Genomic DNA, 72,089 nt, shown 5'->3' on the forward strand with positions numbered 1-72,089 from the left:
TTGATAAGCTGCGCATCTAGGTTCCTTCCATTAATCTCAACTAAACATGGCCCACAAACTTCCTTCAACTGTTCCACCATGCCTGTAGGCATGCTAACAATTAACTTGCATTCTAAAGTCTTGTATGGCACATTAAGCTTCCTAGTAAATCTTTTAGACACAAATGAGTGTGAAGCTCCGGAGTCAAATAAGACATATGTTGGTATACCTGATATAGATAAGACAACTAGCATCGCATTGCATATAAGTATAACATACAATTCAAAATTTATCACAAAATCTCTTAATTAAAGTGTACCTGCTACTACTTCCATGCTGGCCTCAACCTCCTCAACTGATAAAGCGTACATCCTTCCCTGAGGCTGGTTCCCCTGGGTCAATGCAGGTCTATAAACAGGGGGTTGATTTGGTGGTGCAACTGATTTGTACTGACAATCCTTAGCGAAATGCCCATACTAGTGATAGTTAGAACATTAGTTCTGGGATTCCTGAACCAGAGCAGAGGCTCTCTGTACTGATCCTGGTACAGTTAGAGGACAAGGTGGTCTCGAGGCCGTAGGCACCATACTAGTGTTCGGGTAGAAAGATGTAGTGCCCGGCCCACTAGTTGGTCGGGAAAGATAACCCGATGGCCTATAGGGCTGCCTGTAAGAGGGACCATAACTATATGACCCACGAAAGTTCTTACTCAAGCCACCCAAATTGACAAATGGGTTTGCCCCTCTTCCAAAGTCCTGGTGTAAGGGACAGCTCTCCCTTCTGTTTGTCCTCCATTACTTTGGCTTTTTGCACAATCTGAGCATAATCAATTAAATCCAATGCCTCTAGCACTGTACCAATGGATATCTTCAATCCCTTCAGAAACTTTTTGGCTTTTTCCTCGACTATCTTTATATGGCGAGGAACAAAATAGAACAAGCTCTCAAACTGTTGTTGATAATCTAGAACATTCTTGCTTCATTGGGTTAATGCCATAAATTCTACACGGTCCCTAAAGCTTCGAGGATAGTAATTTGACAAGAACAATTCATTGAATTGCTCCCATATAGGTTCTGGGTGAGTTTCCATCAAAATAGGCTTAGAAGCTTTCCACCATGAATCAACTTCATTTTTAAGTTGCAATCCCGCACAGATGAGCTTCTATGCCTCTGTGCAATCAGTAATTTCAAATATCTTTTCCAACTCTTGGATCCATCGATCCGGCTCCAATGGATCACTACCCACCTTGGTGAAGATAGGTAGAATGTATTTCTTAAAAGACTTAACCACCTTTGCTATACTGGTAGCTGGTGGGGGATAAGGTGGATAGGTCGAATAGTATGGGTAAGGTGGAGGCATCATGAATGGAGAAGTGCCGAATGGTGGAACCGGTGGGGTTCCTCCTGGTTGTGCTCCAGCACCTGACCCCACAGGTGGGTCCTATGGGACAACCACTCTAGGTTGTTGACTCGACTGAGTAGGGTTTAGATACTATTGTATAGTAGTCATAAAAGTTTGTTGCTATTGGAGCAACTACTGCTGAAATGCCTCTTGCGACTATTGAATGAGTGTCGCAACATCACCTGGAGTGATGATAGGTGGGGGACCCAGAATCTCGTTCACAGGTGGGTTACCTTGAACTTCTTCCAGTCCAAGGTTCACTTGTGGTGGTGGGTGTGAGGATTGCCCCATGGATCGAGGTCCACGGGGATTTGGTGGTCGACTAACAGGACAGGGACCAAGAGGGGCACCTTGAGCATTGCTATTGGGTCTGGTGCATACCATAGTGTTCTATACCTAGATTATACCAAAATGTAAATATTCATTAAGTGCCACAACATTCATATATACGCTCATAACCAATTGCACTTTATATCACAGGTTACATTATTGCACCACACCGCATGGCCTTATGCATCCGCATTTAATTACCAAGACATAGATCGATCACACAACGATGCCTAACTACGTGATAAAACACTCCCATTGGCACCTAATTGGGGCCCACTAGGTATAGAATATGAGAAATTCCAAACATAGGGTGATCTGGGCCTTGAAACCCAAACCGGCAAGCAAGGAGTGGCGGGCCAGGTCAGACTGGTGCTCGCCGGTGGGGACCGACCGACCCTAAAAAGGGTTTTAAACCCCATTTCACTTGTAACTCTTCATTTCTTCTCCCCCTTTCAACTCAGAGTGATTCAAGGTACCTATCCGATGCTTCAACTAGCGATTCCGCTCAACGATTCTTGGATTTTAGAAGATCAATTGTCCTCCCATTCACAAGTAAGTTCTCTTTCCCCATTTTCTCTTTGAGAATTGTGTTTTCGGTGTTCTTTTGCTATAAAAACCTTAGAATCTTGATATTTACTTCATTCCTTCGTAGAATGTTTGTTCTTCGACAATGTGATAACTCATTTGTGATTTCTATTGCTTGTTGGCCTTTCTTGACTGATTTATAGAGAGAGGACCTAAATTTTTCCCTAACTTCTCTATTTTGGGGTTTTCCTCTCCATTTCTCTTCTTTCTTATAAATTGATGGCTCAAATGAGACTCTTCACTCTCAATTCACGCACACATTCGTAGAAAAGTCATTTCCATTCATGTGTGCATAGGTTTCACCTCTTTTGATATGAGATTACTCTCTTTTGGGTTGAAATTCCTTGAAAATTTGGGGTTTTCCTCATTTCTTCTCTTGTCCTTGGAACTCCATATGGAAAATGAATTTATTTACCCATTTTTGACAATGCATTGATGTGGTTCTCTATCATTTGTATCTATGATTCATTTTCCATGCCTTCATAAGAGAGTTTTACCCCCTTTTGGTCTGAATTTCTCATCAATTTTGGGGCTTTTATAGTTCGACCTCAACTACCCCAATTTATATAATTTTGTAAGGTTTTCATATTCCTTCACTTGTTATCTCCAATTTCCATCATTGCTTTATATATATATATATATATATTACTGATTTTACCCATTCTAAGAGGTCTCTCGCATCTATTTCTCATGGGTTGGTTTCATAATACTAAGATATCACATCCTCACTCAATTGCACATTTTTATGCCTTCATTGATCCATTTCATCTTTAAAACCAATCATTATACAATGTGTCTCCTATCCATGATTTTATCATGTTCCTCGTCATTGCATGGAACATAACCCTCGCCATATTTTTTTTTTTTTTTAAAACTTGGTCAGTAGAAACTTTATTTGAGGGTTTTCATTGGATTTCCTTCTTTTAGTGCTACAAGCACCCCCCTCCCCTTTTTGTAATGTTCCATATCGTGTTCACCTTGATATATACACCATGATTTTCATAATAGATCATTGCTACACTGTCATATCCATACTTATGTATGTTTCCTTTTAAAAATTTTCACGATATCATTTCGAAAGGGTAAGGAAGCCACTTCATCCTCGGGAAGGCGCAAAGCCACGACCTCAAAGAGGAAGAGTGCGGGGTTGAGTTCCTCTACCCAACCCATACATCATAGGAGAGAAGCTCCCACAGAGCCCAAAGACTATGATGAGGGTATTTTCCACAGTATGGAGGCGGCTGTTGCTTGGCCAATCTTCTCTAGACAACCTGTCCTGATGGAGAAGTCAGTAGTTGTAGAGGATTTTCGCAGGTTTCAGCTGATTGAGAAATTTAGAGCATTGGGTTGGCAAGCAATGATCGATTTTGACCTACCGTGCTATGAGGATTTAGTCTGCAAGTTCTACTACAACTTGGAGGTGTCATATGAGAATGGAGAGTACTCCCTTACTAGCATGGTAAAGAGAGTAAACATTCTATTGACTATGGATTTGTTGGTGGGGATCCTGAGTATTTCTGCAAAGGGTACCCACTTCTACAATGCTTTAAGGATAAAGGTTGTGGGCCTAGATTTGAGTCCAAAGATGCAAGAGAATATTTATGAGGCCATCAGTGGCCGTAAAGTGTGACTCTTGTCAGAGAAAGCCTACAATCCAATTGCCCGTGTATTTGCACGCTTGGCTCAATTCAACCTACTCCCCAGAGCAGGTCACAAAGACCAAATTAACTTCATGGCAACCTACCTGGCATACTATATCTACATGGACTTGGAGGAGGGTGCCTTATGTCTATGCCTCCAATATATCATGTTGAAGACTATGGAATACCATACGGCACATCTCAAAGACGCAGGATTCCCATATGGTAGGTCACTCACCAAAGTCTTTGAGTACTTTCAGGTGGACTTGAGGGGTGATGAAGGAAAGTCTCCTGCGGATAGGTTCACTAGGGAGAACTTATAAAGGATGGGCCTGCAAAGTCATATGGGTGAACCTCAGGGGGTAGGAGGCCAAGGAGTAGAGGGTATGGAAGGTGGGAGTGACAATGAGGAGGATGAGGACTACATCCCTCATTATGATGAAGAGGACATGGCTGATAAGGAGTATGTTCCTCAATTTGATGAGGAGAACATTCATGATGAGGAGATCCTCGAGGAGGAGCCTCTTGAGACTAGCGTCGCGGACCCACTTCAGAGCTCCACCATCTTTAGGTGGGGCATTTGATTTCCAGAGTATGATGGATCGCATGAGACCTAAAAGATAAGCAAGATTAGATTCTGAGACGTTTGGATAAGAGTGCCATAAGAGAGAGGGCACTTCAGGACAAGCAGACAGAGATCCTAGAGAGGGTGGACGAGAGTGCAGCACGGGAGTTGGCGATGTAGCATAGGTTTGGGAAGCTGGAGGCTAACTTCTAAGCCCTAACTGAGGACTTGGATAAGGTCTTCAATGGAATTGCAGCTGATTTTCACCGGGTGAAAAAGGAGGTTACATTGACTAACGATAAGTTTGACTATTATGATCGATGACTCCGCATCAACTCATAGCCTAAAGGCGGGGAGACGTTCACTGTTGACAATGATGATTAATGGAGTAGCGGACATGTCCATTCTAACCGTCCCTTTCTTTTCTAACTTATCCTCTGTTTTTCTTTATTTATCTATGTGGTGATTATGTGTTTATGGTGGGTTGGTACATTTTAATACTTTCCTATGGTTTGGTCTTGGTGATGTGTTTAGGATGATGTTTGTTATCTTTTAGATAGTTTGGTTTGTTTTGATTATCCTTTTATGGTTTGGTGGTGACAGTGTTGGTCGCCCTTTTTGTTTATTATGTTTATATTTATGGTCTATTAGGTGGTAAACTTTGAATTTTTTGTTATTCTAATTATAGTGTCATTATGCTGTCGAAATTTTGTTAGAATTAGCAATCAATGGTTTATGGAATCGGTCAATTAGCCATTTTTATTCTGATTAGGTTCTATTCTCATGCATGCAATGGAATGCAAGAATTTAAAATTTTTCATCATATTATAGGTTTTAATTCTTTAAAGCTTTTATATTTACCCAAACCCTAGTCCTATTATAAAATTCTATAAGGATCTATCTTGCATGTTGTGAGTGGGTAGAGCATCGTGCTCTGATACCACTGTTGTCACACCTCGTTCTCACAAAACTAGATCGATGACCAAGTTAACTCCTGTTAACCCAAAACCTGCCAGAATCATCTGATGTAGTAACCACCACACAGCATACACACAACTAAAGAAGGCAAAATCCGTATCTTAGGGGAAGTCTTGTAAGTATATACTTGTAAATACCCTAATACTCTTGATACCCAAATTGTGTTACTTAGTACATTTACATATGAGCCCGTAGGCGTGATATATACACAAGAAATGCAATTTAAATATCCAAAGCACAAAAGAGGTAATATAACAAAGAATAAAAAAGAATCTCGGGTCGAGTATCACTGTTGTTGTCCTGTAACACAACTCTCACGCGGGCACTCAACACTGTGCCCAAAATCTTCAGGGATCCACTAGTCCTCGGTTAGAAATTCTATAGTGAGTCCTGGCTCTAGCTCCTTATCTGAAAAACCTACAAAATCATCTAAAAATGGTGTGCACGTGGGATGAGCTCACTAGCCCAGTAAGTGAAAAGAAAGACCAAGCAAGTATTCACAATACATTGAATCTATATGCATGAAATGTCCATTTTTATTATCCTAAATCACCTAAGCAACATTGCTAAGTCATAGGTTATGTGCTACTCACAAGCACAATGCGCATATGGCCCGGGTACGAGTAGCGAATCCCATCCCATGATACTTCCATAGGGTTGTCGAAGAAGGCCAGTCGTAGGTACCCCAAAAAGTAAATTACTGTTCCTCTGCGGTATTAAAGTAAATAACATTAAAGTAAATTGAGCCTTGCTCTGCATTAAAGTAAATGACATTAAAGTAAATGTAGTACGATTGGCCCTCTAATTATATCACCAAAGTTGCCGACTGTCCTAGTGATCAGTCGGGTGTACTTCTAACTGTCACCGTTGGTACACAACCTCGGGCTTTCTCCCAGTGATATACCCAACACCTAAACCCCTGTTAGGAAGGGTCATAGCATAAGGAAATGTCATTTCAAGCCACATGCTTCTATATAATATAGTACGACTGCATAATGCCACCACATCCCATTCCACGGGCCACCAATGAATTCGTTTTCAAGCCGACTACGGCATCTAATCTAGCAATACATCATGTTCAGTAATTGAAATTATTCATCTCATAATTCATAGGAAGAAATAAGGATTTAATAATTAAAGTTATAGCATAACAAATCATAAACGAATTTCATAATGCACAAGACAATGCATACAAATGGCATTCGTGAATGGCTACTCTACACACAGTAATAAAGTGATGGCATGGCTAGTCTACAAAAATAATAGAATGACACAAAAACACTCCAAAAATAAAGTCAACGTCCTCTCCCCACTTACCTAGATATGTACAATGTTCACCCTCGGTACGAGGGAGATTCGGCGTGCGATGATGCAAGGTTCTAGCAAAACCTATCATAAAAAGGTGGAGTTTAGTATATCTCTACTTTAGGATCATAACCAATGAAGTATGATGATTTCAACGCATTTAAAATCACTATAGGAGGTTGTCCAACAAATATGGGCCCTATCGGAGCCCGATAGGCCTCATTGGTAAGTCAACCAGTAGGCCAGATCCCTGTCGGTCACACTTGTCGGTTGGGTTAGGGGCCCTGCCAAGACTAACGAGCTGGGAGCGGTGGGCCAAATTACCCACTGGTCCTTGTCCACCACTCAACCCAGGGGCTCTGTCAGGATCTACGGGCGGGGAGGGACGGGCCAGGTTGCCCACCGATCTTTACCCACCGATCGGGCCAAAAACCCAACCAGGACAAGCAGGCTCCAGATTTGTGGGTCCAATCACTTTCCAGGGCACCCACCAGTCAAAACCAAAATTTTGATGTTCACTTTCATTCTTCATCCCACCTTGGGAAAACCACAAGGGGTCGATTCGACCTCATTTTCTACACATCTAAGGTCCCATATTTTAATTCTACCTAGATCTAAGGTCGATTTAAAGTTTTAAGCATAGATCTTACCTCTTTTCTCAAGAACACCTTCAAAACTCCAAATCTCTTCTTTAACTCAAGAAGTCATCAAATGCTCTTCAAATCTTATGATTTCTTCATCTAAAACCTTCAAAATCAACATATAGGTCTTTTATTAAACCTTAAATTCATCTTCTCAAGTGGGATTAAGAAGATCAAAAGGATTTCTACCCGAATCAAAGGGTTTCACTTAGGGTTTCTTAAGGGTTTAAGAAATATAGCCTTCACTCACCTCAAATCGTAGATCTCATTACGAGGATCACTTTTTTGACGCCGAAATGGAAAGATCTAACCTTGGCGTCGCACTATAAGCATTTCTTCCTCTTTTTCTTCCTTTTCCTTCCTTCTTCTTCCCTTTTCTTTCCTTCTTTTCTCTCTCTTCTTTACTCTTCTCACCCACCTTGTAAAACATTAAATGAGGGAAAAGAAGGGTAATAATTGCTATTTATACCTGGGTCAAAATATCTAATAACCAGACTGGGAGGTCACACTAGTGGGTCCGACCCACCTATGACCACCCACCAGTCGGCCAAAACTTAGCTAAATAATGGGGATTTCGACGGGACTCAGCTCCCGACACATATTTCACTCCCAGTATATGATTTAAAAATACATACTCATTATAAAATACAGCTACGTACCTTTATTGTCCGTACATGGCCTTATGATACGTGCAAGTGCACACTGGTTCAGACTATTTGACCAACCCAAGTTTAGAGTCACCCTTGCTATCATGTTCCATAGAGTACCCATCTTCACTCATTCAGGTTCAAATCCTGCACAACTAAACTGAACCAACCGGGTAAATAAACTGGATTTAGAAAGTAGGGTATCACAATCTACCTCCATGGTCTCGAGCAAAATCAGGGACCTACTACCAAATGGAATGCCTATCAGGGCATAAAAGCATAACAGATTGATGGTGATCTCGCCCACGGGAAGATGGAAAGAATCTGTGATGAGCCACCAACGCTCGATGAGCCCTCTCATCAACTTAGGATCAAATATCTTGGTCTCCAGAAGAGCCAAGCGGCACATGTAAGTATCATCCATTAGGTGTTTGACCCTTGGTAGGAGTATCTTGTACCATTCCCAGACCATGTTGGGGTGTCCATCTAGCCAAGGTTGGCGGCCACCCCTAGGGGGCACCTAAAAGAAATAATAATAAAAAAAATAAATAATAATAATATTAATTTTAAAAATAATAAACAAGGGAAGGACAAAGATGACTTACCCATGTGCCCCATGCAAAATTACTGATATGCCCCCAGGTCCCTTGGAGTGTCTGTCCCATGTACCAAATGCAGGAGCCTCTCCCCCCTTAGCTGAAGGGTCATGTCCAAGTATGCCTTCGAGCATACGACCTTCGTGGGTCCTCTTCCATGGTCTCTCCTTGAGATCCTGAAATTATAGAAAAGCCCAAAGAACTTTAGAAATGGCAGAAAGGCCCAAAGAACTTTGAAAATTATATGAAAGACCCAAAAAGATTTCAAATTTACCAAAATACTCCCCCTCAAGAACTTCGAAGACTTGTTGAAGAACTTCAAAGAATTTTGAAGAAATTCGAAGAACTTCTAGGAACTCTTAAGGAGTTAGGCTAACTCACTCAAACTTGTTCAAAGCTTAGAAAAATCGAAAAATCATAAATGAGGAGTGAGCCAAGTGAGGAGAGGGGGTACCATTTTCTACCTTAAAAACAAAATTCGGTGGAAATTCCCACCAAATTTCAAATAAAAGTAAAAATTAAAAATTAAAAAATTCAAGATTCAAATCAAATTCAAAATTCAAAATTCAAATCAAGATTCAAATCAAATTCAAATCAAGAATCAGTATCTCAAGATCAAATTTCAAGAATCAAGAACCCAAAATTTAAATCTAAGATCAAAATTTCAAGAATCAAGAACCCAAAATCCAAAGTCAAGGATCAAAGGTTAAGAATCAAAAGAAAAATCATCGATCAAGGAAGAAAGTATCATTGAACCGGCCCCAGATGGCCTAATCTCATTTGCATCAGTCCCACGGTCCAAGCGGCCCAAGACCCAATTTTTCCTAGACCGGTCTAAAAGACCTAACCTAGGGGAGACAAGATCAAGATACCCAGTCCCACGGTCCAAGTGGCCCAAGACCCAATTTTGCCTAGACTGGTCCAAAAGACCTAACCTAGAGAGACAAGATCAAGATACCTGGTCCCACAGTCCAAGTGGCCCAAGACCCAATTTTTCCAAGACTGGTCTAAGAGACCTAACCTAGGGAGACAATATCAAGATACCCGGTTCCATGACCCGAGTAGCCTAAGACCAAATTTTTCCTAGACTGGTCCAAGAGACCTAACCTAGAGAGACAAGAATCAGATACTAACATCCTTTGTAGGAATGGTGCGAATCCCTACAAGCGATGGCTTAGGAACGGCATGAAAAAGGATTGCCAGACCAAATCAAATACTAACATCCTTTACAAGAATGGTGCGAATCCCTGTGAACGATGGTTCAAATCAGGCACTCACATCTTTTGCAGGAATGGTGTGAATTCCTACAAACAAAAAGATTAGATACTAACATCTTTTGCAAGAATGGTGTGAATCTCTACAAACGATGTCTCATATACTAACATTTTTTGTAGGAATGGTGCGAATCCCTGCAAACGATGACTCAAGAACCAATAAAACAGGAAAGACTCTAAACTTTGAGTAGCTAGAGGATATATTACCTGTTTCATTTACACCTCTGTTGCCCTTGAGCAAGATAACTGCAGTTCATGCTCTGGGTGACAAAATGTGGTCATTTTTTTCTTTGCCCTTCGACTGTGGCACAGGCCTAGGCCAAAGAGGGGAATTTTGTAGACACCCAATTTTATCACCCTTCCCAGGCTATGATGACTCATGGATTGTAGACACAGCCTTTCACTTCCAATCAACAGAGACGACAACTGACTGAAGTAACCTAGCCTCGAAACACTCCCTACACACCCAAAAGCCCTAGGAACAATGTGCGGGAAAAGAGAAGGGTCCAATCATGACATCACATATACAAAGGAATCCAGTCCAAAGTGAAGATACAGATGAATAGTGCTCAAAAACGTGATTGATATATGGTACGTTAAAATCGGACCATCGGATCTCTCACAATCATCCCAGGAAGATAGATTCTTTCTGAAACCATCAGATAATAATCTAAGGAATATTCCCCCACGGAGCCACCAGGTACCTAGTGTTCCCACCTCGTGTGTGAGATGTGGCCCAAATTTCCTACCACCCCTGCTAGTGTACCCTACACCACTACACCCCATTAGCTGAAAAATCACATTTTTCACCCCATTGGCTAAAAAATCCCCTCTTTCACCCCAAGTCCCAGAAATCTATAAATACCCCCTCCCTCACTTCCAACACACTCCAAGACACTTGAGCCCACTTGGTGAGCACCCTTGGTGGAGACACTCCTCTCTTATCTCCCCTCTCTCCTCCCCCTTCGATCTTCTTCAAGCCTTTTAAGCCTTCTAAGCCCCTTCCAAGCCTTCCCAAGCCTCCTAAGCCCTCCTTTAGCCCATCCCTAGCAGAATCCTTGTTGGAGTGCCACCTAAGCCTAGGCCCTCCTATAGCCCCTCCCTAGCAAAAGCCCTGCCGAAGTGCCACCTTGCCTAAGCCCTCCTATAGCCCCTCTCTAGTGGAAGATCTGTTGGAGTGCCACCTTACCTAAGCCCTCCTATAAACCCCTCCCTAGCAGAAGCTCTGTCAGAGTGCCACCTTACCTAAGCCTTCCTATAAGCCCCTCCCTAGTGAAAGCTCTGTCGAAGTGCCACCTTGCCTAATAACCTCCTATAAGCCCCTCCCTAGCAGAAGCTCTACCGAAGTGCCACTTATACATCAGCCTACCAGTAAGCTTTTCTAGCTGAAGCTCTGTCAGAACCCCAATCCAGAATCAGTCCTCCCTAGCCGAAGCTCTACCAAAGTTCTTCCAAACTACTAGTTCGAGAATCTCTCTTCCCTAGCCGGACCTATGTCCAAATATCTAAATACCACCATAGTTAGCATCTCTTGAGAAAGGAAGTTGGAGGTCATCTTCCCCTAAGCTAGGAGAATCTATAAGAAAGTTCGTATCCGCTCCAACCGGGGGTCCACCCCTCTTGACCTAAAACAAGGATCAAGCTCAGGTATAATCTCTCACCCAAATTAGCATAATGTAGACCTTTTATTGACCTTTTTTAAGTGTATATAAGTAATTAAATTCAGTTAATGTATATATGTGTGATAATGTGGCCATGCATGCGGTATAGAAATAATTGTAAAAAATATTCGTTCTTAAGCATCTAGTAGGAAGACCGGTTAAACCAGGTAGATTGGGTGCATAACACCTTCTCAATTCTACAACCTGACATAGACCCTAATCTAGACCAGACCAACTTTGGGCCCTTTTCTTAGGAATTGGATACACCCCCAGGATCCTATGCCCATAATCCTAGGTGGCGACTCCAAAACTCTTTTATATGATCCCAATCCCCTGTATTGGATCATCATCAAATACCCGTCTCAAAGACAACCCCTACACTCCGAGAGGCGGTACGACGGTGTGGGGCCCATGGAAGCAAACACAACACACTCTCCCTAAACAAAGAGAGGAGAGAGGGCTGAACACCAAAATTATTTTTTCCCCCACAAAAGGGATAAACGGAAAAAATTCCATCCGCTACCCTCATAGCTGTTGAGGTTTTGAACCCTAGCACAGGTGCAATTTTCAAGGTCAATGGTCAACGGTTGAAGCCCTTCATTGAGTTGCCATCTTCTGCTCTGCAAGGGGTCATGGATCTCCATGAGCCTCTATATTTATAATCATATCTTTTGGGAGTTTGAATTTTGTGTGTTCATTCCCTACAAACAGTCACAAGATACCACTCGTCCACTAGGGTAACCTAGGGGTTTAAAGGCTTGTTGCACATGTAAAATGCAATCGTGATTCCTACGAAAGTGAGTTAGGTTTTTTTTTTTTCTTTCTTTTCTTTATGTTTGCTTGAGGACTAGCAATTTTTAAGTTGGGGAGAGACATTCCCACTTTTTGTTCTTGTTCCCATTATTTGTCTGGCTGAAGACGGTAAAATTAGCTCTCATGGGAGGCAACCCACCATTTTACTTTTGTTTTTGTTCATCTCTTTTTGTAATTTTTTTAGGTAAGAGGAGATATCATGCGTAGTTGGGAACTGATAGATGGTAGTCACGCTTCATCCACAAGGTTGTATTGCTCTTTCCCTCTTGGTTATATTTGTTTTTCCCTTATTCTTTATTTTTTATATTATGTGCATGCCATTGGGTAGAAAAAGAGAAGGAAAAAACATGATAAACACAATTTTCCATTTTTGACCATTCAAATTTCATTTTCTTGAGTTATAGCTTGGATTCTGGAATTTGTCAATTCTTTGAACACTTAGTTAAACATAGAACACTATAGTCTTCTATTGTTTGTTGAGTTTCCACTTGAAAAGTTTGAGTTTGTCCATCTCTTGAGCTAAAGATGTTTCAATGTATCTATGAACGCCTAAATAAAAAAATAAAAAAATAAAAAAATTAGTATCCATGCATTAAAAAAAAAATGAAAATGAAAAAAAGATCACCTTCGTAGTAACCAGGTCTCTTTGCCACAAGCATTGAGCTTCGCATCAAACAGTTGGATGATTGAAAAAAGAAAAAATTGAGATATTACTCATTAGTTCAGTTTTGGCTTATATCTTATTTAGTTCAAGTTAGTAAGCCCTAGGGGTGTTCTACATCTAGTTCCTTAAAGTCATCTGGCTTGAGAGTAATTGGCTCAAAGCTTGCTACAAGGACTATTTAGAAAGCTTAAGAGGCCAGGACATTGCAAGAACTTGAGTAGTATGTGTGGAAAAGGAAGCAATATTGAAAAGAATTGCATGAAAGAAAAGAAAAAAAATGGGTTGAATTGTAAAGCACTTGAACATTAAAGTGTAACTTGAGATGGGTGAATTTAAGTGTATAAGTGAGAATTTGCTTGACATGGATTTTGTTCTTTATTTAAGTTTGTGTTGAAAGCATTAGCAAGTCTTTAGAGTTTTTGTTATGATTTATAGAATTTAAATTTTAGTCTGTTCTTAAGTGATGGAATTGAGCTAAATGTTTCTTTATCTTTATTTCACTAGGGATGAGTAAAAGTTCAAGTTGGGGAGTGTGATTAGATTTTATTTTATACACCAATGACCATTTTAATAGGGCATTTTGATTCTAAATCAATGACAAAAGTGACTACATAATGTGATTTTCTCATATTTACTAGTTATAGGATCATGCACAAAAAAAAATGCTAAATGGGAGGACCCAATGTAATCTAGACACCGATTTACCTATGGATCGATTCATATGTGATCAAGGGCAAGATGGAAAAAAGTTTCACTAAAGCAATCAAGGGTAAATGAGGAATTTCACTTTAATTTAGAAGTTTTACTAAGAGATTGAGCAACAAAGAAGAATCGGACATGGGAGGACTTGTGCAAGTGTAGGGCCATAATGGTAATTTTGAAAGATGATGAGTTCGTCGAAATATATTAGATATTGGGCTCGTTACATTCGTAATTTAAAATGATGCATTTCTAATTCTCGATTTGAGTCAATCCGGGGTTAGGATGGGGAGATATAGCCCAAAAATCATTTTAGGCTAAGTTGGAATTTAAGTTGAATTTTAGAATTTTTAAAAATTAACTATATTATCTCTCTCCTCTATCCTATATGTAACTCTCTATTTCCAAATCCTATTGTCTCTTGGTTTGATTCTTCCTTTCTCTCTTTCTTTTACAAGTATCTTTCTCTTTTATACTTGGTTTTTAACTCTCCACTTTCTTATCTTACAGGCATCTCTCTCATTCCTAAACTACTTCTAATATACTTTTCTTAGCCTATATACAGGGATCTAATTCACAACTTGAGAAGTACAAAATTTTAGAGGGCTTTTTCTTATTAACTTTTTCTTTTCTCTTGAGTTGTAAACAAAGATTGAAGTTGAAGTTCAAAGTTTGAAGTTTGAAGTTCTTAAGCTTGAATTTTGCAGTACATATTCAGTAAAGTACTTCTTTTTATTTTCTTTTTAATTTCAGATTTAATTTCATACAATGTCTTGTCCATCTTCTAGTTCTTCATCTTTCCTCATCCCCATGGTCAACTAAATCCTACAACTTAGGGATGGGGTGAAACCACGAGATGAAGAGCAACTTATAAGCAATTGATGCCCATTTTCTTAATTCCATGTAACCAAAACCCTATTGCAGAGTCAAAATTATGTATGCCATTGATTACCTTTCGTATGCATAATTGCCAACTTCCAATACGGTCTTGCTTATAATCTAATGCTATGTATATGTTGAATAACTCAATGGACATATTAGATTTAAAAATCTATATTTCCTATTCTATTCAAGCATGCGATATAAGGCTAGATTGTTTGTAGATTGTTCTTAAATCTCATGGTAGATTCTAATTCCTAAGTGTTTCCCCACATCATAATTTCACACCTCTCTAGTGCTTGCATAATTTTAGGTTCATTAATTCATTCTAATTTTGATCTTAGGTTCACTTTATTATTGTTTGTTTAATTTAATTCCATGGTTAATTCTTGTTTTTTTCACCTTTGTTAGTTTAGTTTATTTTAATTTGTGACAACCTCATTAGTCAGTACATTCTGCTTAGGTTAGAACTGAATTTTCCATAGAACTCACCTCCCTGTGATCGACCTGTAGCTACACACAACCCGTGTGCTTGGGGTATTATTTTATTTCTCAATCAAATGCTGACTGGTGTTATTAAAAAAAAAAAAAAAAAGCCCATGATAGCCACTTGAGCCACTCCTTGGGTTGCGCACCCGTGAAGCATCTTAAATACATCTCAAGAGTACCTTTGACCACTTCAGTTTGACCGTCAGCTTGAGGGTGATAAGATGAAAAATTGAAATCCGTGCCCTGCAATTGGAATAATTCCTTTCAAAAGCTGCTGACAAATGTCGGATCCCGATTAGATACAATAGACCTTGGCATTCCATGCTACTTGAAGATGAAATCAAAGAAAATCTGAGCGATCTTAACAGCGGTATAAAGATGAGCTATAGCAACAAAATGGGCATATTTAGTCAACCGATCTACCACAACATATATAGTAGCATTGCCTTGAGATTAGGGTAACCCTTCCACAAAATCCATCGAAATATCCTGCCACACTTGCATAGGAATAGGGAGAGGCTGCAATAACCCATCTGGTGACAAATTCTGTGTCTTGCGGTGTCAATTACCCCATCCCCTCTCGTGCTCACGAACCTGGCGCTTCATACTTTTCCAAACGAAAGTAGACCTGATCCTTTGGAGAGTTTTAGATATCTTTCATGGCCATGATTGTGAAATTGTTCCACTGTTGGTCCACATACAGGTGAAACTTCATCCAAGCATATTTTATTTTTAAAAAATAAGATTCCCTCCTCAAAACGGAAAGGGCCAACAGCTTCGCCAGCTTGATACGATTCATTTAAACGGATAAGCTTGTACTAACCTCTTCCTTGATGGAAAGGAAAAATGCATGTAGTTCAATCTCCTCTTTTTTTTTTTTTTTTTTCTCGACAATGCATCTGCAACACAATTGGTGACACCTTACATGAACTCTACAATAAAGTCATATCCTATGAGTTTAGAGAGCCATTTTTGTTGAGCATCAGTCGAGATCTTTTGGTCCCATAAATACTTCAAACTCCATTGATCAGTCCTTACCACAAATCGATGGCCCAAAAGATACAACCTCCATCTTTGTACAACCAGTACTAGCGCCAACATTTCTTTCACATAGGTTGAGAGAACAAGATTTTTCCCTAGTAAGGCTTGGCTGAAGAAATCGATTGGACGATTTCCTCGCATTAATACTGCATCAATTCCTGATCCGGACGCGTCGCAATCTATAACAAATGGCTTGGAAAAATCTGGAAGTGCCAACACAGGAGCTTGAGTCATCACTTTCTTGAGTTGTTCAAAAGCTTGTTCTGCCTTATCCGTCCACACAAAAGAATCATTTTTTAGCATGCTAGTCAGTGGTGCAGATATCTTCCCATAGTTGTTGATAAACTTTCTATAATACCCAGTCAAACCACAAAAATCCCCTCATTGCCTTCAATGTCTTTGGCTTTGGCCATTCCAACATTGCTGAACTTTTATTTTGATTAACTGTTACCCCATCATACTTAATGACATGGCCAAGATATTGTATTTGGGTTTGACCGAAATCACATTTTTTTCCTTTTAAGATATAGCTTATGACATCTCAAAATAGAAAGTTTTCTGGAGATGCCTCAAGTGATCCTCCCACGATCTACAATATATTAAGATGTCATCAAAAAATATAAGGATGGATTTTTATAGGTGAACTTTAAAAACCTCATTCATCAGCGATTGAAATGTTAATGGGACATTGATTAGTCCAAACGGCATCATCACAAATTCATAGTGCCTATAATTGGTCCTAAATGCCGTTTTAGAGATATCATTGGAATGGACTCGTACTTGATGATAGCCAGATTGCAAATCTAATTTAGAAAAAGATTTAGCACCACGTAATTCATCATATAATTCATCAATCACAAGAATAGGGAACTTATCTTTGATTGTGATTTGATTGAGTGCCCGATAATCTATGCACATCTTCCATGATCCATCTTTCTTTTTGACAAGCAAGACCGGAGGCGAATAAGGACTTGTGCTAGGACATATAACACCCGATTGCAACATTTCTGAAACCAGCTTTTCAATCTCAGCCTTTTCGAAATATTAATAACGATATGGTCACACAAATACTGGTCCGCTCCCTAGAATAAGATTTATTTGATGGTCTTGATTTAGGTGGCAGCACCCTCTTAGGCTCATGAAATAACTCTTGAAATTCAGGAAGAATTTATAGTAATTGGGAATTGACCGTACCCATTTGAGTTGGTGCATTGAATTTTGGGTCCACCATGGAGAGGGAGTAGAATATAACTCCTTGACCTCTTAGATGCATGATAAAGCTCCTCTTCACTTACCACTTTTATCTTGAGATGAAGTTAGGCCTTGCAAAACCACCTCCTTGTCGTTGACATGGAACTTCATTTGGAGTTTATTAAAGTCCCAAGTGATAGGACCAAGTGTCCTCAACCATTGAGCCCCAAGAACTATATCAATCCCTTCCAATGGTAAGAGATAAAAATTTGCTGAAATTGAAACACCTTGCAACAACATATTGACTCCCATTCACCTACCCATACTGGATAATTTCTCATCACTTGGAATCATGACTTCAAATCTTCCCCCTTGCACGCTCTGAACTCCAGCCTTCTTTGCAACTCGTTTATTGAGAAAATTATGTGTGATGCCCGAGTCCACAAGAACGGTGATAACGTGATGCCCCAAATTTCCTTTGACTAGCATTGTTTGTGTAGTGTGGGCTCCATAAATTGCATGTAATGATGTTTCCGGGGTCTACTAAAAAACTTCTTCTGTGCCGTTATCCACAAGATCTCCATCAACCTCGTTCCCATCTTCATCATCCGACCAGAAACCTTCAGTGAGAAAGAGCTTTTTGCAATGATGACATGGCCTGAACTTTTCATCACAGTTGAAGCACAAGCCTTTCTCTCTCCGCTCGTTGTGCTCTTATGGAGTCATTCTTTTTATGGTCGGTAGAGCTGAACGTGGAGTAGAGGATGATTGTGTTGGTGATGCAGATTTCTTAACTTCATTTTGCAAAGATCGTCGTTGAGCAAGACGCCTCGCTTCGTAGAGGCAAGCAAGACCCACTGCAGCTGAAAGTGATGTGGGCTGCAAAGATTGCACATCCACTCTAATGGAATCTTTTAAGCCAGTAACAAAACAACTCACATGTTGTTTGGCTGTAATCTTCTCTGATCGACTCAGTAGCTTTTCAAACTAAGTTTGATAATCTCTCACGGACCCATATTGTCCCAGCTTTGTAAGATCTCCAAAGAAGTCGTTGTAATTGGTAGGTCCATATCGTGAGTGTAGTCCTGCCTGCGGAGCTTCCCAGGTAATAGTCCGCTCTTCCTCTTTTAGTAGTTGGAACCGTAACTGTGCATCTCTTTCAAGATGATAGGCAGCCAAAGGTACCCTCTCATCTTCTGGTGTGCGTTTGAAGGTCAAAAAATTGTTCGACTTGGAAAACCTAACTAGTGGGTTCTTCCCTGCCACTGAAACGAGGGAAATCGAGCTTAGCCAACTTGGAAAATGCCGACATGGGGACCCAACCTAAACATATCAGTTGTGACCGTTGCTACGCGGAACCTTTTTCCTGTTGTTGGATCTTTCACCCACGTCCTTGTTACGACTTTCAAATTATCAAGGCGAGTGTGCATCGTCATGAACATTTCCTGCATTTCCTTGAGTATTTTCTCCCATCTCATGGCTAGAGAATCCACTAGAGTGTCCAACCTGTTAAGCCTCTGCTCCTCTTCTATGTCTGTCTCTGATACCAAGCTGATACAATCCTCCAAGAAATCCTTGGTTTGAATCCTCTTTGACCATTTGTTTTTCTTAGATTTCCTTATTTTGTTGCAATGATTTGGGAAAGGAAAATCGATGTAAGGCAAGAGAGAAGATACTAAAACATAAAATAGGTAATAATAGTTATTTTCGAGGAATAACCAACCTCCAATAAAAACAAGTGTCTTTGATTAAGATAAAACTTGCTTCTGTTACTTTACTCCCATTAACACTTGAATACCCACAATTACAATGGTAACAAGCTATAATGTAGAAACTAAGGGCCCGTTTGATAACGTTTCAAGAAACGGCAGAAACATAAATTTCCGTTTCTAGAAATAGAAACGGAATTGAAGGTGTTTGATAAGTCATGTTTTTAGAATGAAAGAATGGCCACAAGTCGTTTCCAGAAACGGCGAAACAAGTTCAACTTGAACTTGTTTCGCCTAGGTCGTTTCTTGAACCATATATAAGTAAAAATTTCTATTTCTATTTCTGAAAATAAGTGAAACGAAACAGTTTTATCAAACGTTTTTTACTCCGTTTCTGTTGTTTCTGGAAATAGAAACGGCAGAAACGCATTTCTTGAAACGTTATCAAACGGGCCATAAGATAACCACTCCTAAAGAATAGATAAATAACAACTCCGTTGAATAGGTAAACCCAATTCAACAGTAACATATCTAAAACTCTTCCTTTTTTTTTTTTTTCTTAAAAAATATGTTTATTAAATAAGGAAAAAAAAAAAAAAAAAGATACAAGCTGGGTCTTGAGAGACACCAGATACAAGAATACATAGGATGTAGGAGATTGAGATCTGAAGGTCCTCTCTTCACCTTCGGCATGGCCATCAGCAAGGAAGAAGATCCTCAACTCTACAAAATAAAATTAAGAAAATCTATATCTTGGTCTATCTTCTGCATCCCTTCTAAAACTCCTCCTGGACCCAATGAATCCAACTCATTATTTAGACTCCCACTTACTAATATTTAATTTAACTTAACAAACGCAACTTGGACACATGGGAATCACCTCACGTTCCATATCACCTCTCCATGATTTATCTTGCGCCTATCCATAGAGGAGAGTCTCCTGTATCCAAACGTCCTATCATATACGTAAGATCTTGCAGTTTCGCATCACTGATGCAGATGCCATCCTAACTGCGAACAATGCTACATCTAAGAGACCTAAGCAGCCTTCTCAGGAGAAGTTGTAGTCAATAGCTCCCCTATGCAATAATATTCCCCCTTACTAAAAAAAAAAAATCAATGGTTGTGGGGTGAAGCTTCGAAAGAGAAAAGGTCATATATATCCATAGCAATGCTTTTGGTGTGTGCACGAGAGCGAGAGAGAGAGAGAGAGAGAGAGAGAGAGCCATGAGTTTTTAATGTGTGTTCATGGGCCTCATCACGTCATAGTCTAAGGAGAAAAATATGAGTGAGAGAGAGAGAGGGAGACTGTGTTCATGACCCTCGTCACGTCCCAATGCAAAGAGCAAAATATGTGAGAGAGAGAGAGAGAGAGAGAGAGAGAGAAATGTCTCTGTCAATGCCTCATCACCTTTTGATGCAAGGAGCGAAATATAACTTCTCTATTGGTCTCCATGGATCACATAAAACCAATGTATTTCTAAGTCCAAGTCAATATATGGTTCTTACAATCATATAATATAGACTGTCTTATTTAAATTTCTTATTATGACATCTTTTATATTTTTTAAAATAGTTTTGTTATATAAAATAAATACCAAACAAATATTGAAAAATTTCAACCTGTAAACACCGGAACAAACGGAGCTAAATAAATGGCTAAAAAAATATTATTTTTACAGGTATTATTAATGTCTAATATGGATCCTGTTATGACAAAAAATACTCATCCATGATAGTGTGCCACGTGGATTCAGTGGAATGAAGCAAGTCCAAATCCAACATGCCTTGGAACAAAGCAGGTCAATCGAGAAGAGTGTGGCCGAGTTACATCCGATCAGTGGTTGCATCTGGATTCTGGACTAGGTATAGCGCGACGAACACATTTACAATTGATGGATTAGTTGCCAAGCAGCTTGATGGCACCTACACATGAAGGTTGGCATTCAAAAACAGCAAAGCCATATAAGAGCTACAGTTGGGGCTCTAGGAAAGATATCATCCAGGCTACATCTAAGCGGTTGAACGATAGCCACACCCATAAGCCTAGCACGGAGAAGATCGTCTAGCTAATGGGCGCCTGGCCAAGCTACCCAAATCAATGTCGCTAGGTCCTCGATGTTTGTGGGATTCCTCAACAGAATACATTCGCTATGAGCAAACTCATTCCTAATTCAATACGTAATCTCCAAGTGAGGATTGGACCTATCGTAGTCAGGAAAGGACGTCTATAAGGACTCCAAATCTTCCATAGAAAGGAAGGAGATCTCCCAGTGTACGCGGGATATGAGGAGCTCTTATATCTCCCAAATACATTCTCCAAGCATAACTCCTACTATATTCAGACTCCTACCAACACTAGGAGACTTGCATAATTGGGACTCTATTGCCAAAAATCCACAACTAGAAATGCCTAGGTAAGCGCCCTTCACAGGGATCGAATTTCTTCCATTTTTAGTGGAATTATTAATTACAGAGAGATCTAACTTAGGCATTGGAGAGTCCCCCGCCGGATCAGTCAGGGCTCACTCTCTTGAGTTTGTTCCTCTATGCAGGACTATCAAAAGCCTAGGATGATCTTGACGCAACCGATCCATATAAAAGTAACCAAAAATACTAGCTTACCCAATGGATTTTTTTTTTTTTGGTGATTAAAATTCACAAAATACAAGATGTAACATTATCTTCTTTGGTCATTTAAAAATGCTCCCCCTAGTACCTGCAGATCAAATGGGCCAAATTCCATAGACATAAAATACCTAGGCCCTTGCTCTCATGATAAGTTTCAGTCTTATCAAATTTTTCCATATGACAAAAACTTATCTTTGAAAATCAAAGGCTCTTGGAGAGTAGCAGTGGTGTACCATATATGTACATAGACATACATGGGAGGCATACTGATACACTAGAGAATATTTAACTGAATTCAACTCTGAAACTTGACATGTGAGTAATCAAACTATTGTCTCTCCATCCAATAGTTAGAATATAACTTTATTTCAGAACCATGTTCCCTAACAACAAATTTCAAGGTATAAAAAAATTTAGGGGAATAAGAGATGTGGGATAACTTGAGTTTGGATCCACTGCATGTACGTTCACCAGGATGTACATGTGAGGATCCAACACATGTCCCACTTCATACCATTAAAAGGGTGAAGAGAGATATATATGGAAGTAAAAGGGACAGGTGTTGAATCCTTACATGTATATCCAGGTAAACGTACTTAAGACATAACTAAATTTAGATAACCTCTCCTAAAATTGCAAAGCGGGTACTAATCTTAAACACAAAGGAACCACCTAAGCCATGATTTTGTAGTTTGAATGGAACTTAAACTTCTTGTTTTAGGCGCGGCCATTTTATTGCAAGGCTACACTTGATGATTCTCATTCATTTTGGGTAGCATTTGCATGACAAACCAGTCAATTCGACCGCACAAACCCAAATCGAACTGAATTAGTTCCCTATTGAGTGGCTTCGGTATGGGGTATTATGATTTGTTGATAACTGGATTGATCGAAATTTGGTCTAAAATGGATGAAAACCAGATAAAAACCTATGTTTTTTCATAATTGTTATACATATACATGGTAAACCAAAACCAACAAGAGCAAATCCAATATCAAACTGAAACAAGCTCGGTAAAAGAAAAACCAAAATAAACCAAAATCAAATCAGAATTGAAACTAAAACCACCCGAAACCAAATTGAACCAAACCAAGCCAATATCAAATCAGTAAAAGCCCAATAAGAGAAAACAAAAAGGAAAAGAAAAAAGAAACCAACAACGAACTGAAATTGAAACCATTCAAAACCAAACCGGACCAAGCCAATATCAAACCAATAAATGCCTAATAAAAAGAAAAAAAAAAAATGAAACCAAAATGGAATGAAACTGAAACTGACTGAAATCAAACCAAGCTCGATATGAGGATAAAAAATTGAAACTAAAACTGGATTGAAACTGAAACCAACCGAATCGGAACCTTCTGTTATCGAGCCCGCAAAACCCAGCCCGAAGACCAGTTTAAATAGAAACTGACCCAACCCGATGGTTTGACACCCTATATTTGCAATGGGCAAGCCGGGCCAGGCTCAAACTCTATCCAATCCATTTGCTTCTAGAGCTTTCCCGTTTCTATTCCATCAATTTTAGGGGTTTTACAGGAAACGATATACTAATGATAGTAAAGGATGTTACTGATCAAATTGGCATTCTACTTGATTATTTATTTAAATTTTTTCTTTTTAATCTAAGTTATTTAGGATAAGTTGTTCTCACAAGCTTGTCAAAAGTGTCCAAGTTTCTCTTACGTAGCAAATCGAATGGGTTGTGGATAAGTAGACCTAAAGAATCCTTGTCTTGTGAGTCAACCAAACATAGTACTCCTAGTGGCCAAGCAAATCTTTATAAATTTAGAGACTACAAGAGGCTGGGTGCATGAATATATGGAAATGGTTAAAAAAAATTGATCTGTGTAATACATGAGAGAGTATTTGATTGATAGGAAAAAGAACATTGCATGTTTGCGTATGTGTCTATGCCTAGAAACAAGTCGGTAAGAAAAGACTATGTTGCCCCTCTCTTCGTAGATGCTTTCGCGCACCTTCTCATTGGTTTGTGTGCTGATGTGCAACAAGTTAGTGTTCTTTCTCCCTTGATTAATATAGGTCTTAAAATTAAGCATGTGACTAATTAAATTCTAGACCTATTTATCTAACGGAAAAATTGTCACATCATTCCGCTACATGATTAAAAAATGTAAGCCACCGCAATAAGCTTTTTTGGCCAACTCATCGAAAACAATTTATATCCTTTATTAAAAGATAGAACTTTTTTTTGCTCATTGATGTAGAAAACATACAGATTAAAAAACTCGAAATAAGATATAAAATCAGTCTCCATCAATTTCAATTCAATTTATCTTAAAAGGGATCAGGGATCAATTGACTCAGCCTGACTCAGTTGTACTTGGTAGATGAGAAAACTCAAGGATAATCAAAAATGAGTCTTTGTTATTCCAACTCAAATCGACCGATTCCATCAATTCTAATTGTGACCCGCAAGAAACCTGTTTTACTTGGAAAACAATTTGTGAAATCAAATATTATAATACAGAGGCAGATGATACCCACGGAACTTACGTGACAAAAGGGAGAGTTTTTCTTGTGACGTTTATGTGACATGGCTGTTCCATTGTCCCAATATCCACTTATAGACCCCCACTCAATAATAATAATAATAATAATAATAAAAAGAAGATGACTAATACTTTTTTTTTTATTGGTAATAATTGACTAATACCCACTATATGTTTTGACAAGTTTAGAAATTTATATGCATAGCGGACTCAATTTATTGAATTTTTTTTTTTTTTTTTTTGGTGAAACTCAATTTATTGATTCAATACCCAATGTTAGAGACTCTGAAATAGTGATTTTCAATCCCAAGTCCATAGAATTGCTTGTGAATCCTTCGCTTATTTAATAATGATCCACTGCACATATGCCTTTGAAATTATTATTTGGCTATAATTAGTTTTTGGACGATAGTTACAAAGTAGTCCCTGATTGTGTGGCTATTGTGCTAATGTGTAGGACAATGCAAGGATAGGTGAGTGTACACATCAGGGGTAATATGGTCTTTTTATGTCTAACAATATTTGGACGTAGAGGATACGGCTAGGGACGATTTTTTTCCCTTTTTTATTATTTGCTATTTACTTTTGATACCATTAGGAAGACCTCTACTTATTTAACCCGTTCATATGAAACTGAAGTTTAAGGTGGAAACTAGAAATTAGACCATTCCAATTATATTAAAAGTTTCAATGAATTTTAGGAATCCTTGGAAAAGGTTAAGGAGAAGTTATATAGAGTCAACAAAACTATATAAAAAAGAATAGTTTATGACTTGTAATGAATACAATCTCTCACGTATTTGATATCATGCTTATTTCCACGACTTACAAAGCCAAGTGTCCCCCAAAATATGATAATATAAGAGGACCTCTTTAAATTTTCTCCCTTTTATAATTTTTTTTTTTTTTTTTTGTATTAGGTTTTATAGTTAATTACAAAATTGATGAGAATTAGGAAAGAAAATCAAACTTGGGGGAATAAGAAATATATACCAAGGTATGGAGTCAATTTTAGGGAAAAAGAGAATCCATTAATTTATCTGAGTGTGCCCCTTTTAAAGAAAAAAGAACACTATCTAGTTGTGTGGATCATGTGCTTAAACATAGAAGGTGTAAAATTATTGCTCTATCCCCTTGTGAAATTATAAAACTCGATTATTAATGATGCCCTTATGCATACTCTCATTAGTCCTTACGTTGATGGATGAGTTATACGGCCACGTAGCAATTTCTTGTCCCTTCTCCTAAATAGGAATCCACTTATATTTTTCATTTATGCATTACTGTTTTAAATAATCATTATTTTTTAAATTGAATATTTATCTATCAAGTAGATAGAATCTCCCACTTGTGTCAAAAGTATATTGTTAAAAATGAATTTAGCTAGGTAGTGTCGTGGTGGGGTATCTATTAAAAAGTCAATTGAAGTATTGATAGATGATATTTCTTTTCTTGTGATGACTAATAATGTGAAAATATATCAAAAATTAAGAGTTGGTGAGAGTTTTTGTATGTGGTCATGTATGTCAAAGGGAAAGTAAGTGGAATACCATTTCTCTCCTCTACCAAATGAATGGCCGAAGTGCCGGCTATAATATATAAACGATCTTGCAAAAATTAGATTGTTGTTTGATCACATGGCCTCTGCATTAATGTGGGAACCAATGAGAGCACACGTGAGGGCATTAATACTCATGGGATTTATTTATTTCAAATAGGTGGGATGGTTATTCTGCACACCCTTATGTTTTGGATGTAGGGACCACATGACTAGGCAGCTTTCCTTTTACCAAAGTTCTAATTAAAGAAACAAAATTCTAGTCAAGAAACTACGACGTGGAGCATCTTCACCCCCCCCCCCACCCCAAAAAAAAAACTTTTGGTGAATATAACCCACCCCTATTATGTATACTTTAACCCTTTTATTAATGTAAAAAGTGATATTGATATTAATATATATATATATATATATATCTATTGTTGTTGTTTTTTTTTTTTTTGTTTGAAAGAAGTAAATGGCTGCTTTGATTATAAAATAACCGTATTCCAAGCGCCCAATTATGGCTCTATTTGTTTAGAACTTCAGATGAAAAATATTTTGGAAGAATCATTGAAAGGGGGAAGAAGAAGTGATTAAGACTAAGACAGAAAACTTATTTACAGAAATGAAATAAAACAAATTTAGTATAAAAATATTTCAATTTCAAATTCCGATTGCCACCTATTGAAAAGTATCCCTATCACATGGTTGAATTTGATTGCCACCGATTGAAAAGTATCCCTATCACATGGTTGAATTTGTTTCCTTTATTAAGTATGACAAATGACAAAGAAATGCAACAATTTTTTGGGGGGCGGGCGCGGAGGCGGAGGCGGAGGCGGGGGCGGGGGCGGGGGCGGGGGAGGGGGAGGGGTGGGGTTAGATAATACAACATTATTCTTGTGGCAAATTGGTATTTCAGGATTTACAGTAAAATTTGGTAGATGAAAATAACTTACGGTGTGGTTAATCCGAGTTAAGATGATTTACGAAAGAAGAATTTACTATCACTCCCCTACGCTTGGCCTATATTTACTAAAACTCCCATACTTTTTACTTTTTTTATACTCCCTTGTTTTTTGATTTTTACATCTCTTTCTCCTCTGCTCTTTTTAAGTACCTAGGTTACCCATCTTTTTCACCTGTAACTTATTACACTTTTTTCAAATTTACTAGTTCAAAACATGGTTTGAATCAAACCACTTACAAGTTTTGTCTCATCCAATCATCAAGAATATTGACATAGCTAATGTATGTCCTTAAAGATATTATTTATTTATTATTATTATTTTTATTTTTATTTTGTCTTATCCAATCATCAAGGATGTTGTTTATTTATTATTTTTTTTGTCTCATCTATCATCACAAATTTAGAAATCTATTATTTTTTTTTTTATCGATATTAGAGTGGTACTGGTCTCAGTTGATACTAACTCGAATCATTATTTCAAAGTTACAAAGTTACATTCCCTGTTAGGGTTGCGACACATGGTTTTATGAATTAAAAAAAATAAAAGACATATGGTACTCAATTAGAACATATGATACCGATATAGAAATAGAATTAATAAAAGTGTTTGATCAGCAATGTGAATACCCAATTGGAACATATGATACTGATATAGATACATATCAGATATAAAATTTTTTTTTTTTTGAATTTGCAATATCCTTGATGATTGGATAAAATAAAACTTGTTAGTGGTTTGGTTCAAACTAGATTTTGAATCAATCAATTTGAAAAAAGTGTAATAGGTTACAGGTGAAAATGATGAGTAATCTGGATATTTAAAAAGAGTAGGGGAGAAAAAGATGTAAAAATAAAAAAGAAAAGAAATATCAGAAAAAAAGTAAAAGGTAGAGGAGTTTTAATAAATATAGGCCAAGTGTAGGGGAGTGACAATAAATTCCCCTTTACAAAATAACCATCCCATGATTTAAAAATTGACTCTGAAGATTAGACTTGATTGGTTGTTGAGATATCGATATGGATCAGCCGAGTCGTGTGGATAATGGCAATGTATCAACAAGATATCAACTATATTGGCTGGATTAGGCACTGATCGATAAGGGTGTCAATTTAGAATTGAAATCCAAAATTGAAATCAAACTAAAACTGGCTATTTAAAACTGAATTGAACCTTAAAAACCGTTTTGATTTTGAAAAGTGAAATTTGTTTTAGCTCAGTTCTGATTTAAAAAAAAAAAAAAAATATATATATATATATATATTGATTTGAACCAAATCAAAGAAATTGTGATCCATACAAATCGAATCAAACATTAATCTATACTAAATGGGCTGAAAGGTAATGTTGCGTTGTACCTTCGTGCGGTTATATTTTTCTTCAAAAAAGTTATTTGTTTTAGCAATTATTTTTACTTAAATCAAATTTGAAGTAAATTATTAAAATCGTATATGAAACAAACAAAAACTAAATAAAACCGAAACCAAGTTGATTCAGTTTTGATTTTGAGATTGTGAAATTTATTCGGTTTAGTGTCGATTTCGATTTATACATATTTGGAATATCTTCAACTGGACCAGGACTAAACCAAAAAATCCCAAAACAAACCAATGAAAATTTAAAAACCCACGTGTAAAACCTTTGTACCCATACTTTCCCAGACCATTGAATAATGTGCCTTATCTTGGTCAATCACTTAATGACACCTAATCATTCCTTATGTCAGCGTTATGTTTCCTTACTGACAAATCAACTGGGGGTATATGCCCTGTCATCATGGCGTGGGCCCCACTTGTCTACTTTTGATTGGATGAGTTGGCCTTTTCCATTCTATATTACTTCGAAGTGATTGGATGAAATTGCTTTTTTCAATTTTCTATTGCTTCAAAATGAATAAATCTTCAGAGTTTTACCTTTTTTTCCAATCATGTCCCTGCGTGTGTTTTCACTTTCCATTCTCCAACAAATTTGTAGAACACTCGAAGCTTTAATAAAAAACTTCTGGACCGGTCTCTGTCTCTTTGCTAATTGGAGTCAATCTCATGCCATTTAATGATACCCTCTATAGTCATTTGCCTATATGTATGGTCACTTGAGGAGGAGTTGAGGTCACCAATCCCTTCTCTCTCCTTTCGTCTTTCAAGGAGACATGGCCATGACCATTAATAGATTCTTCTTCTGCAACTTATTTGCCTACTTATTTTTGAGATTTATTTTCATTGCAGCAGCTCCTGAGAGTGCTCTAGTCACCTGTCTTCCTGGTTTCAATGGCACTTTTCCTTCCAAACACTATTCTGGGTTGGTCTTATTTTTCTTATTTTCTCTAACCCTGTTTTAATTTTTGATGAATTTCAGTTATTGTTGCTGATTTGGTGGAATTTGTGATATGCGTTTTGAAGGTATATAACGGTGGATGAGAGTCATGAGAGAAATCTGTTTTACTACTTCGTTGTTTCGGAGGGGAGCCCATCGAAGGATCCAGTTGTTCTGTGGCTTAATGGTGGTCCAGGCTGCTCTAGCTTTGATGGTTTTGTGTATGAACATGGTAACTAACTCACTAAACTTTCTCAGCCCTAACTTTTTATATTTCAATGCCCAGATCAGTCCTATATTTTCTTTTCCTCCCTTGTTTCTGAAGGCTGTTTCGTGGAGTTCTAACAAAATTTGTGCACACAATAGTTGATGTTGGAATTGATATATGCGTGATTTTTCTCCATCTTGATTTGACAATTTGGTGGACAAACACTTCTACACGCCTCGAAATCATAGTTGTCACGGGCCTAGGCGAATCAAGGCAGTCGAGAGGGGGGTTCCAAAAACTAAGGCAACAAGCACCCATCCAGAAAGGGCCAAGGCGACGCCTTGACAACTATGTTTGAAATATTGTCCATTTATTGGATTTTGAATTGAGGCCTGAGAACCAGTTTTTTTTCTTTTGATGATATATTCTTATCATGTCATCTTCATGGGTGTACACTTTTGATCTGCATATGATTCCGAGCTGAGATGCTAATGGCAAGACTATTTGCTGCATTTTTGCAGGTCCATTCAATTTTCAAGAAGCAGATAAAGCTGGAGGCTTACCCCAATTGCATCTCAATCCATACAGCTGGTCCAAGGTTAAAATTCATTATCTATTGGACACTATTTATTTTTTTTCCTCATTGCCAATTGAAACCCTGGATCTGGGTGTAAAGATTTATGTTTCAAGGATGGGCAATCGAAAATATTCCTGCATTTGGAATTGTTGTTCTGTCATTAATAGTCAGAAGATTCAGAACTCTAATGCTTAATTGTTCTTGCATGTCAGGTCTCAAACATCATCTATTTAGATTCTCCTGCAGGAGTTGGATTGTCTTACTCCAAAGTTCAGGATGACTATAATACTGGAGACTTAAAGACTGCATCTGATTCACACACCTTTCTCTTGAAGGTATATTAAGAAAAATATTGAAACTGAGTGTAGCCGCAAAACTTTGCACTGGTGTCTGTATGGTTATAGAAGTCCAGATACGCCTCAGATTAAAATGCATAATAAATATTGCAAATATTATAAGCCCACACTTATCAGGAGGTCTCTAGTTCGAGATTCCTGGCTGTTGGCTTTTCCCCTCCCCTTCTATAGTGTATCCATCTAAGAAAAAAAAAAAAAAAGAAAAGAAATACAAACTTGGTGAGTATATCAACTCTGCACTGAGATGTCCTTGTGGAGAAAGTTTGGAATTTTTTGATGGAGAGAAGAAAGAAAATTCTTGACATATGTCTAACATAAATATGTGTCTTCAACTTCTGTGCAACCAGTGGTTTGAGCAATACCAAGAGTTCCTTTCTAATCCATTTTACATAGCTGGAGAGTCATATGCTGGAGTGTATGTGCCAACTCTTTCTTCTGAAGTTGCAAAAGGTATTTTTTTTTCTGGTTTTATATTACCTTTTTATTTTTTTTTGGGGATGTAATCCTCATTCATAAGTCCATGCTACACAGGAATTCAAGCTGGCTTGAAGCCCGTTCTCAACTTCAAGGTATGTCTATCTATCCACTCAGGTCTTGAGGGATGATTGTATTGTTGGTTAACATTGAATTAGGGTTCAATTGATACAGGGTTACATGGTTGGTAATGGTGTCACGGATGAAGAATTTGATGGCAATGCTCTTGTACCATTTGTCCATGGGATGGGTCTCATCTCAGATGATCTATACGAGGTAGGTCAAGAACTTCAGTTTGGTCTGGATTAATTATTATGCTGACTAAGTTTTATTAATAAGAGCCTACATTGCCCTGTAAAATAGTGGTTTCATGAAGTTATTCTTACCAAATTTTTCTAGTTCTCTTATCTAAAGTATGTATCATGAGATGACTCATGGAAAAATTGCAGGAAACTTTGAAAGCCTGTCAAGGAAACTTCTGGAATCCTGCTTCTGGTATCTGTGGGGAAAAGCTTTCAAAAATTGATGATGTAAGGTGTACATATTCTTAATATGTGGAGTAAATTGATTAGTCAAAATAAATTAACTTTTTTGGTCCTGGAATGGGATAATTCTGACTTGAATCCAGGATGTAAGTGGCTTAAACATCTATGACATTCTTGAGCCCTGCTTCCACAGCCCAGCAGCTGATAAGTTCGCAGATGCTAAAATCAGGTTACCTTCTAGCTTCAGGCAGTTAGGTAAGACAGAGAGGCCTCTTGCTGTAAGGAAGAGGATGTTTGGTCGTGCTTGGCCTTATAGAGCTCCTGTGAGAGATGGGATAGTTCGGACATGGCCACAGATCCTGGAAAGTGATGACAATGTTCCATGCACTGTAAGTATCAAATATTTTCTTCTTATAACCACTTGGAAGTGAGCTTTAATGGCATTTCATAAGACTTCAATGTCACAACCATGCATGAAGATCTCAGTAGATAGGCCCTACATATAGTAGTCTGTTACAGTTTCCTTTGTCTTGTGGGCATATTAAAGGCCGCTGGACAAATCGGAAGGTAAAGAGTAGCCTCTCTAGATATTGATTTTTCAATAGAAAGGTAAAGAGCCCAAAAGTACAAGTTGAAATACTGAAGTGTCACTCTACTTGCTGGATCTGCAATTTCATAACTCATTCTGAAGCCACATCCCATTTCCATAACTGATCGATCAGCATCTTCTCACTCATCTTTAATCTACTCAGAAAATTTTGACCTAGCTTCTCATTCATACCCAGTGCATATTTCATTATCATTTTCTGTATCCAAATTTTGGCTACTCTCCTCCCTGTATCACGTCTTCTTCTTCTTCTTTTTATTTTATTAATTTTTTTAATGTTTCTGACGTTAATGTCTCTTTTTATCACAATCTTGGCTACATCCATTCACTTGTCTCTGTCGGTATTTGACTGCATAACAGAGAGACTGCAAACTGTTGAATAATGGAAAATAATTTTTTTTTTTCAATTGTCCTTTTATTCGTAAAAATATCTTCAGGTGTGGCATAGGTCGCATTTGCAGAAATCTTACTGTCAACCTTGCAAAACTGCCAATTTTTTTCTTTCCATACTTTCTGACATTTTCACCTGTTGGAAACATAGGCAAGTTCTGGTTATTGAAACATCTTATTTGATTTTCATGAACGGGTAACACTTTGGATACCCTGTATCCTGGTACCTTTGTTGGATTCTGGAATTTATATCTCTGTTCTCATTATATAGCTCCCAAAAAAAAGAAGAAAGTTTTTCAATGGAAAACCTGAACTCTATGTCTTCCATAGCCGTTTGAGCCTTGCCTTGTTTTAGTAGAAATTCGTTTGAGCCTTGTCAGAAAAGAGTAGTATGAAGAAAGACTTCATTCATATCTTCCTATCATGCTATAAGCATCAATCAAACTGTAGCCATATGTATTTCTCATTTGGATCTATCATACTGTAGCCATATGCATTTCCCACTTGGATCTATCAAACTGTAGCCATGCATCTGTATAATCTTATGCAAATTTATGCTCAATCTAAGCCTTTAAAGGTGCAACAGTCCTAGAGATGATGCCTTGTGATGCAAATAGCCTAACTACATTCTTGAAAGAAATGTTATATTTAGTTAATAGTTACTTGATTCTTTTGTAGAATAAATATGGGAAAATCACAAGACATGAGTTATTTTTCTATGTAGTTTCTTACCCCTGTTATCATATCCAATCTTATTGATGATTGTGAAAATGTAGGATGATAGAGTTGCAACTGCATGGCTGAACAATGCAGCAGTTAGGAAAGCAATTCATGCTGAACAGGTAGGCTTCATAATTCATAGTGATTTGTCTCTGCATCATCTACACCTCAATTTGAAAGCAGTTGTCTGGCATGCCTCACCATCTAAATCTCTTTATATCTCTCTTCATGTATGTTAGGATGGCGTCATTGGTGCCTGGATGTTATGTACAGACAATATCAATTTTAATCATGATGCTGGAAGCATGATCAAGTATCACAAGAACCTTACTGCTCTTGGTTATCAGGCTCTTATTTACAGGTATCCTCTATAACTATGATCCATAATTGAGTTAGAACATGGCCGAAATACTTGACACGGGGAATTTCTTCAGTAGTTTTATTTGCTTTTCTGTTTAACCCTTCTCTTTACCGATTATAATATTTTCCTGCATTTTTGTTTCCCCAATATGAAAGTTGAGGAATTTCTCCAAAGTAATTCATCCTGGATCATAACTGAATGCATATCATGTAACTGATTATAGTTGAACATCCTGTGAGTTGACCATTAAATGAATTGGCATAAATTCTAAATGCACCTTCAAGATCAATGTCATATTTGAAGAAACATAGTTCATCATCAAAGCCAATTTAGTTTCTCATGACAATTTTTTGTTGCACCCAAAAATTAATTGTAGAAAAATGAAGTCTATAATCAGTTCTTCACATTAAAGGATAAAGCTTATGAACACATCCTCTAACAGAAACTCAGTAACAGAGCCAGAACCAGAACCAGAACCAGAACCAGAACCAGAACCGGAACTTGAATTTATATGATACTTTGTCTACAAGTTGAGGCAAATTATATATTCAGAAATTGCTTGTATACAAATCTACAATGGGAGAGTAATAAAAAGAAGTTGTCTAGAGGAATGACTAGGAAGTAATACATTAGTACAGAAGGGAAGAAAAGAATTGGTCTGCTATTAAAGGAGGTAAACCTTTTGAACAAAATTCAATTGACCATTGCCTCTATATGACCGGAAGAAAAGGACTAGTCTCTATTAAAGGAGGTAAAGACTTTTGAAAAAAAATTCAATTCACTATTGCCTCTATATGACCGGAAAGAAAAGAACAAGTCTTCTATTAAAGGAGGTAAAGCCTTTTGAAAAAAATTCAATTCACTATCGCCTCTATATGACCACCTCTTCCCCCTTCTATGATGGTTTCATAGGAACTCTGTAAAGTTAACAATCATTAGGGCTTTTTTTTTATTATTTTATTTTATTTATCAGGTTATATCCGTATTTTTTGGTTATATTTGGGAAGGCATCCAGACAGTTTGTTTAAGGTTTAGGTGGCTGTCACTTTAGTGCAAGGCTCTGGTAGCTTAGGCTCAAAATGCTATCAAACCAGGTTAGACACTTATTTATGCCAAATATCGTTAAGTATTCACATTCTTAAGATATTATAATAAGAAAACAATCCCCCAAATGACTAATAAAAATAGTTAAAAGTTCAAATTCTAAAAGGATAAAAAGTCTCCCTAGCGCAAGAACAAGAAGTGAATTTTCAGTTGTATGCCTTTCTAATGTTTTTTCTCAAATCTAAAAATTACATAAATCTTATTGTGATAGAACATCATTAAAAACCAAAAAAGCGATAAAATAATCTTTTGCTTTGATGTCTAAAAATTTATTTATTTTCATACAAGGCAATTTTAAATAGTATTCGCACACACTAAATAAGTTTTGACCCAAATATAACTCATTCAATATAAATCAGATTTAAGCTATGTTAGATATGTTGGGAAGCTGGTTTTGTGCTCTACCTAATACATAAAGTCTCATGTAAAAATAAAATCATTTGACCAATCAAACTTACTAGAGAACAAGAACATTTCTCTAAATGTTGAATTTTTTATGTGAATTAATGTTGATATTTTATGACCTCATGTGGCTTAATGTTGGTTTTTGATGACTTGATGTGGCTTAATGTTGATTTGTTATGATATATGGTATATGTAGCACACTAAATAATGCTATAAAAGAAGGAAAATAAAAACTGACACTTGGGTTCTTTAGTTGCCTTGTTGCCTAAGCGCTTAGGCACCATCCATCTCCTTGGGTCGCCTTGTTGCCTTGACAACTATAGTTATATATCATGTAAATGGTCCTAGTACGCCTTGATAATTTAAAGAAAATGATTTTGTGGCTAAAATTATGAAAATTTTCCTAGTCGCCTTGGACTTTGCAGTGGTTGGCACTTATCTCAAACAAAGACATGGGTTGTATATGCTGGGGAAAGGCTCATCATGAATATCATTTCTCTTCATGGAGAAGTTACGTAATAAGGAATAAAATTAATAAGTTTTCTTATTTAATTTTATAATCTGGGGTAATTCATAAAATCTTTGAAGACACTGAGAAATAGAAGTATGAAAGTAAAACTACTGGAGAATGTTAATGCTTTAATTTATTAAATTCAATTCTAGAGGTTATGATACAAATGATTTTTCTCTCTCCTGTTAGAAGGTAGAGTTTCTATTGTAATTAGGAAACAAAATCTTTCCTTGAGACTTCATGATGTTTTTAATGGACTAAGAAGGTGATTGTTGTGCTATCACAATATTCATGATCCACATCAATGGTGCGTCTTATAGGATCGATGTATTAAAAAAACAAAAGAAAATGGAAGTGGTACTGCCCAGTTCCAAGGAAAGGAGGTTCTGTTAATCCAAATATTAAAGTAGTTTGTTTACCTTTTGATATCCTTTTCTTAATTTAATGGGTACCCTAATTTAATTGTTTACAAATTTTAGTTTATCTATGCTGAAAGAAGCACTCTGACTGAAGATTTTTTTGTGGAGACGGGGGAATTAAAAAAACAAAGAAATCCGTAGCTGAACTGGGTCCCTCATCCTTGTGTATATGGAGATGAATGGAAAAACCAATGTGGCTTGTCCAAGTTTGGGACAATAGTTGATTAACAATGGAATGCAGGAGATGTACAACCGTTAATAATTTGATGATGAAACCGAGATACCATCTTAGTCTGTAAATTCTCTAGCACAGGTTTCTAGTACAATAACTTGTACTGCATGATTTTCTAGTCAATCTAACCCATTTCTGAATTTGGAAATCAGGATATATTTTCTCTAAACCTTGTTCTTGAAGTTATTCTACAAGTTAATCAGGGCTTTTCTTCCTATCTTGATCGGTCATATATATATATATATATATATTCTTCATTCTACTTGCTTCAAGTCATGCAAGTCATGCAAATATGATGGAGGAATTAATTCCAGTATTAGCATGGTGCCACGATGTTTAAGTTCATAAAAGGATGGAAACACTAATCTTGTTCAGTGAATGCATTAGAAGTTACCGTACATTTATAATTCTCTTTGGGTAAATCTAGTTCTAGGGCTCATTGAGACACAGTCTCTCTCTCTCTTTTGTACTTTACATTGACATCTGTTTATGCTAGAGTTGCTACTAATTTACACAGGTACCATGCATCATATTTTACATTAACTATGGAAATGTCTGTTTGAAACCTTGGAAATTAGTATTTCTCTGGCTAAGTTTAGTTCTGGGACTGATTGAAACCCTGTTTCTTTTATTTGTAGTTTAAATTCACACAGTTCTGTGCTAGAGGTTGCTTCTAATTTACACAAGTACTATGCATCCTTTCTGTATTATTTTTATGGACCTTCTCTAGGGCATGGCTTGCTACAATGCATGGTTTAGTTTTTATATTTTCACGTCCCTATGGAAATATTGTACACTTATTTCCTTCATTGGAAGCCTTCTGAATTAGTAGGATTACTTTCAATAATTTATAGCTTCTTAGCTGATCTACCTTTTATTGGCAGTGGAGATCATGATATGTGCGTGCCGTATACTGGGAGCGAAGCATGGACTAGATCGCTTGGATATAAAATAATAGATGAATGGAGGCCTTGGTATTGCCAGGATCAAGTTGCAGGGTTAGTTAATATCTGTTTTTGTTTGTCAATGTTGGAGTCATGGATCTGTTGAGTAGGGAGGAAGAACATGGGTGGAAACTATGGAAACTTCCATGCTGACTTATATCTTTTGTAGCTAAAATTTGATTTTATGAAATTATATCACAACCACTGGAACTTGCTTCTACATTACATGATACCACCTGCCTGTTTCAAGTACCAATGGTGCAGCATATAAATCTTCTTACTTATAATTGGATTGTTTGATATTTTGCAGGTTCACGCAAGGCTATGACAACAACCTCACATTCCTCACTGTAAAGGTTTGTACAAGTTGACTTCATCAGTGATCATTTTATAAAAGATTTATTATCAAGACAAAATTGAAATTTACCTTTACTACTTTACTCCTGGATTTAATAGGGCTGCATAAGGGGGTACTTTTATTTTTATTTTTTTAAGTGCTTCTTCATCATCTCAAAATGATCACCCTCCATAGCTGCATCCACAGGATTATCTTTGAGAATAGCTTCGTCGATGACAATAACATCTAAACTTCCCTCAACACTCTCGGGAAAGTAATTGAATAATTTGTTTTTTCTTTTGAGGAAATATTTCTCATAATTACCAGGCAACCCTTTTGGTAGATGTTCCACAGAAATCTGTTGGCTTATTTTCTTTCTGTTTGGTCGGGTTGTTGCTTGGGTTACCCCTACATAAGTTTGACCATATGAACTATTCACATTTTGAATACTACAGCTCTTTGCTATTCCAGTAAACGATATTTGTACAAAGATCTGCAGACGGCTAGCCTCATAAAAGAAGACACTTACATAAGCTTTTTGCTCCTTTATTAGGGGTAAAGTCAAAGTTTTGGGGAACTAAACAGGGGTGAACTGACTTTAGCTCTTCCAAATAAAAATGAGACAATTTGGTATTACTTTTTGTTCAAAGCATATTTTCTTAAGTCCCTGATTGTAATTTTTTCCTCTTGGTGCAGGGGTCTGGACATACTGTCCCTGAATACAAGCCAGTAGAGGCATTGACCATTTTTAGCCGTTGGTTGGCAGGACAATCAATATGAGAGAGAGAGAGAGAGAGAGAGAGAGAGAGAGAGAGAAGTATTTGTCAATGTCCTTATCTCCATATCTGTTTTTATGTTGAGCATGGAAGAAAACATCATTATTTATAACGAAAAAAGAGAATCATTTTGTGATTCAAATTTCCAGTTGTCTAGGCAATCAATGAATCCAATCGTCAGAATGTTTCTGCTAATTGGTTTGATTTGTCTCCTATGCATCGAAAAAAAATAGAACTCCTTTGAACATTGGAGGTGTTCCTTTCAAGCTCAAGTGCGTGCTTAGTTTTTTTTTTGTTTTCACGCATGTGGTCTCATAAATGTAATTTACTTGGCAAATCTTTCTTGAGTTCTGGCTGCAAACCATAGGGAATAAACAGCATCATAAAAGAGTAACTTGATAAGTATTTGCAATATCATTTAGGGTGTTCTGATGAATATACCAAACCTCGTGCAACTGAAACAAAGATAATCATGTTGTTTTCCACCTTTTGATCGTGGAATGCACAAAGTCAGATCCACCCTCAATACATAAACCCAAAGTTTCATTAAATTCTGGAGCAATTATATCATAGGAATACAAAAGTAGTTTCTGCGAGAAAGGACAGCTGACGTTCGAATTGAATTTATAAAGTCTTAACATGTAAGTTTCATATTGGACTATGTGGGAAACTTGATAGGACTCATAGCTGCATTTACTCCACCCATCTAAAAAATTTGAAGGTCATTTGTAATTGTTGCGAGGATTCTCCTCGGTACCCAAAATGTAAAAGTTTGGTATTCAATAAAATTTCCCCTTCATCAACCTTGGGATCATGCAGTTATGGAAACCAGTGGCACAGTTCTTTCCTTGGAATCAACAACATAGGAATCTGGGCCAATATTTTCCTTGGAAGTCTGTCACCCAATGGCAGAATTACAGCTCAATGAAGTTTATCTCTCCCAATGATGATGAGTTGTTAATTTCAATCCAGCGGGAGATCCCTTGGTGACCTTGAAAAGTTCACACTTTTTCATTCTTGGCGTGGCAATGATAGAAACTGAAGAACAAATGGAACATTTAGGAGGTTTTTAGAGGAGACAGGCTGCACTGGTGGGAGAGGTTCTCTTCTTTCTATTTGCATCTTTTCCAATGTTAACGCCTTTCTATTTTATTCTTTCTTTTTTGTGATTTTCAGTCGTTAATCTTAATACCAAGAATTTATTAAAAATTTCCATAAATGCTGAGATTTCTTATGCGTTTACAACTTCTTTGGATACACATTGATTTCGTTCCTTTAGCTGGGCATTTACAACTAATCATTCTGAGTTTTCCAAATATGGTCTTTCCTTTTTTTAGATTCCATTTCAAATATTGCTTCAAAGTGAATGAATCTTCACGATTTCTACGTTTCACCCTTTCGAACAAATCTGTTGAACGCTCAAGCTTTAATAACTTCCGGACCAGTCTGTTTTTCCTAACTTGAGTCATCAATCTCGTGTCATTAACTGACACCCTCTGTATATATATTATCATCACTTGAGGAGTTGAAGTCACCAATCCCATTTCTCCTTCCCTCTCTCAAGGAGACAGAGACCCTTAATTTTCCCAGGCAAATGGCAATGGCCATTGGTAGATTCTTCTTCTGCAACTAATTTGCTTACTTATTTCTGAGATTTGCAGTCATTGGAGCAGCCCCTGAGAGTGCTCTAGTCACCCATCTTCCTGGTTTCAAAGGCACTTTTCCTTCCAAACATTATTCTGGGTTAGTCCTCGTTTTCTTCCTTTTCTTAACCCTGTTTTTTAGTTTTGATGAATTTCAGTTATTTGTGCTTATTTTGTGGAACTTGTGATGTGGGTTTTGAAGGTATAAACTGTGGATGAGAGTCATGAGAGAAAACTATTTTACTACTTAGTTACTTCGGAGAGGAACCCATTGAAGGATCCAGTTGTTCTGTGGCTTAATGGTGGACCAGGCTGCTCTAGCTTTGACGGTTTTGTGTATGAGCATGGTAACTAACTCATTAAACTATCGAAGTCCTAACTTATTCCAATTTGGTTTTTTATGGAAGTATTGAATCTTTCAATGCCCAAATCAGTCATATTTTCCTTTCCTTTTTCTTTTTCCTCCCTTGTTTTTGATGGTTATTTTGTTGAGTTTAAGAAAATTTCTGCAAACAATAATTGATTTATGCATGATCAATTTGAGTTGTTTCTGCATCTTGATATTACAATTTGGTGACAAACACTTTTGCATGATTGAAATATTGTCCATTTATTAGATTTCGAAATTGACAGCAGAAAACCATATTTTTTTTTTATTTAAATATATTCTTATCATGATCTTTATATGAATTCAGAACTGAGATGTTAATGGCAAGATTTTTTATTTTATTTTTTGTGAAATTAATGGCAAGATTATCTTCTGCTTTTTTGCAGGCCCATTCAATTTTCAAAAGGCAAATAAGTCTGGAGCATTACCCCGACTGCATCTCAATCCACACAGCTGGTCCAGGGTTAAAATTCATTATCTATTGGACAATCGTTATTTTCTTTTCCTAGTTGTTCCTTGAAACCTGGATCTTGGTGTAAATATTTACGTGTTCAATTTCAAGGATGGGCAATGGAAAATATTCCTGCATTTAGAAGTGTGGTTTGTCTGTCATTAATATTCAGAAGACTCAGAACTCTAACCCTCAAGTATTCTTGCATGTCAGGTGTCAAACATCATCTATTTGGATTCTCCTGCCGGAGTTGGATTTTCTTACTCCAAACTTCAGGATGACTATAAAACTGGAGACTTTAAGACTGCATCTGAATCGCACAACTTTCTCCTAAAGGTATATTAAGGAAAATACTGAAATTAAGTGTAGCAGCAAAACTTTGCACTGGTGTCTGTATGGTTATAGAAGTACAGATACAACTCCGATTAAAATGTGTAAACACAATACAACAAATATTACAAATTTTACAAAATTAATGATTGGCACAGAATAGAAATCAATTAGTATATCAACTCTGCGTTGGGATGTCCTTGTAGCTCGAGACTAGCAGGTTGACAATTTGAAAATTTTTTGCAGGAGAGAGAGAGAGAATTCTGTACATATATATAACAAAATTCTGTACATATATCTAACATAAATATATTTCTTCAACTTCTTGCTGTGCAACTAGTGGTTTGAGCAATACCCAGAGTTCCTTTCTAGCCCATTTTACCTAGCTGGAGAGTCATTTGCTGGAGTTTATGTGCCAACTCTTGCTTCTGAAGTTGCAAAAGGTATTTTTTACTGGTTTTATATTACCTTCTTATTTTTTGGATGTAATCCTGATGCATATTTCAATTCTACACACAGGAATTATAGCTGGCTTAAAGCCCATTCTCAACTTCAAGGTATGTTTATCTGTCCACAATCAAATCTTGAGGATAAAACCAATGACTGTGCTGTTGCTTGATATTGAATTAGGGTTCAATTGATACAGGGTTACATAATTGGAAATGGTGTCACGGATGAAGTAATTGATTGCAATGCTTTTGTACCGTTTGAACATGGGATGGGTCTCATCTCAGATGATCTATATGAGGTAGGACAAGCACTTTAGTTTGATCTAGAGTTATTATTATGCTAAGTTTATATTAATAAGAGCCTACATTGCCCTGCTAAAATAGTGGTTTAATGAAGTTATTCATAACAACTTTTTTCTGTAGTTTTCTTATCTAAAGTGTATATCATGAGATGATTCATGGCAAAAATTGCAGGAGACCGTGAAAACCTGTAAAGGAAATCCTTCTTATGGTGTCTGTGGAGATTTGCTTCAAAAAATTGAAGATGTAAGGTGTACACATGCTTAATATGTGAAGAAACTTGATGTTTTCAAAATAAATTAACGTTTTTGCCTTTTGGTCCTTGGATTGGATATTTCTGACTTAAATCCAGGACCTCAGTAGCCTAAACCTATACGACATTCTTGAGCCCTGCTACCACAGCCCATCAGCTGGAAAGATCGCAGATGGTAACATCACGTTACCTTATAGCTTCAAGCATTTAGGTGAGACTGAGAGGCCTCTTGCTGTGAGGAAAAGGATGTTTGGTCGTGCTTGGCCTTTTAGAGCTCCTGTGAGAGATGGGTTAGTTCTGACATGGCCACAGATCCTGAATCGTTCCAGTGTTCCATGCTTTGTAAGTATCAAATATTTTTTCCTTCCAACCACTTGAATGTGAGCTAGAATGGCATTTTATAAAACTTCAATATCACGAACATGCATGAAGACCACAGTAGATAGCACCTAGATATAATAGTCAGTTACAGTTTCCTTTGTCTTCTGGGTATATGAAAGACCACTTGACAAATAGGTGAGAAAAGGGTAGCCTCTCTAGATATTGATTTTTCAATAGGAAGGTAAGGAGCGCAAAAGTGCAAGTCGAAATACCGAAGTGTCACTACTTACGGGATGGATCTGTGAATTCATAACTCAATTCTGAAGCCACTTCTCATTTTTATAACTGATAGATCAGCATCTTCTCACTTATCTTTAATCTACTCCGGAAATTTTGATCTAGCTCCTCATTCATTTGCAATGCATATTTCACTTTATTCTTTCACTGTATCAGAATTTTGGCTATCCCCCCCCCCCTCCCTCTGTATCATGTCTTTTTTAATGTTTTCTGTCAATGCCATTTTATCACAATCTTGGCTACATCCACCCACTTGTCTCTGTAGGTATGTTTCTGTGGACTGCAAACTGTAGAATAATGGAAATTATATTTTTTTTCAATTGTCCTTTCATTCGAACAAAATATTCAGGTGTGGCATAGGCATTTGCAGAAATCGTATTGTCCCCCTTGTAAAACTGACGATTTTTCTTTCCTCAGTTTCGGACATTTTCCCTTGTTGGAAATGTAGATATGTTTTAGCTCTTACACTTCTGTTTCCTATACGATCATATTTGATTTTCACGAATGGGTACCACTTTGGAAATTTTGAATCGTTGTATCTTTGTTGGATTCTGGAATTTATATTTTTGTTCTTGTTATATAGCTCAAAAAAAAAAAAAAGTTTATCAATGGAAAACCAAAATATTAAGTTCTCCATATCCATTTGAGCCTTGTCAAAAGAGTAGCATGAAGAAAGGCCTCATTGTATCATTTTTTCTGAAATCATCAATTAGTGCCTAGAATAGAGCCCTCTGATGCCTATCACCATCCTTCATCTGTCACTAGGTCTGTAACCTTTCTGTGTTTTATCCCCCTAACTCACTATCCCATGCTTAAATTGTCATGCTTACTCAGAATTCTTTCTTGGGTGGTTGCCTGGCATCATAATAAGGGACAATATTTCTTGTTTGTATGATGTATGACAATATGATTGAGTGGTGAAAATCGGGCATTTGAAGAATATTGATTGAGTAGATTACAACTTCCCTGCCAGCCTGCCCTCTGTTTAAACCTTCCCTTCTCAAGTGTTTATGGCATATTCTTCTAGTTTCCAACTCCCACACCCAGTTGTGTTTTGTTTGTGGCTTCTTCCTTTGGTTTCCTTGAATAACATTTCACATTTGGATCTATCAAACTGTAGTCATATGCATCTGTATAATTTTATGCAAATTTATGCTCAATCTAAGCCTTTAAAGGTGCAACAATCCTAGAGATGATGCCTTATGATGCAATTGCCTAACTACATTCTTGAAAGAAATGTTGTATATAGTTAATAGTTACTGGATTCTTTTGTAGAATAAATATGGGAAAATCACAAGACATGAATTGTCTTTCTTTGTTGTTTTTTACCCTGTTGTCATATCCAAACTTATTGATGATTGTGAAAATATAGGATGATAGAGTTGCTACTGAATGGCTGAACAATGCAGCAGTTAGGAAAGCAATTCATGCTGAACAGGTAGTCTCATAGTCATAGTGATTTGTCTCTATATCATCTACACCTCAATTTGAAAGCAGTTGTTTTCTAGCATGCCCCACCATTTAAACTTCTTTATATATCTCTTCATGTACGTTAGGATAGCGTCATTGGTGCCTGGGTGCTATGTAAAGGTCTCACTTATTATCTTGATGCTGGAAGCATGATCAAGTATCACAAGAACCTCACTGCTTTTGGTTATCGGGCTCTTATTTACAGGTATCCTCTATAACTATGATGCTTAATTGAGTTAGGCCATGGCCGGAATACTTGACATGGGGAATTTCTTTAGAAGTTTTGTTTTCTTTTCTTTAAACCCTTCTCTTTACCCCTTGTAATATTTTCCTGTTTTTTGTCTCCCCAACAACAAATGTACCATCCATTTTACTTACCCTCAACATGGTATTGCCTTGAGCAGCTCTTTGGGACAGGAGACTAAAAATTGGTGTCTTCCCTACCTTGGGGTCTTGAGGCAATTGATGGAAAGGCATTCCACATATTAGCAAGCAAAGCAGAAAAGGAGGCCCCGGGGGGGGGGGGGTGTAAGAACCAAGGCTAATGATGTCAGCTACATTAGGGGTGAAATAGGGCTAGGTTTCTTAAAACCATAGCTCAACCCTAGGTTCCCAAAACTATGAAGTGCAACATATTAATAGATGTTCAGTAAACCTAACCATAAGAATCATTGACCCAAATTCCATTATTCAAAATAAAAGGATAGGGTGATAGCCCTAAATTATATTACATAAATTATGGATAAAATCAGGGCCGGGTTGGGTTGGGCTGGGTTGGGCCTAGGCCTCAACCCCAAGATCAGAAATCTTAACCCAAGCCTTATTCGGGCTTAGGGCGGGTTAAGTGGGTTCGGGCCGTCAGGGCCAAACTTACACCCTTAGCTACCATAAACTGCTTTGTGAGACCCAAGCAATATATAGCTCTAGCAAGAACCGTGTGAAGAAAGCTGTCTATCAATTAAGGAAACTTTGTCCAAGTCAGAGGCCCTTGCCCGAAACAAAAGGGATTTCTAGGGGTTTATGTAGAGGCATGATAGATTCTTAAAAACTAAAGACAAGACATAATGGTCTCCAGGGAAGTAATATGCTTTGGAAAATATCATGAGGTCATCTCCGTGGAGATGAACAGTTGATCTGTGCAACTTTGTATACTCTAGGAGAGGACTTTAAGATCCAATGTGGAGACATAAGGAGATAGAGGGCATCCCTGAAGGATCCTCACAATTGGGGTGAATTATTTGGCACGTCTACCACTGTCCAAGACTAAGAAGCAAGGAGAGGAAAAGCAGCAAATAATCCAATGAACATAGTTTACATGGGGAACCCCATCTTAAGCTAACTATAGAAGTAAAATCCCACCCCAAGAAGTCAAAGTCTTTATGAATGTCATTCTTCATGAGAGCCGTTAGAAGGTGGGATTGTGTCAAAAACAATCTCATTACAAAGGAGAATGTTATCTGAAATGCACCTTCATGGGATGAAAGTCGAAGGAACCCCAAACATAATATATAAAACGTTCGATACCTTAGCTCCAATTTCTTGAAACATTAGGTACCCTATATGTCATTTATATATGGAAGAAAATTAATAAGTTTTCTGATTTAATTTTTTAATTTGGTCTATTTAATGCATACAATCTTGGAAGACAATGAGAAATAGAAGTATGAAAGTAGAACTACAGGAAAATGATATTCTTTTCAAATGCAAATGTTTTTCCTCTTTCCTGTTAGAAGGTGGAGCTTCTATTTGTAGTTAGGAACATAATCTTTCCATTAGACTGCATGGTGTTTCTAATGGACTAAGAGTGTGATTGTTGTGGTATCACGATATTCATGATCGACATCTTAGTGGTTTTCTGTATTTAAAGAAACAAAAGAAAAATGAAGTGGGTTCTGTTAATCCAAAAATTGAAGTAGTTTGTTTATCTTTTGATGCCCTTTTCTTAGTTTAATTGTTTTAAAAATTTAGCTCTCCTATAGTGAAAGAAACACTCTGACTGAAGATTTTTTGTGGGGGAGGGGGCTGGTGGGAGGGGGAATTAAAAAAAAAATAAATAAATAAAGAGAAAAATCCTTAGCTGAACTGGGTCCCTCATCCTTGTGTATATGGAGATGAATAGAAAAAAAAAATGTAGCAATTCTCAGACAATAATTGATTAACAATGGTATGTAGGAATGGCAGGTGTACAACAATTAATAATTCAATAGTTAAACAGAGTTACCATTTTAGTCTGTAAATTCTCCCTTACCCAGGTGATGTGCTACATGACTTCTAGTCAGATCTAATCCATTTCTGGGATAGGAAATCAGGATATGTTTTCTCTAAACCTTCTTGAAGTTATTCTACAAGTTAAATCATAGGATTTTCGCCCTCTCCTAATCTGTCATATTTCACTGGTGGATAGTTTTTTTTTTTTTTTCTGCATTATATTTCCTTCAAATCAACAAATATTTTGGAGGAATTAAGTCCAATAATAGCATGGTATCATGATTTTTAAGTTCATAAAAGGATGAAAACACTAATTTTTTTTAGTGAATGCATTATAAGTTACCATACATGAATAATTCTCTCTGGGTAAATTTAGTTTTGGGACTCATCGAGACCAATCTCTCTCATTTGTAGTGATTTTGTGATTTACATTGAGATATGTTTATGCTAGAGGTTGCTGCTAATTCATATGAGTACTATGCGTTATATTTCACATTACCTATGGAAATATTGTACAAATGTTTCCCCTTTTCCGTTGGAAACCTTTTAAATTAGTATTATTTTCTTTGGCTAAATTTAGTTCTAGGACTGATTGAAACCCTTTCTCTTTTATTTTTATTTTACGTTGACACGATTTTTTGGCTAGAGGTTGCTACTAATTTACACAATTATTATGCATCATATCTGTGTTATTTTTTCTGGACCTTCTCTTGGGCATGACATGCTAGAATGCATGGTCTAGTTTTTTTTTTTTCTTTTTCACATAATTTATGGAATTATTGTGCAATTGTTTCCTCTTTCTCATTGGAAACCCTCTGAAATTAGTAGGATTGCTTAATAATTTATAATCTTCTTAGCTGATCTACTTTTTACTGACAGTGGAGATCATGATATGTGCGTTCCATATACTGGGAGTGAAGCATGGACTAGATCACTTGGATATAAAATTATAGATGAATGGAGGCCTTGGTATTCTGATGAGCACATTTATGTGTGAAATCTAGGGTAGTAAAACATGCATTTTACATATTTAGAATGGAGCTACCTTGGGTTTTACTCTATTTTTGTAGGTTTTATATTTTAAGGCCTTAAGGACTATTGGGCGCTATATCTCCAATTTTACACGTAAAGAGGTCCTATTTCTTTCCATGGTTACGAAGAGGACAAAATTTTGAGCAAGATGGACGTGTCCAATTAAAAGTACGCATTCGTTTGGTTATTCGTACAAGTGATTATTCTTTCCAGGCCAGAAAAAGAATAATGGATCAGAACTGAACCGAGATGCAGAACCAGCCCGTTTGCAATTGTCTCAGAGGCACAAGGAATACTCCAAATGCCAACAAGGATCGATGGACCACATCCTTAAGTGATTGAAGATTCGTTTTTGGTAACAACAACTACCTAGTGTAGTTGGTGAGCTATGGTGTGCAAAATTCCCTTGCTCACCAAGAGGTCTCAAGTTTGAATCTCATGGTTGTTTTGTTTAGAGAATTTTGTTGAAGATTTTCTGCTTTTCACTCACTTAAAGCAGTAAGGGCATGGAGGGGATTTTCACATCAAATTAGAAGCAAGCAAAATCGTGGAAGGGTTCCTGTGCAAGAAGAGAAGAAAAAAAAAGGAAAGAAAAAAAAAAGGGAGAAATAAAGATTGTCCAAATCTTCTCTCTCCTCCACATCATCACCAAAATATTGTCCAAATCACACAAAGCAAGAAGAAAATCGTCCCTTGGAGGGAGAAAAAGAAGAGAAATAAATTAGAAAAAAAAGAAAGAAAATAAGCAAAAAAATTATAGGAAATTTCTCCAAGTTTATTTCTCTCTTCTCTCTCCTCCATCTTAGCACTTTTGGACTCAAAAGATCTTACTATCAATTGTGGGTTTCTCTCTTTTAGGAAAGAGAAATTTTTTACCCTACCTCCTCATTCCCTATAAATACAACTCATGTAAGAGGAGGAGAGACAATTCATTCTTCTTCTAGTTTTTTTTTAGTTGCTCTCTCTCTCCCTCTCTCACTCTTTAGTTTTAGTTCTTCTCTATTTTTGCTTTAATCACTTTTGTAATAGTTTTTTATTTCAATTAATGCAAGCACTCTTTTATTTTTATTCAGCCCTTTTATGTTTATGATTTATGCAATTGAGTTGTAATTTTTTAAGTTATAGTTCTAGGCTTAGATCTAGGTGACAAGATCACGAGCCGTNAATTCTTAGATGACGAATGGTTAGGACGTTATTTTAGATACATATGTTTAGGACGGTAATTAGAATTAGATCACAATCATTAATCAGTTCACTTTCGCATTATTAAAAGAAATAAAAAATAAAGTGACTGCTCTCCCTGTGTTCGACCCGTAGCTACACTGATCCGTACGCTTGCGGTTACATTTTAAATCTCAACAAGTTTTTGGCGCCGTTGTCGGGGAGACAGTTCCATGTTATTTTTCACTTTCTTTTGGTAAATCGGAGTGCTTTATTTGCTTTGCTTTATATTTTTTCTTTTTTTTTTATTGAATTCCTGAGAATAACAACTTGCAATAATAGTTGTATCAGTGGAGGTCACCATGCCTCACAGTATGATAAAGACAGGTTTCGCCCTGTAGCAGTACCTCAGGAATTGACCTGAGCAACCCCGGATCCTTGTCGGTAAACTCCCAAAAAGCAAAAAAAAAAAAATAAAAAATAAATAAATAAAAAAATCAAAAAAATCAAAAAAATCATCAAAAAGTTTTGCTATCCATTCTTTTGTGCTTGTCTTACTTTAGTTGTGGAAAGTTTTTCTGTTGCATGAGTGTTAAGTGGGTACGTAATACTAAGAATCGGTTAGAAAGAAGAGATCCAACAAGTAGTGACCCTATACGTTTGCTCTCTCTAAAACCCTTCAATATGGGAGACCAACAGCAAAACCCTTCACCTAAATCTCTGAAAGATAGGTTCTACCCTGCTAGAACAGCCCAACCTTCCTGTATAGTTCTACCACAAGCCCAGGGCAATAATTTTGAACTCAAATCTCAATACATCACTATGTTGTCCCACTTCCATGGGTTGACCTCTGAGGATGCATACCTATTTCTAAGGGAATTTAAAAAGGTATGTGTTCTAATTAAGATCCAACAGTTTTCTGATGATGCTGTTAAGCTTAGGTTTATCACTTTTGCATTGAAAGACCAAGCTAAGAAGTGGTTGTATGGATTACCCACAAATTCCATAACCTCATGGGAACAGTTCACAGTTGTCTTCCTTAAGAAGTTTTTCCCAACTCACAAGACCAATAAGCTTAGAAGTGATATCCTTCAGTTTAGGCAAAAGCCTAGTGAGTCATTTTCCAAACTTATGGAGAGATTCAAGGATCTACTCCAAGAATGCCCCCACCATGGCCTAGACCTATGGCATTTATGTCAAATAATTTATGAGGGTATTGATTACCCAACTAAACAAATGATAGAATCTATGTGCCCTGAGGGATTCACATCCTTTACAGATGAAGAAAAGGCATGGGAATTCTTACTTGACTTAGCTGACAAAACCCGTGAATGGGAATCAACCCAAGAGAGTGAAAGAACTATAAGAGGAAAAGGATATTTTGTGGATGGGATAGTAGCCAAGGAAGCCCATTTGGATATCCTAATCAAGAGGATTGAGGCTATTGTTCCTAGAGAGTCATAGAAGAATGGCCTCAACACCTCTGGGGGCACTTCTAATGATAGTGTTAATGCCTTATACCGGAATAATCCATATAGTAACACATACAATCCAGGATGGAGAAATCACCCAAATTTTTCTTGGAATCAGGGCAACCAAGCAGGACCTTCCAATTTCTATAATCAAGGTCAACCTGGACCCCAAAGGCCTCCCTTTGCACAACAATCTTTTTCTCAAAATACTTTTCCTAGGTCAAATGTAGGACCTCAGGCGAGTTTTCCTAGGGCCCCTCTTCTATCATCTTATCAGCAACCCCCTGGGTTTACCAACACTGGAGAGGCAAGTAGAATAAATGACTTGGAAAAAAATATGGCCCTCCTCATGACAAGCCATCAAAATCTTACGAGAGAACTTACCCAAGTTGTCTCAATTATGCGTGAGAGGGAGAAAGGAACTTTACACAGTCAACCAGAGCCTAACCCTAGGCATCATCAGCCTGTTAGTTCACAAACATCAACTAATGCACCACAGTACAAGGTCAGACCCAATAAGGGCTCTCTAACCAATGTAATGTTGTTTATGCTCTTAGGAGTGGTAGAGAGTACTTACAGAGGGTTCCTAAATCTTCCTCATCTATTACTAATGTTAACTCTCATTCAGTTGGGGACACAAGTGTGCCTCTTGTTTCAGGTTCGTCTGATGAACCTAAATATTTTTCTGAAACTAAAGATGATTTGGTTGAGGAAACCAAAAATGATTCTTCTGAACAGGGGCAAATCCCTAATAGTTCTTATGTTCATCCTGTCTCATTTCCTAATCGCTTGGTAAACAAAAGGAAGACTGCTTCCATGGACAAAATTTTAGAAGTCTTCAAAAAGGTAGAAGTGAACATCCCTCTTTTGGATGCCATATCCCAGATCCCCGCCCATGCAAAGGTACTGAAAGGTTTGTGTACTCACAAACGTATCACTAGTGTGCCCAAAAAGGCGTTCTTGGCAGGTAACATTAGTTCCATAATTACTCAGCCTATAGCAGCCAAGTATAAGGATCCAGGGAGCCCTACCATATCTTGTGTCATAGGCAACACCTACATTGAGCATGCCTTACTTGACCTTGACGCAAGTGTAAATCTTTTACCTTACCATGTGTACAAGCAACTAGGATTAGGAGAATTGAAAGCCACTGGAACTACTCTTCAGTTGGCAGATAGATCTGTTAAGATTCCTAAAGGGATGGTTGAGGATGTCTTACTAAAGGTGGGGGAATTTATTTTCCCTATTGAATTTCATTGTGTTAGATACTAAGCCCTTCTCAACCAAGGATGAGATCCCAATAATTCTAGGAAGACCATTCTTGGCTATCAGTAATGCATTAATCAATTGCCGGAATGATTTCCTAAGATTATCTTTTGATAACCAAACTGTTGAGTTTAACATGTTTAGGATTGGCAAGCAACCACATATGGAAGAAGAGATCAATATGCTTGAGGATTTTCTGGATTTTTCTATGATTTAGTTACCAACTTTGATATTGATTTTGATTCAGAATTCCAACAGTATATGGATGAGTTGGATGATAAGAGTGAAAATTTCTTTTCTGAAGTCTTGAGTCTTCACACACTTGTGGAGCCCTTAGGACCCCTTTCCAATTCCATTCCCAAACCTTCCATAGTTGAGCCCCTAAGCTAGATCTTAAGGAGTTGCCATCTAATTTGAGGTATGCTTTCCTAGGGCCTGACCAGACTCTTCCTGTAATAATTTCTTCAAATTTGACTTCTAGCCAGGAAGAGGAGTTACTTAAAGTGTTAAAAGATAATAAGGAAGCCCTAGGTTGGACCATGGCTGATATCAAGGGTATAAGCCCTTCCATTGTGCAACATCATATACATCTTATGGAGGATTCCAAACCATCCACGGAACCCCAAAGAAGAGCTAACCCAGTGATGATGGAAGCCATTAAGAAAGAGATCCTAAAGTGCTTGGATCATGGAATAATTTATCCTATTTCTGACAGTAAATGGGTAAGCCCAGTTCATGTAGTGCCTAAGAAGTCTAGTGTGACTGTAGTTCCTAATGCCAATAATGAGTTGATCCCTACCCGTGTCCAAACAGGATGGCGTGTGTGCATTGACTACAGGAAATTAAATGCGGCAACCTGGAAGGACCACTTCCCATTGCCATTCATTGACCAGATGTTAGAGAGGTTAGCTGGACATGAATACTATTGCTTTCTTGATGGATATTCCGGCTATAACCAAATCCCAATTGCTTTAGAGGACCAACATAAGACCACTTTTACATGCCCATATGGAATATTTGTTACAGGCGTATGCCCTTTAGGCTTTGCAATGCCCCTGCTACGTTCCAACGATGCATGATGAACATCTTTTCTGACATGGTCGAAAGATTCTTAAAAGTATTTATGGATGATTTTTCAATTCATGGAAATTCCTATTCTGAATGTCTTCATCATCTTTCCCTAGTTTTGAAAATGTGCATATTTAAGAATTTGGTTTTGAATTGGGAGAAATGCCATTTTATGGTTAAATCTGGTATTGTTTTAGGCCATGTAATATCCAAGGAGGGAATTAAGGTAGATAGAGCCAAAGTGAATTTAATTGATAATTTACCACCTCCTCAATCTGTGAAGGATGTCCGGTATTTTCTAGGGCATGCAGGCTTCTATAGAATGTTTATTAAGAACTTTAGTCAGTTAGCCCGACCTCTCACTTTATTACTTGTCAAAGATCAGACTTTTGAGTTTTCCAAAGAGTGCCTAGAATCCTTCAAGCAACTTAAGAAGGAGTTGACCAATGCACCCATTGTTCAACCACCTGTTTGGACTGAACCTTTTGAACTGATGTGTGATGCTTCGGATTTTGCCATAGGAGCAGTTTTAGGTCAAAGGATTAATAAGTTGCCCACTGTCATTTACTATGCTAGTAGGACCTTAAATGATGCACAACTCAATTATACAACCACTGAAAAAGAATTTTTAGCTGTTGTGTTTGCATTAGAAAAGTTTTGGTCTTACTTAATTGGTTCACATGTGGTGGTGTATACTGATCATTCTGCCCTCAGATACCTAGTTCAGAAGAAGGATGCCAAAGCCCGTCTCATTAGGTGGGTTTTACTTTTGCAAGAGTTTGATTTAGAAATTAGGGATAAGAAAGGAGTTGAAAACCTAGTTGCAGACCATTTATCCCGGCTTCCCAATTCCTTGACTGTTGATTCTCCAGTCAACGAGAACTTTCCAGATGAACAATTATTTGCAATGTCCAGTGAACCATGGTTTGCTGACATTGTCAACTTCTTAGTTTCAGGTGTGACTCCGGATCACTGGTCCACCCAAGATAAGTATAGGTTTCATTCCCAAGTTAAGCACTTTTTCTGGGATGATCCTTATTTGTTTAAGATATGTCCAGATCAGATTATCCGACGATGTGTTCCTGATCATGAGCAACATTCCATTCTCTCTTTTTGTCATGATCATGCATGTGGTGGACATTTTGGACCTAAGAAGACTGTCGCAAAGGTTCCCCAATGCGGATTTTATTGGCCTACTCTTTTTAGAGATGCTTTTGATTTTTGCAAGGCTTGCCCTGCCTGCTAGTCTTTTGGCCGTATCAATAAAAGGAACATGATGCCTCTCAACCCCATTTTAGTAGTTGAGATCTTTGATGTTTGGGGCATCGATTTTATGGGACCAGTCCCTAATTCCTTTGGGAATTTGTACTTACTTTTGGCCGTTGATTATGTTTCTAAATGGATAGAGGCCATACCTTATAAATCTAATGACCACAAAGTGGTGGTCCAGTTTCTCAAAGAAAACATTAATTCCCGCTTTGGTGCACCACGTGCAATAATTAGTGATAGGGGTACTCATTTTTGTAATCGGCCTTTTGAGACCCTAATGAAAAAGTATGGGATCACTCATAAGTTATCTACCCCTTATCACCCCCAAACTAGTGGCCAAGTGGAGGTGTCTAATAGGCAGATCAAACAAATCTTGGAGAAAACTGTTAATCCCAACCGTAAGGATTGGTCCCTTAGGCTCATTGATGCCTTGTGGGCCCATCGGACTGCATTCAAGACTGACCTTGGCCAGTCTCCCTACCGTTTAGTGTATGGGAAAGCTTGTCACTTACCAGTTGAGTTGGAGCATAAGGCCTTTTGGGCCATTAAGAAGCTTAACTTTGATTTGTCTGATGCGGGAATTCATCGTAGGCTCCAACTATCTGAGTTGGAGGAACTTAGGAATGATGCCTATGAAAGTTCTAGAATTTACAAGGAAAAGACCAAAGCTTTCCATGATAAACACATTCTGCGTAAATCTTTTGCAATTGGTGATAAGGTCTTATTGTACAACTCTCGATTGCATCTTTTTCCTGGTAAGCTTAGATCCCGATGGGATGGCCCATTTATTGTTCATAATGTATATCCCCATGGGGCTGTGGAGATTTTGAATCCAGGAACAGGGGTAATTTCGAAGGTTAATGGTCAGCGTTTGAAACCGTTCCTCGAGTTTCCCACTACTAGTAGTGAAGAGGTCATGGATCTCCATGAACCTCTTTACACTGATGACTAATTTTTAATCAGGTATGACCCCCTTGCATTGTCTTTGCTTTTAATTTTTTCCATGCATTGAGGACATTGCATGACTTAAGTGTGGGGGAGGGAAACCAGTTTTTATTTTTTATTTTTTTTTCACTTTGTTTTGTTTGTTTTTCTGTTTTATTTGTTTTTCTTTTTCTTTTTGTCCTACTTTGGCTTTTGGCTAATGATCATACCATTCGGTTGCTTGATGTATGAAAATACAAGTTTTGACTAAGGTACCCATTTTGAACGTATAAAACCCTGTTGAGAAGAAAGAAACAAGCATGTGTCTTGAGATGGGACTTTCTTTTGAAAAATAAAAGACCCCTGTTTTATGGTGTTGGACCATATATAAGTCTGTGGGTTCCTTGTACTTTTGATTTGGAGTTGTGACCTTCTTTTTAATTTGGCATGGGTTGACAAATGCACAATTTTAAATGAAATGTGAAATGTGATATAAAGAAGAATAAGAGTTGATTCTCTTAGAACTAGACAGGGCATTGCGCCTCAGGAAGCGTGGTGCCTTGATCGAAATTCCTTGGGAGGAAACTTCTGAAGTAACTCTAGCATCACTGCCTTTGTGGACATATGCAAAAAGTGAAGCTACATAGTAACTTGGGTGTCTGGTGTTTGCTCCACCATGTCATTCAGGCCAAAAGTAGTGGAGTAGAATAGAGTTTATTAGTAGAAAAAAAAAAAGAGAAAAAAAATGTGCAAATGTCATTATTGCTTGGTAACATGTTTGGTCAAAAACACTCCAACGCCTTAGTCATTGGTTCCCTATTTCTTCACAAGTGGTTTTGCCTTAAGATAAAGATGTTTTGGAAGAGACGAGGTGAGTTCCAAATTAAGTAATATGCTAGTGCCTGGAATTGATAAAGGGTAATAAAAGTTCAAGTGTGGGGGTCCCTTGTAAGAGAAATTATCTTTGCCCCGGATCGGTATGGGCCTTACCTTTAGCCAAGGTTGGGATTTGTTTATTCTAAATTTTAGGTGTATATTCACTGCAAACACCCACGAGACACAACTCGTCCACTAGGGGTGACCTAGGGGTTTAAAGGCTTGTTGCACATGCTAAGTGCAACCGTGATTCCTACGAAAGTGAGTTAGGTTTTTTTTATCTTTATTCTTTTTCTTTTTGTTTTGCTCGAGGACTAGCAAAGTCTAAGTGTGGGGGAATTCTGATGAGCACATTTATGTGTGAAATCTAGGGTAGTAAAACATGCATTTTACATATTTAGAATGGAGCTACCTTGGGTTTTACTCTCTTTTTGCAGGTTTTATATTTTCAAGGCCTTAAGGACTATCGGGAGCTATATCTTCAATTTTACACGTAAAGAGGTCCTATTTCTTTCCATGGTTGCGAAGAGGATGAAATTCTGAGCAAGATGGACGTGTTCAATTAAAAGTACACATTCGTTTGGTCACCCGTACAAATGATTATTCTTTTTCGGGTCAGAAAAAGAATAATGGATCAGAACTGAACCGAGATGCAGAACCAGCCCGTTTGCAATTGTCCCAGAGGTACAAGGAATACTCCAAATGCCAACAAGGATCGATGGACCACATCCTTAAGTGATTAAAGATTTGTTTTTGGTAACAACAGCTACCTAGCTTAGTTGGTGAGCTATGGTGTACAAAATTCCCTTGCTCACCAAGAGGTCTCAAGTTCGAATCTCATGGTTGTTTTTTTTAGAGGATTTTGTTGAAGATTTCCTGCTTTTCACTCACTTAAAGCACTAAGGGCATGGAGGGGATTTTCACATCAAATTAGAAGCAAGCAAAATCGTGGAAGGGTTCCTACGCAAGAAGAGAAGAAAAAAAAAAGGAAAGAAAAAAAAGGGAGAACCAAAGATTGTCCAAATCTTCTCTCTCCTCCACATCATCACCAAACCTCCACATCATCACCAAAGATTGTCCAAATCACACAAAGGAAGAAAAAAAAATCGTCCCTAGGAGAGAGAAAAAAAGAAGAAAAATAAATTAGAAAAAAAAAAGGAAAGAAAATAAGCAAAAAATTTTAGGAAATTTCTCAAAATTTATTTCTCTCTTCTCTCTCCTCCATCTTAGCACTTTTGGACTCAAAAGATCTTACTATCAATTGTGGGTTTCTCTCTTTTAGGAAAGAGAAATTTGTTACCCTACCTCCCCATGCCCTATAAATACAACTCATGTAAGAGGAGGAGAGACAATTCATTCTTCTTCTAGTTTTTTTTAGTTGCTCTCTCTCTCTCTTCTCTCTCTCTTTAGTTCTAGTTCTTCTCTATTTTTGCTTTAATCACTTTTGTAATAGTTTTTTTTATGTCAATTAATGCAAGCACTCTTTTATTTTTATTCAGTTCTTTTTATGTTTATGATTTATGCAATTGAGTTGTAATTTTTTAAGTTATAGTTCTAGGCTTAGATCTAGGTGACAAGATCACGAGCCGTGGAGCAATTTTTTTTCAAGTTCAAGCATTGATTCAAGTAAGTAGGCTCCTTCAGTAGTCTTCTCTCCCCCCTCTCATTCTCTCTTCTGACTACCATTTCTTTCTTAATTTAGGATTTTTATTTTCAGTCGTTACATTATTGTTATCCCTTTCCCCCAAGGTTCATGGCTAGTGTATGTGTTGGCTTTGTCCCTCCTAGCCATAGAACCATCAATTTATTGCTTTTATTTTAATTATCTCCCTTTCCCTAAAGCCAAGTAGAGTAACCCTTGTAAGAGTGACTCTCTGGTCAAGTAGGGAAGCTCATATTATGATGCATCCCTCGGGCTAAGTAGAGAAACCTACTTGTGAGTCTCTCTCTAGCTTTATCCCCTTTCTTTTACTTTATTTTTTTATTTCAACATTTTTTTCCTTTATTTATTTATTTTTAATTGCGTGGGTTGTTTATTTTTTCAGTTATTTATTTATTTAATTTTAATTGCGTGGCTTTCGTCTTTAAATTCTTAGATGGCGAATGGTTAGGACGTTATTTTAGATACATATATTTATGACGGTAATTAGAATTAGATCACAACCATTAATTGGTTCACTTTGGCATTATTAAAAGAAATAAAAAAATAAAGTGGCTGCTCTCCCTGTGTTCGACCCGTAGCTACACTGATCCGTACGCTTACGGTTACATTTTAAATCTCAAACAAGTATTGCAATGAGCAAGTTACCGGGTTAGTTAAATCAATTTTTCTTTGTCAATATTAGAGTAATTGATCTGTTGAGTAGGAAGAATAAGGATGGAATCTATGGAAACTGTCGTGCTAACTTACTCTAAATTGATACCTTTGGTTGCTAAAAATTGATTTTGTGAGATTATATCCCAACACTGGAACTTGCTTCTGCATTACATATGATACCATTGGCATGTTAAAGTTCCAATGATGCTGCATATAAATCTTCCTACTTACAATTGGATTGAATTGATCTTTTGCAGGTACACCCAAGGCTATGCCAAAAACCTCACATTTCTCACTATAAAGGTTTGTACATGTAATCCTCCTCAATAATAATCTTATAAAAAATTATTAAAATAAATGAGGGGGGTATGAGGATGATGCTTTCCATAGAATGAAAGTGGGAGGATGAAGGGGAGAGGTGTAATGGGGTGTTATGTGACAACCGCTTGTCTATTAAGCTTAATGGAAAATTCTACTGGACAGTGATAAGATCAGCTATGACATATGGGCAGAATGATGAGCAGTCAAGAGAGTAACATAGACAAACTAGGCGTAGCCGAGATGAGGATGTTGAGGGGATGTGCGATAAGACAAGGAGAGATAGAGTAAGGAATGACTGCATCAAAACTAATTTGGGGGTCATGCCAATCCAAGACAAGCTCTATGAGAGCCGTTTGAGGTGATATGATCATATCCAATGGAGACCCATTGATGCACTGGTGAGGAAGAGTGGCCATATTCAAATACAAGAAGCCAAACGTGGAAAGGGCAGACCTAAAATGACTATAGGAGAAGTGGTAAGAGAAGATATGTAAAATCTAGGGCTCAACCCAAGTATGACCGCGGATAGAGCTGTTTGGAGTACAGAGACCCTTGTAGCCAACCCCTTTTAAGGGGATGTTCCCAAGATGCTGCTTGAACTTTTGTGTTTTACCTCTTTTTACTTCTTCTACATCTTCACTATTCTTTTATTACCTCTTAATGCCTTTTCTTTTCTTATTATTTTTGTTGCTATCGGATCCATGTAGCTGACCCCATTTAGTTGGGATAAGGTTATAGTTGTTGTTGTTCTTTACTCTTGGTTTTAATAGGGCTGCATAAGGGGGAACTTTTTTTCTTTTTAACTTTTTAAGCACTTCATCATCTCAAAATGATCACCCTCCATAGCTGCGTCCACAGGATATCTTTGAGAATAGCTTTATTGATGACAATAATATTTGAATTTCTCTCAATATTCTCAAGCACAATAATTGGATTTTTTTTTTTTGAGAAAAAATTTCTTATAATTACTAGGCAACCCTTTTGGTGGATGTTTCACATCAATCTATTAGGATATTTTCTTTCTGTTTGGCTGGCTTGCTCCTTGGGTTACCCCTACATAAGTTTGACATTATTAATTATGCACATTTTGAAATACTATAGTTCTTCGCTTTCCAGTAAAATGATACTTACTACAATCACAATATTTGTACAAAGATCTTCAAATGGCTAGCCTAGTAAAATAAGACAATTACATAAGCTTTTTTCTTCTTCATTAGTATTAAAGTCAAAGTTTTGGGGAGACAAAAAAAGGTTGGAATGACTCTAGCACTTCTAATAAAAATGAGATAATTTAGTATTATTTTTGGTTCAAAATATCTTTTTATAAGTCCCTGACTATAATTCTTCCTCTTGTTGTAGGGCTCTGGACATACTGTACCTAAATACAAGCCAGTAGAGGCATTGGCCTTTTATAGCCGTTGGTTGGAAGGACATTCAATATGAACAAATTTGAAGAATTGGATACACAAGAGAGAAGTATTATAAATGTCCTCCCTGTATTTGTTATCCTTATGTTGAGTATGGAAGAATGCATCCTTATTTATAATGAATATACAGATTCGTTTTTTGATTAAAATTCAAAGTTGTCTAGGTGTCACACCCTGCCTCCACTCACCTAAAGGCTGGTGACGTGGATACACACACATGTCCACAATCCATCCAGGATCAACGATGTAGTAATTTAAGTTTATAAAGTTATGGAATGTATCTACAATCACATATAGGATAATAATCAAGATACACAAAACTGGTGATGTCTAATGATATTTATCATATTTACCAAAGGAATTTTCACAGCGGAAGTCATAATTATGATTATGCCACTAGTGCTACATCTGATATGTAAAACAAAAGGGTCAAAAGGAAGATGAGTCTCATCTTCAGCGTGCTCTGCATATACAGTTGTCACATATGCAACCGTCCTTGTGCGTAGCTAACTCCTCATCCCAGAGGTCACCTTCGTAGAGAGCCGGCTCTTCAACTACATACTTCGGGTGGTTACTTGAATCAACATCTAAAAAGAGGGCAACAACTGGGGTGAGTTTCCACGAAGCCCAGTGAGGGATACACACAAACAATCACAACATTCTATAAAAATAGAGACAAGTATAAATGCTTAACCACAACAATATTATTGAAATTAGATGAATACAATGACATAATCCGATTATTAACAAACAATCCTAAGCAACAAATTTTAAGTCCAAAATGAGCATTAGTGCTACTACAACATAGGAGATATCCCTGGTATACTGGTTCGGAGAGGCCCTTCGGTCTTCCAGCGATATACGCTAGTTGCGCTTCAGAAGCCAACAGGTTTCGATTCGGAGAACCACTTCAGCTCCCCGTAAACCCTTAATAAAATATCCCACCCTACAGCCAAAGTCCCGATCTAGAGAACCTCTTCGGGAAATTTGATCTGTAGGACAGTCATGGTCCTAGTCCAAAGAATCCCTTTAGGTTTCCGTGCTATAGAATAGCTAATACATAAACCCCTATTGGCAAAGGTTGTAGCACTCGAGTTATTTTTCTAGCCCAACAGATTCTAAGTCCATATTGGTATTGATGCTACTATAACATAGTTGTGAGACAGGAGCTTGCATGTGTTGGTCCAGAGAAGCCCTTCGGTCACCGCAAACCCCTTATCAATAATCCCACCCTACAGCCCCAGTCCGGTCTAGTCTGAAGAACCCCTTTGGTTGCCCGAGCTGTAGGATAGTCAATACCTTACCCCCTACTGGCAAGGGGTGTAGCGCTTGGTTTAATTCCCTAGCCCACAAATTCTAAGTCCATAGTGGTATTGGTGCTACTATAACATAGTTGCGAGACAAGAGCTTGCATGTGCTAGTTCGGAGAACCCCTTCGGTCACCGCAAACCCCTTATCAATAATCCCACCCTACAGCCTCGGTTTGGTCCGGAGAACCCCTTTGGTTGCTCGAGCTATAGGATAGCCAATGCCTAAACCCCTATTGGCAGGGGTTGTAGCACTTAGGTTATTTTTCCTAGCCCAATGCATTCTATTATATCACATGCCACACCACATTTACCAAATAGAACGAGTTTATAATATGCAATGCATCATGTTATAAACAACAATATCATCAATATCCATAATCCGATATTCATTTAAGATAACAAGTTTAACATGCAACCACCTTGAATACACGCATGGACAATATGTTATAAACATTCCATAAAAAGATATCACACAAATCCCTACACCTCGAGTCCTAGGTGATGATAGAGAGCCGATGGCCCCATGCTGCGTTGTCTCATCACTTCTTGGTTCTACTCCTAGGATACATAAGATTTTTAAGAAAATAAATCATCCATAGGGAAATGAGACCCGAGGGACATGTTCTAGCTTCATTCCTATTTCTCATTTCTTTGAAATCGTTCTCAAATTGGAGGTTTTATAACTATAGGGCTGATTTATATGTGGGGGATGTTCACCCACCTCAATTAGCTTAGTTTAAATGTGATAAATGGAATAGTTAAGGTAGGTTCACACAATGCACATAATTTCCCCAAAGTTTAAGTCGCGACTAAGCTAAATTAGGGAATTCCGGTTGAGAGTTTATGTGGTGACCTCTAATGGCATAAGCGGTCACCCCAATCCACTATACCCATTTTTTATTTCATTTTCCCCAACCCAATTTTAGGTTTGAATGGTGGGGTGTAGAGGACTTGGGCAAAGCCACTATTTATAGGGTCTAGTTACCCAAATTGGGGATTTTCGGTGGGAATTTCATAAAGAGAAGTTCATAGACTCAAATTAAGCCATCAATCTTGCTAGGATAAGTATCCTACACTAAACCCCTCTTCCAATTTGTAGTCTTGACAAGTGGGAAGTTGGGTTTTAGGAAATTTGAGCGATTTCCCCATTTCTAGGTTTTGTGTTGCCCAAATTGGGATTATGAGATGGGGCTTCCTATGGGGAGGTCAATACACCCAATGTGAGTGACTAATCTCACTAACTAAGTACCCACACCCAATCCCCAAATCGATTTGCATATGAGGTATATGGGTAGGTGAAAATCGATTGGGGTTTTCCATTGGGTTTAATAGAGAGTAGAGAAATGGGAAATAAAGAGAGACAACAATCTAGAAGGTAGAGAGAGAGAGAGAGAGAGAGAGAGAGAGAGAGAGAGAGAGAGAGAGAGAGAGACGTCTTACCTTCGTTGGGTAGGTGCTCCCCTTGCTACCCTCTTCTTCCTCCTCCCTTCTTCTCCTTTCTCCCTTCTTTTGCTTTTAATTTGGTAGGAATGAAAAGAATGGCAAGAGTCTCTATTTATAGCCACTTAAGTTAACTAAAGGTTGTTTGGCAGAAAAATGGGTTTTCACTCCTTACTGGGTTAATTCCTTATTTGGCACTAACGGGCCCACCTCGGGTTGTCCGGATACATTAATATATTCCCTAATATGTTGTCCCAACTATTGGGAGTGGTTTGAGGTGCACGGGTGCGGGGGCCCAGGCCCTGCGACCAAATAACATGGTTTTGGCTAGTGTACCTCACCAAAGATGTTCACTGGTGAAAGCCGAAATGGTCCCTTTGTGTGGAAATAGATATTTAAGTTGAACAGGGCATTTCTGAGGTGTTTTTAGTGGGTGGGCCCCACCCCTTGGTACATTTTACTATTAAAGCTTGGGTAAATCCACAAGTTACTAGTGGTTGTCACCCGGGTTGCATTACCTATGTCCAAAAGTTTAAATTTGCCTGGGATTTTGGCACTGATGTAACATGCCCCCCACCTTACAAGAATTTCATCCTTGAAATTGAACTGTTGTTATGTGATTGGGAATGCCATTGGGTACTCGTATATTCCCATAGAATGTCAGTTCAAAGATATGTGGTGTTCGATATCGACTCACATACCTCTGAAGGTCATACATATTCAACTTGGACATGGTGAAGACATCATGCAATACCCCCGACTTAGGTAATATGTCCCAAATACCAATTCTATATATTGAGGTATCTACTAACTTAGGTTTTCGACCAATTAACTTACAAACCAATCATATTTCAGTTGGTCCCAAGTTTTCCTATTACTTGCATCCCAACACAATTTTTTTTCTATGCTTTTGCCATCCTATGCTTCGCAGAGGAAAACATTCAAGGCACCAAAGTGCTTCTCTACTACTAATTGACCATCTGGTCTAAGGGTGAAGCGGGGTGCCTCAGGTTAGCTATGTCCCCATTACTTTCTGTAAACACTCTCAGAACTTAGAGGTAATCTGGAATCAGAGTTGGAGACACTGCTGAATGGTACACCATGTAGTCTAACAATGTCGTTCGCATACATTTGAGCCAATTTCTACATGGACTGATTGATCTTCATAGGGATGAAGTGGGTTACTTTGGTTAGTTGATCCATAACTACTTAGATTGTATCATTCCCTCAATCCTTTGGCATATAGGGCACATTTTATTAATGTCACACTCCTTGCTCTTGAGCTGATGGTACCCCGATTTGAGGTTAATTTTGGAGAATGTTGTTGCACCTTGTAATTAATCAAATGGGTCGTCAGTTCTGGGCAACAGATACCAGTTCTTGATAGTCAGCTTGTTGAGTTCTCAATTGTCTATACACATCCTCACATTCTTGTCTTTCCTCCTACCAGGGAGCACTAGTGCTTCCCATGGAGACACTAAGACCACTGAACCCCTTCTCCAACAATCTTGTGGTTGTTCATTCAACTCTTTAAATTTTGAAATTTGCCATCCTATACGAAGCTTTTAGATGCAGTTGCTGCCCCATGGACCAATTCAATAATGACTTTATTTTTGGATCTTAGGGCAACACAACCAAGTCTAAAAAAAATACATCCAGAAACTCTTTCACTACACCTATTTCCTCTAGGGATCTGTTTATTTTGGTTGGATCCATCATGGATGTCATGTAGGCTTCACCCTTGATCCAGTAACTTCTTACCTAGTGTGCGGATATAACCGACTTCTTGTACTTCTTTATCCTTCTTTCATTTGCAAACAATTTCACCCCCATCTCGAGATTTGAATACAATCCTCTTCTTAGCACGTAGCCCACACAATCCTAGGCGGATAACCAATCCATACCTAAAATGACATCAACGTCATGCCTATCTAGCTTGGTCAGGTGAGCAATCATGTCCAATCCACAGACTTATTTGGGGCATGGGTCATACATTCCATCTAATCCTATCTCACTTCCTGAGTGTGCTAGCAACTAGTTGGTGTCAAAGTCTTTGACTTAATATTCATATTAGCAGTAAAATTTGGAGATAGAAATGAATATGGTGCACCCATATCAAATAATACATATGTAGGTATCATCGAGATCATCAAAATACTTGTGAAAACTCTAGGTGATACCTCTGTATCTTTAACAGTTAATGCAAACACCTTCCCTCGGGGTCTGGCTCCCTGTGGTGCCTGAGCTGGACGGATTGTTGATAGTGTTTGCATTGGTTTAGCTGGTGCTACATATGGGCCACCCAATCTCCTTTGTATAAAATCTCTAGTGAGGTGCCCCATCTGTTGGCAAGCATAACACCTATAGAGAGCCATCTATGGCTGTGATATAGTAGGCCTAGGTGGTGGTGGAGTTTTCCCAGCCTCTGTCCTTCTAAGCTGACTAGAAATTGCACCAGAATACGTTCTCCTACCAAACTTGCTGGGTGTTGCTGTCCTCCTTGCCTATAGGGCTTGATAGTTCTCCCTCTGTTTGTCCTTAATAGACTTGACAGCTTGAACCATTTGGGCATAGCTGTGGAGGTACTGAGTAACTAGCATAGCCCCAATGGTTGGTCTCAATCCCTTCTCAAACCTCTTGGCTTTTGCATGATCTCCCTTCAAATGTCCAGGTTCAAAGAAAAACAACTTCTCAAACTCTTGCTGATATTTTAATATTGACTTGGACCTCTATTTCAAATCCATGAACTTTGTCTCCTTCCTCTCCCCCACACTATCCAGGAAGTAGTTGTTGTAGAACACCACTTTAAAGTGTTCCCATGTGAGGTTGGGTTGTAGTGCTACTAGGATGGGCTTGGTGGACTTCCACCATGCATTTGCCTCATTTTTTAGTTGGTAGTTGGCACACATCAATTTCTGCTCTTCAGTGAGGGTCAATACCTCAAATGCCTTCTCCATTCCCTCCACCCACTTTGTGGGTGTCAAAGGATCTTATGCAATCCCAATAAAGTAAGGGGGCTAAACTTCTAAAACTTTTCCATTACTTTCACATTGTCCATGGCCATAGGCATTATGACTTGGCTTTGTGGTGTCATCTACCTCTGTGATATTCGTATGTCAGGTTGTGGGTAAGATTGCATGTTAGAGTCTTTTTGATGGGCTATAGGGTGAACTATGGATGTAAGGACTTGCTGTGCTTGGGGAATAGTTGCAAGGGCAACATTTGGTACTGGCTATGCCTGTGGTGGAGTAGCATGTCTCTCTCGAGTCTGAAGCACAACATTGATCTGTGCATTTAGACCCATCATAAAGTCCAATTGTTGCTATCACAACCCTTGCATCAACCCTTGTAACACGTTGCCCATAATTGATGTTACATCTTGGGCAGATAGTATAGGTGGAGCAGGTGAGGCTCTTGGCACAGTGGCATCGAGTACTGCTTCCCTATCGGGTTCATGAGGTGGTGGTAGTTCAACAATAGATCTAGTGGCACGACGTTGCCTTTTGGGTGGTCGTCCCACTTGGGTACGGGATTTCCTTGGCACCATAGGAGTTTCCCGTTTTAAGAGAGTACAGTTAACTCCCATCCAAATTTTGCACCATTTAAACCAAATTTATATATGTATAGAAGTTAACTTTGGTCATCTACGCATGCATAAAAATCAACCCCTTCGGCAACTTTACCTCCAGTGTGGTATAGATGAGATATGCAATAATGATATAATGAATGCACCTTCGTAAGTCTTCACTAAGGATTTGAGCTTCGCTTGTGATGGAATGATGACCGAGAGCTCAAATGGTGGAGAATGCCTTTTGAATTTGAATGCTCTTAAAAGTGTACTTTAATGTTTCGAACTAATTGATATTTAATTAAGAACATTTGTGGCATTTATAGGTGAGGTTAGGTGGTCGTTTTAGGCAGGAAATTACAGTCAAAATGTCATATTTAGGTACATCAATCGATTGGGGCTTTCTGTCGATCGACAGCTTGCAAGTTTGAGTAGTGCCAATCAACTGAGGAGTCTACCCAGTTGACCTCCTACAGTCTCGGGTAGTGCCGGTCGACCGGGGCTTCCAGTCGGTCGACCACCTGTAGGCCAGTCTCAGTTTTGACAGGTTTCTGTCATACTGATCATTCAACAGTGTTTTCATCTTATCTTTCTGATCTAATCTTAGATTGACTCGATTCTAGCTGTGTTGGAACCATGAGTCAATTTCCTACAACTTTCATGAAGGGTTCATCTCCTAATACGGACTTTTATGTTACCCAAAATGCCCTTAAGTCAGGTCTATGGTTTTCACAGAATTTTACTAGATCATGATCTTGGTAATATGTTCCTAACCACTGAGAGACATTCCATACATAGTCAATATATGTCCTACGGTCATACTAATATGATGTAATGCAAATGCATGAGATTTGTGCATGTCTATATATAGACGTTACGAATTTTATTGAAAAGACCAATCTATCCTTGAAGTCTTCTTCTTCACTTGGTTTTTTCATTCTTTGGTGTTCTATCTTCTTTTCTTCCTTATTTTTTCTAATTTCTCTTTTTCCTAAGATGTAAGACTTATGTTAATATAAATGAAATTATCAGTGTTATCGGCTTCTGCACTCAAGCAGTCTCATTTGTGTGAACTATGAGTTATGTATTTATCTTCAAGCTTTTATTTATAGCCTACACTCAACTTGTCTCCTATGTGTTAACTATGAGTTATGTATTTATCTTCAAGCTTTTATTTATAGCCTAATCACCAGTATTCCTAGCATCTCATAAGTTTATAACTTAAAGCAGAGTATCGTGCTCCGATACCACTCGTTGCACCCCGCCTCTACTCACCAAAAGGCTGGTGACATGGACAAACACACACGTGTCCACAATCTATCCAGGATCAACGATGTAGTAATTTAAGTTCATAAAGTTATGGAATATATCTACAATCACATATATGATAATAATCAAGATACACACAACTGGTGATGTCTAATGATATTTATCATATTTACCAAAAGAGTTTTCACAATGAAAGTCATAATTATGGTTATGCCACTAGAGCTACATCTGATATGTAAAAATAAAAGGGTCAAAAGGAAGATGATACTCTCATCTTCAGCGTGCTCTGAATGCACAGTCATCACATACACAACCGTCCTTGTGCATAGCTAACTCCTCATCCCAGAGGTCACCTCCGTAGAGAGCCGGCTCCTCAGTAACATACTCCAGGTGGTTACCTAAATCAACTTCTAAAGAGGGGGCAACAGTAAGGGTGAGCTTCCATGAAGCCTAGTCAGAGGTACACATAAACAATCACAGCATTTCATAGAAATAGAAACAAGTATAAATGCTCAACCACAATAATATTAATGAAATTAGATGAATGCAATGACATGATTTGGTTGTTAACAAACAATGCTAAGCAACATATTTTAAGTCCAAAATGGGTATTAGCACTACTGCAATATAGGGATATCCCTGATACACTGATCTGCAGAACCCCTTCGGTCTTCCAGCGATATACGCTAGTTACGAGTCAGGAGCTTGCAGGTTTTGGTCCAGAGAACCCCTTCGGCTACCTACAAACCCCTAATGAAATATCCCACCCTACAGCCACGGTCTTAGTCCGGAGAACCCCTTCGGATCATTCGAGCTTGTTACACCCGTGCCTTGACACAGTCTAATTTGAACTGTTATGATAGGTCTCAGACCGAAAGTCGAAAGTACAACCAAATTTTGGCTCATGGCTGCCCATTACTGAAGGGGAAGGGATGATCCCATATGTTTGTGTATTGCTTGCTAGTCCAACTGGAGGGGATTCATACCTTTAGATCCCAAACGGTAAGTGACCTGACACCCCACACCTGAATCCCGGCACGCACCAAAATTGTTGAAAGACCATGAACACAGCCTAGGGCAACTACCAGTGTGATACCAATTGGAGGACAACAAGTAGTCAAGGTAGGTTGCTGTCTTGACCACCGAAAACAACCCATAGGAAACAACCTGAGCCTGCTTTCGCTGGTTGTTTTTGGTGACCAGTTAGGCTGTTGTTTGTGTTTCGATGCCTGTGGGTCCTGCCACCTGTATTGTAGATAGCTCCAAATGATTTCAAATCCTCCCCCACACCTTCCTTGTGACATGAACAGCTTGCAGACTGAAGTAGTAGGGTCCACGTGCCCCAAAAGTTGGATTAACCCATTCGGACCCGACTAGTACCAAACCAAATAGATCCTAAGGCCTGTTTTACCATATAAGTGGAAATGAGGATTCATTTCCTGATTTTCCACTTATACAAATCATGAGATAGGGAAGGAGAAGAAGAAAAAGAAGAAGAATAAGAGGAAGAAGAGGAAGAAGAGGAAGAAGAGGAAGAAGAAGTAAGGGAGCTTACCTTGGTGCCGGCTGCTTGCATAGTTTTCGGAATCCCTATCGGAGGTAAGTGCAACCTCTTCTATCAGTCTCTCTCTTCATTTTGACCTAGGTAAAGCTAGGTATAGGAATAATCTTAGGCCACAAACCATGTTGAGCTTAGAGATTGCGTGTTTCACCTCGGTGCCATTGTCGAGCTCATACCGAGTCCAGTGAGCTCCAGCAATATGATTGACCAAATGACCACCTAAGGTTTCGATCATTCGATCGATGTATCTCTCAAATGGCTCGATGGAATTGGGATTTTATTAGCTCATAATGATGCTAGGAGCATCCCCCACAAACTCCACTGAACAAATCTCGATGATCGAGCTTGAGTTGGAAACCCCAAATCACTCGGGTGGTTACTGCACTGCCACGGAAAATAAGCCACTAAAAGCATTGAGACTATTTCTGGTGGGCTGTTTTCAGTGACCACCAAAGCCTTATGAGCTCTCTGTTAGGTCCACCGGAAACAGGACTGATATTTTTAATGGACGGTCCCTGTTTTCGATGACAGTACTATCACTATGAGACATTGTATGTACCCTTTGGGGGTGACCCCTATGGGCCCCTCCCGATGTTCCCGACACGTATTGAAGTTCAGTTACATTTGTGCCTAGGGTAGTGATGTGCACGTACCCCAAGGCCAGAATTGAACCAGACGATTGGTAGTCATACTTGAACTCTAATACACACAAGCCTAATTAAGGTGAGGGATGGTTGCTTTTATTTTGAGAATGTTTATTTTTTTAGAATTGCTCACATGTGTAGATTTTACATGTTTAATTATATTTCTCACATGTGTAGATTTTACATGTTTAATTATATTTCTCACATGATGACGATGTTCTATCATATGATACATATTTATGAATATGATATGAAATGTTTATGGATATGTATGGCGGAATCCAGTGTGGTCGAGGTGGTACTAGTACCGTGATTGTCATATGTTAATTGCATTTATGCAATGATTATGTGCATTAGAGTTAGTTGTAGTCATGAATTACACTTTGTGGCCAATGTGTTACTGGTATCGTGTACTCAGGGACTGCATTTGGAAATGGATACGCTTCGTGGCCAATGGGGATACCGGTGTTACGTAGTCCATACTCAACTGCTATTATGCATGCTAGATTAGATAAACAATCATGGGTTACACTTTGTGGCCGATGTGTTACTGGTATCATGTACCCCGGGACTGTACTTGGAGATGGATTACACTTTGTGGCTGATGTGTTCCCGGTATCGTGTAATTCATACCAACTGTATCACTATGAAGGCACATAGAATATTTGTGGTTAGGTATCACTCCTTATGCTATGAGCCCTTTCCATCAAGGGGTTAAGGTGTTAGATAACCCATTTTTGGTATGTTTGATGTGCCTTTCCGGAATGCTACACTCGTGGTACGATGTGATTATTGTAGGTGGTGAGAACTCTTCCGACATGGCGGATGGACAAACTGGTGCGGTGACTGCCAGGAGGTGGTTATTAGGGGTTTGCTGGGTGACCCATGGTCACATACGGGGATTGGCAGGCTCCTAATCATGACTAGGTTTTGTATCGCTGTGTAGTCAATGGCGGTTCCAAGATGAGGAATACAACCTAATGTGTTGTAGTAGCATTTACTAGACTTAGTTTGTATTGTTAGATGGATAATAAAATAAATGAATTGCATCACGAGCATCATGGACTATGTGTTTAATTTTTGTAATCATGCATCATGAATTATATATGTGATTACCTTTGCTTGGTTGTGTATGAACCCCACCCCTCGCTGAGCGAGTTGGGAAGCTCACCTCACGTATATGCCCCCTTTTAGATGATCATACAGGTATGTGTAAACACCCAATTTTGTCACCCTCCCTCGGTTATGATGACTTATGGATCTTGGATGTGACCTTTCGCCTCCGATCAACAAAGATGATAACTTATTGAGGTAACTATACCCTGAAGCATTCTATACCCACCCAAAATTCCCAGAAAACCTATACAAGATAAAAGAAGGGTCTAGTTTTGACATTCCATATACAAAAGAATGTGGTTTAAGTGATCACATAGATACATAGTAATTGGAATTACGATTCCAATGATATATAGTACGTTAAACTTGGACCATCGGAGCTCCCGCAATCACTCCCGGAAGATTGCACCTTGAGTGCCCAAACCCCGCCCATGCGAGCACCCATGCCTTGCCCTACACCCCTTGTCACACCCCGTTCACATAGAACCGGACCGGTGACTGGGTTAACACCAGTTAACCCAAACCTGCCAGGATCATCTGATACAGTATCCCACCACAGCACACACACAACTAAGAAAGTGTTCAAGAGTTCAGCGGAAGACTTAGTTTACCTGTAAATATTCCCATTATACTTGATACCCAAATTGTAATACATAGTTAAGTACATGTTGGCCCGCAGGAATGATATTTACACAAAAAAATACAATTTACATATCAAGTATACAAAAGGGATCGTAAAAAACACAAAGGGTACAGCTCAGCTCGGTATCAAAAGTAGAGCACAGCTCGGTATCAAAAGGTAAAGCTCAGCTCGGCATCAAAAGTAAAGCTCAGCTCAGTATCAATAGTAGAGCTTAGCTCGGTATCAAAACTACGGTCCCGCAGCACAGCCCTCGCACGAGCAATACGTGCCGTGCTCTAATTCCTCGGGGACCCACCAATCCTCTTTAGAGAATTCAACTGTGGGGCCCGACCCGTGCTCTTTAGGTTGATGACCTGCAAAATCATCTAAAAGAGGTGCACATGTGGGATGAGCTCACTAGCTCAGTAAGTGAAAAGAAGGACCACACAACAGTCCACACAACAAATTACAACCATATGCACTAGATGCTATGTAAATAATTTTTAATCACATCCACCTAAACAACATTACTAAGTCTTTGGTTTAGTGCTACTACAACCACAGTGCGCGTATACTCCGGGTACGAGCTGTGAACTCCATCCCGTGATACGCTCATATGGCTGTCGGAGAAGGCCCACCGTGAGTACTCGAAAAAGTAAAACATACCGACCACCGGCTCTCGATATAAAGTAAATGACAGAAATTAAAGGTGCTGACTCCAACAATTTAAAAGCAGTACGATTGGCCCTCTTGAATATATCACCGAGGTTGTCGACTGTCCTAACCGCCACAGTGACCCGACAACCGCGACCACTGCTTCCCCCCAAATGGTAAGCCAACACCTCAACCCCTGTTGGAAAGGGTCGTAGCACGGAAAGATGATAATCCTAAACCGCATGCTCCTATATGACATACTACGATTGTATAGTGCCACCACGTCCCATTCCACGGGTCACCAATGCACTCGTTTCCAATCCGACTATGGCATCTAGTCTATTAATGCATCATGCAAAATGGTGTCAACATTCATCACATAAGCATATCATCATTTGGCATTGAGAAATGAGCACAGTACACATGGTATAAAATATGAAGATGGCTAAGCTACATCGCATCTGCATGATGACATGGCTAGTCTATATACAATTAGATGAATGCCAAACAAGCCATGAAACAAGGCCAAACATCCTCTCCCCACTTACCTGTAGTGTACAAAGACTCACGCCTGGTACGGGTGAGATTTGGTGCGAGAAGCGTAAGATTTGGTGAACCTATCATGAGTGAATAGGGTTAGCATTTCATCACTTTAGGGTCAAAACTAACAAGATTTGATGACAAAATCATGTTTAGAATCCTA

General features: G+C 38.1%; 2 protein-coding genes, 1 long non-coding RNA gene and 1 other non-coding gene across 4 annotated transcripts; 2 read left to right on the plus strand and 2 right to left on the minus strand.

Moving 5' to 3' along the window:
• Positions 1-6,795: 6,795 nt before the first annotated feature.
• Positions 6,796-7,821, minus strand: LOC122057772. The gene is made up of 3 exons (XR_006133623.1): positions 7,675-7,821; positions 7,434-7,530; positions 6,796-6,867 (listed from the first exon to the last, which is right to left on the minus strand). It is a non-coding gene; the product is annotated as an uncharacterized LOC122057772 (long non-coding RNA).
• A 20,944-nt stretch (positions 7,822-28,765) lies between these two features.
• LOC122057043 (serine carboxypeptidase-like 20) lies at positions 28,766-38,154 on the plus strand. The gene is made up of 14 exons (XM_042619033.1): positions 28,766-29,038; positions 29,140-29,285; positions 29,783-29,859; positions 30,051-30,173; positions 30,542-30,644; positions 30,726-30,763; positions 30,843-30,944; positions 31,118-31,198; positions 31,297-31,542; positions 32,927-32,992; positions 33,110-33,231; positions 36,787-36,900; positions 37,157-37,202; positions 37,880-38,154. Exons 1-14 carry the CDS (start codon positions 28,890-28,892, stop codon positions 37,961-37,963), a joined length of 1,497 nt encoding a protein of 498 aa, XP_042474967.1. The 5' UTR covers positions 28,766-28,889; the 3' UTR covers positions 37,964-38,154.
• Positions 38,155-39,810: 1,656 nt separating this feature from the next.
• On the plus strand, positions 39,811-59,381 carry LOC122057931 (serine carboxypeptidase 1-like; the record flags this gene model as incomplete). The annotated part of the gene is made up of 12 exons (XM_042620296.1): positions 39,811-39,949; positions 40,377-40,453; positions 40,655-40,777; positions 41,112-41,214; positions 41,291-41,328; positions 41,418-41,519; positions 41,695-41,766; positions 41,873-42,115; positions 43,764-43,829; positions 43,948-44,066; positions 57,712-57,757; positions 59,135-59,381. Coding segments are annotated over 12 exons (1,212 nt in total), but the record flags the coding sequence as incomplete, so codon positions are not given.
• On the minus strand, positions 49,334-49,440 carry LOC122058532. Its single transcript, XR_006133825.1, has one exon. It is a non-coding gene; the product is annotated as a small nucleolar RNA R71 (small nucleolar RNA).
• Positions 59,382-72,089: the final 12,708 nt, after the last annotated feature.

Source organism: Macadamia integrifolia, chromosome 12 (assembly GCF_013358625.1).
Source record: "Macadamia integrifolia cultivar HAES 741 chromosome 12, SCU_Mint_v3, whole genome shotgun sequence".
Taxonomy (NCBI): Eukaryota; Viridiplantae; Streptophyta; class Magnoliopsida; order Proteales; family Proteaceae; genus Macadamia; species Macadamia integrifolia.

What these genes read in the sequence shown, in the direction of transcription:
- LOC122057043 (XM_042619033.1), top strand. Translation starts at nt 28,890, where the DNA reads ATGGCCATGACCATTAATAGATTCTTCTTCTGCAACTTATTTGCCTAC. An exon ending in ATCCATACAGCTGGTCCAAG is followed by an intron (nt 29,860 to 30,050) that starts GTTAAAATTCAT and finishes CTTGCATGTCAG; the next exon opens with GTCTCAAACATCATCTATTT. An exon ending in AGCTTTCAAAAATTGATGAT is followed by an intron (nt 31,199 to 31,296) that starts GTAAGGTGTACA and finishes ACTTGAATCCAG; the next exon opens with GATGTAAGTGGCTTAAACAT.